Raw genomic sequence first — 72,089 nt, 5'->3', positions numbered from 1 at the left:
TAACGAATTTCAATATAAGTATAACGCTGTTATATGTGAGTATGTAGGTTATACAATTATGCAGTTAATTTTTTACACATATCAACCTGTTATGAGCTTTTTCTTGCAATAACTCTGTAAAAAAACTTAATGCTATGTAGGCAACGTGCTGAGAGCAACACTTTTTTTTATTTATTGGCACGGTATGCAAGTCCATAAGCCATGAGGAACTTAATAAAAAAAAGTATTCTTTATTTCCTTTTATGGTTTTTGAACCTAGAAATGAGGTTAACAGAACCTTATCAGTTGAATCTCGTGTTTGTGGAGGAATCAAGTGGAAAAAAGGGTCTATTTTCAATTATATGCTGTCCCCCTTCTTCATAGTATTATGGTTAGGTTAGGTCTGGATATTGATACTATATAATTTTTGACTACAATATCACCCGGTGACCCGTACGCTCGTTTGTCCTCCGATTCTATAAAAAAAAGTCTAATAGGGCCGAACCTCGGTTACAATCATTTAAGCCGATAGAAGAAAAAATAGTTACGGAAACTTTTAAGCTAAATTTAAATATTTTCACTCATTTAATAGCATAAGAAGTGCGTCCATCGCGTTACGGCTGGATAGACGCCCTTTTTTGGCGTTTAATTAAAATAATAAATGATAGAGTTCCGAGAATTGGAACTTTCGGAAATTTCCTTCCTTAGGATTCCTTTTTCAAATTTCTTTTCATTCCTTAAATATTAACAGTTCTAGATTTACTTACGAAAAACTAAATGCTATCAGTTTCATCCTTAATAATAGTAATTGGCAAATTTTATGTGTCAATACACAGGCACTTTAGAAACATTTTTTCTAGACATTAATCGCATGAATGTCGCTAAAATATTTAGGAACCTTATGAAGAATTAACTGACATGTTTTTCACCTTATTTACTAGCCAATAATATAAAAATACAGTTAAACACGCGTGTTAATTCATTTGTCTGGTTTCGGTGACATTCAAACTACTAGGGTTATATTTCACCGGTACACCACAGTGACGCAACCAGAAACGAAGAGAAATGTGGTAGGAGATACACAAGTAGGTGACGTTTCTACGTAACGCCAAGTGACCTCTCTACATAACGTAAGCCGTGCACAGACAATGGATCCAAGGCAATTCGAGCTGCTCTGCGTTGCACGTGGTCTAATGAGTTGATACTGGGGTGCCCCAGAACAGAGATGACAGCAATACTCTATATGTGTATATATCTGTGGTACTCCCTTTATGTATAGTTGGACCTGCGCTTTGTAGAGCGCTAGAATGTGGCCGGCTTGATGTATTACCGTGCTCTTTTTATGAAGCCCAGCTCCTTTGAAGCCAATTTGACTTTGCCTTCCAGATGACTGCAAAATTGGCAATCATTCGAGATCGAGAACCAGTATTCTGTTACTTTAGAATGTATGGTTGCAGAAAAGTTACACTAATTAAAGATTTACATATAAATTAAACTAATATATACTACTATTATATTCTCACGGATATAAAAAAAAATAATAATCCATATACTCCATACTTTGTTAATTTAATAGTTTGTGGTGTAATTTGCTGTTCAACCGGATAGATAAAAATATTAAAAATCTCATTTACCTAGTAGGTACATTATTATATGGATCGTCAAAGATTTCGCAACACTAGAGCCCAAAAATACCTTGTTTAATCGAATATTAGGATATATTTAAATTCAAATTTCAAATTCAAATATTTTGATTCACAATAGGATTCAAAATCACTTATTGAACGTCAAAAACTAGCACCCATTCAAAGTAGACTGCCTCAGACCTGAAATAAACGAGCGCAAGAAAAACAGCGAACTTTTTTTAAAATATGGATTACAATGTAATATCGTACAGTACAAATTTATAATTAAGGAGCCTGATGGTGTCCGCTCTATTCCCAGAGTATAGCTTGGGTTATACCTATTACTCCAATTCTTATAGAGATCTCAGATTTTTTTCTCAATAAAAAATAAAGTGCCAAAAGATATTTTCAATTATTTTAGCCGTTATTCTTGTAAATATACATGATTGTTTCACGATTGTCTGTGTATATTTATTCGAATGGGTGCGCTTCCGGCGTTCAAATAATTAAACTATATAAGCATTAAATACGAGGCGGCACTGAACATTTCGGGAATCAAGGAAGTGACACAACATTACTATTTAAAAATGTAGTTTTGTAGACGTCCACAGCTTCTTCAGGTGATAAAATCTCTGACCACGCAATTTATTCTTTATTTTAGGGAAAGTATAGAAATCATTAGGGCTTAGGTCGGAGCTGTACAGCGGATGGTCGACTAATTCTGTTTTATTGCGCTAAAAACGCTTTTGTGCTATGCGCGGCGTGAGAACTCGCATTGTCGTGATGAAGGATGAGGCGGCGGTTGCAGTTCTCTTTACGGAGTTCAGAAACGACCTGTGGCAAATAAATGCTAGCATACCATTCTGCATTAACCGTTATTTGTCCCTCAAGGGGAATAGTCGCAACATTAGATTTACATTAGCCGGTTTTGGAGACAAACGTGGCCACCATTTTTTTTTGCAACACTCAGTGAACGAACAATTTTCGATCACCCAAACTCGTGACTGGTTTTTTGTTTCGGGTTCGTACGCGTATATCCATGATTCGTCGATCCTGATACGATGTTGTATACAGCATTTGAGGATCCTGCGTGGAATCTTTCGAGAGTTCTGACGCACCAAGTAACGCGAGCCGCTTTTTGCTCTTCACAGAGCAAATGCAGTATCCATCGGGAAAACAACTTTTTTACACCTAATTGTTCATGCAAGATTATTTGTATTTGACTCATGCCAATGTCTAAAGTTGCCTGAATTTCGCGGTATGTCACATGTCGATCTTCCTCAATCAGCTTACGCACAGTATCAACGTTTTCTTTGGTGACTGCAGTTTTTGGACGACCTTGACGGGGATCATCTCTGAGCTTGACACGTCCACGCTGAAATTCAGCAAACCAACGATAAATTGTGGTTTTGGATGGGGCTTCATCACCAAATTCAGAAATCATCCGGTCAACACACTGTTTTTGTGTTAAACCACTTTGAAAGTCATAATAAATCATCGCTCTAGAATTTTCTCGAGTCAATTCCATTTTCTCAACGACTAAACAAGTTTGACAAGACCTTGTAACAAGACCGAGAATCTTTTTTTAAATAAATAAATGGTATTCGATTTTTAAAACCAAGTAGTTTTCAATTAAAAAATTTTTAATATGACAGGAACAGTGGAAATATTCCATTCCCTATACTTTTAGTGTAGCCTATGTATCTCCGAACTTTTCAAAACATCACTAGAAGCTTTATAACAATAAATAATATTTTAAAGCCGCTGATTATTAATTGTATTATATTCTATAATTTTTATTTTGGCGTCTATGGAAGTGGTTCTACAATTCAGCCAGTGTCTTTTTAAGTAGACCGCCAAACGTTGAGCTGGTTATTTGATCGGTGTTAACGAATCTACTAGTGTTCGGTAATGATCAGTGCCGAGATTGAACTCGAAATGATAAAACACAGATATAGTCTAGGAGGAATCGGTGCATGAGTACTGAAAACTATTTCACTTCAATTTTTTTTAAGCGATCCTCTTCAAATTGCCCTACTGATGATATAAATGCGTGCTGCCATGGTGCAACCCCATCCCAAATTTTTTAAACCGAAATTGTTTAACAATTACAAGGAATTGTTATTTTTTAATAGGATATTTTTATATATTCATTATTAAATACAAATAAAAAAGCCAACCTCCTTGGTTGTCATGCTATTGTTATCGGAATAAAAGATCGTTCCATTTTTAAATTACACGACAGATATAAATTTACTATGTAATTTATTTGGCTTCTAAACTACGATAAATATGGATTTTCATACAAGACTTGCCAGCCGGTGTTCGCATGTATTTAGCCAGTAATTTTTATTTATCCCGAAGAAGGTTGTCACAAACTCAAAAGCTGAAATTTCCAAATATGTTTGAGAATAATATTATTACTACACGGCCACATTATCTCTAGAATTCGCTGGAACGAAAATCCCCTTCCCGTTCCACTTTCACCCCCTCCCGTTCGTCCGGTTGCGTCAGTACGGTTTGCAGTTTCATTACCGTTAGGTATATGTCGTGATATTTTCATGTTATCACTGCTTTGTTTTTGAAGTTTTTATTGTTACGTTTTGACTTTTCCTGTTAATAATTCTGTAGTTTATGTTGTTCTCGGTCGGTATAATAGTTCTGTCAGAAAAATAAATACTCTTTGTACTTAACCTAGATGCTTTTACAATTATAATTATACCAGTGGGAGGCTCCTTTGCAAAAGATGCCGGCTAGATTACGGCGCCTATTTATGCCGTGAAGTAGTAATTAATGTATAAGCATTACTGTGTTTTGGTCCGAAGGGTGTCGCAGCTAGTGAAATTACTGGGCAAATGAGACTTGACATCTCATGTCTCAAGCTGACGAGCGCAGTTGTAGTGCCGCTCACAATTTATGGGTATTTCAAGAATACTGAGTGGCACTACATTGTAATGGGCAGGGCGTATAAATACCATCAGATGAACATCCTGCTCGTATCGACCCTTATTTTCATAAAAAAAAAAATGTTCAGCATCACAACACAACACCTTTACATCAATCAATAATACAGAAAAATTAAATGGTATTCTATTTATTGATAATATTAGGAAATTAGTTAGTGATGCTTGTTTTGCACACCGTAACAAAGCGACGATGTGACGTCATCGACGTTAGGTCCAGAGATAATCCAATGAAGTATGTATTATAGTCAACATTATAAATGTTACCAGAAATCCTGAATTTGGAGCTAAATAAACAGTAATATCGTGTTTGGGGCTGGAGGCGTGTACATTAGCCTTCTTTGTGCTGCCACCTGCCTTCTCCCACGGAGTGTGAGCATCATTTATTAATTTCGTGGGATAAATCATTTCAGCAGAAATAATAAAAATATAGCGTAAATTTCTGAGACATTACTTTAAAATTATTATCTCAGGCCTACCAGAAAATTGTTAAAAATTTAATGCAAAGTGATGCCAACTATTTAGAAAACCTTAAATTTCTGAAAGCTTACACGAACAGTTATTAAAAAAAAATTGGCAGTTGTAGAGACTGCCGATAGAAGTGAAAACTTAAAACTTTTAGTATTAAAATTTGGATTTTCATAATTTTTAAAACAATTCAATTATTCATTTAAATTTATTGTTAAAACTTATTTTCAATAATATATTATACAACCAAAAATACTATTTCAACAATGCACAATATACCTAGGTAACACTGTAAATGTTTAGAAAATGAAAAGCGGCTTAATGTAGAAAGTTGCCAATACTTTTAGTGTTTTTCGAAGTAATCTCCGTTCCTCTCTATACATCGTCACATTCGATAGAACCACTGAGAAAAGCAGTGGGCCCATTCTTCCTTATATGGCATTTTCAGGGCTCGTAAAGCGAATACCTTGAATTATATATTTTGTTCTTGGGAATAAATAAAAGCTGCAAGGCGCCAGGTCAGGACTGTATGGCGGATGACTTATTATCTCGACACCTGCCATAGCCAAATATTCAACAGTCCGTTTTGCGGAGTGCGCTGAAGCATTTTCGTGCTGAAGGAGGATCCTGCTTCGAGGCGCTGCTGTCGATTTTTTTCCAAGACAAAAGAATGAAGCAATCTTTTTTCCTTAACTTCTTCCTTTCTTTACCTTAGTTGGCCGATCCTCGAAATGATCCACTGAGCTGATTCTTTTGGTTTCGGGTTCATAGCAATATATCCAGCTTTCATCACCTGTGACGATGTCAAATACACCATCTGAGTCACCGCCGTTGAACTTATCTAACATTTGGCGACACCAGTCCATGCGAAGCTGTTTCTGGTCTTGTTAAAGCTCAATCTTTTCCGAATAGGCGGTAAATGTAAAAAGAAAAGAAAACTTGATATTCATAAGTGATCAACATGAATAAGGTGATATTAATTTAATGTATAAAAATAACAAAATGTTTAGTTTTATGTATCATGTTATTGTTATATTTTGTGGAAATCATTTGCTCACTCGCAATGTTGTACTTTCAAAGTTGAAAGTTAAATAAATATAATATAATTTATTCAGGTAGGTTCAGTAATGACTATTACAATGTGAAAGTTATAAATCAAATCAAAATCACCTCATTCATGTCATGGTAAGGAACCTGAGAGGTGCGGCTTCGAGTCCCGCATCGTCCATGAATTTTGGTACAAATTACATTTGTAAAACTAAATATTTTTGTCTGAATAAAATCTGTCGCGTGGTCACCCCAACCAACCCCAAAACGTTGCCATCATATTTCATAAGCCACTGAACATTTTTCTTAATCTATTGCGTGGGTGTGTTTGTGTTGGGATTGCTAATAGAAATTTTGTATAAAGTATCCCCTAACGGTAATAATAAAAGCTATGTATGTATCACTACATAGTATAAAACAAAGTCGCTTCCCGCTATCTGTCCGTATGTATGCATGTACGCAACGGAATTTGATGTTGATTTAAATAGATAAAGTGATTCAAGAGGAAAGTATATATGTATAATACATGCATAATTTAGTAGAGAAACACTGATAATTTTAGAGGTTTTTAATGTGATGTCGTAAATTAACACATTTTTTTTGCGCTTACATTGCAAACGCTGGCTGAAAGAATCCTATGAGATAAATCAAAGTAATGTACTACAGAATTGTACACCTTAAAAAAGTTCTACAAAAAAGTCAAAGATGGTGTATGTCTATTTCTTAGATAACCCACAATAAGCGTTTTTTATCCTTACCTTTTTACGAGAAATAGTGTCTTTTACGAAGCGATTTTAAGCAATACCTTTATTCAATTAAATATACTTGGCAATGAAAATGCCGATGCTTGTGCCAGGTCCGCTGCTCATACAGGCTCTCATGACCCTGAAAATGTTTGAGAGGTGGTCCAACATCTGGCAGATTTCCAAAACTTCTAAAGGCATCTTTTGTGGTGATATTCAACCCGTAATCCCTTTAAAACCGTGGTTCTCGCAATTTAGATTCCCCAATAAATCAATAATATCAGTTCATAATCAACAGTTTGCCGGTTACGCTTAAACAACTCTTGCTCTCCAGTATTCCGAGTCAAACTCAGAATTAGAGACCATTCTCTATGTGACTGTGGACTTGATGACGGAAATGTAGACCATTTCTTCCTTAACTGCCCTTTAATTAAGTCTTCCTTGTACAACTTTATACCTCCTGAAATCCCCCGCCCCGCTTCCATGAAATGCCTCCTCACCTTCATTTTCACTCCTTTTGTAAATATTTTATGTAAATATATTAAATAAAATAATATAAAATTATAACCGCGGACTAGTAAAAAAATTGAAGGACTCCGCGCCGTGATATCAGCAAGTGAAGCACCTTTATGCTAGTGTGTGTGCGGTTACGGGGTATACGGGCCAGTTACACAATTTTTTCTCCCTAGACAATCATATATCCACAAATACTTTTACATTATTGTTTTTACACTTTTTCACAACGCACAACGGCATTTTTAAAATATTTTATTGCGACGCAAACTAATCTGTTACAGACGATGGCAAATCGTAACGGGATCACTCCGAAATACCTATGTTATATTTATTTAATTATTAGATACTATTAAATTCTTACAGAACGTAATCTGATCGGGCAGCCAGTTAGAATATATATTGATCCCAAAAGTCTGAATCACCAGCAAGAAACTTGGGTGATGTGATACGACTCTACCACCATGTACCCAATAAGGGCATGAGGTGAAGCCGAGCGCCTCAATACATTCGATAAGGGTAACCGCATTGATACTCGAGTGATATATAGAGCATTTAATGCTGTAATTAATTTTACAATGTATGTTAATGATTTTTTTCAAAGTCAAAGTCAACTTTATTCAAATAGGCTTAAACTAAGCGCTTCTGCATAGTCACTGTAAATATTTCTTTTAAGTTACTGAATTTCCATATGTTCTTAAAAAGTTGAGCTCGTGAGAAGAACATATAAGAAACTCAACGGCCACTCTTTTCAATCAAATACAGTATTTTAAAATGGCTGTAATAATAAATACATAACAAATTAGTTTCTAAGGTGCTGCATCCAATATATGAGTCGTGTTTAAACAATATAAATTATTTTTGAAAAGTAATAAAGAATTAAATGAATGTCGTATATTAGATGCATCAACCTTTAGAGATTGAACTCATTGTTTGTGTAAGGATGCTTCGTGAACATGATGGTCGTGATTACTGTCACAATTAGTAATTGCATCCAACAAATACAATGATGCATTAACTATAACAGGTTGACCTGGCACCACAAGTAGCACCCGTTCACGATTTCCGAATTGATTAGCATATGTCTTACAAGTATTTGCCCAGTATTTGTTGTAGGTACATTCACATATAACGCGCTGTAATAATAGTAATATTGACACACTTCTTTACACAAATTATTTTGCCCCAAATTAAGCATATATAGCCTGTGTTATAGGTTACAAGACAACGATATATTTAATACAATATACTTACTTAAACATACATAAATACATATAAACATACATAAATACATTTAAACATCCATTACTCGGAAACAAACATCCATATTCATCATATAAATGCTTGCACCTACAGGGATTCGAACCCGGGACCTCTAGCTTAGTAGGTAGATAATTATTGAAGGATTGATTGGAAATAATTGAAGCTTTTGGATGGTTTTTTTATAGGCTGTCATATAGTTTATATACATACAAGTGCTGACACGACAAACGTTGTTTTTCCATATAAATTAAGTACCCCGCGCCCGCTCATTGTATGAATTATCTGTCATATTCAATGACGACCCCTATAGCCCGGTGGTTAGTGACCCTGCCTACTGAGCTAGAGGTCTCGAGTTCGAATCCCGGTAGGTGCAACATTTATATGATGAATATGAATGTTTGTTTCTGAGTCATGAATGTTTATAAGTATTTATGTATGTTTAAGTAACATTGTATTAAATATGTCGTTGTCTTGTACCCATATTACAGGCTAGTTTGGGGCAAGATAATTTGTGTAAGAGTGTGTCAATATTTATTTATTTAAATGTCTTGACTGAATTTTTTGAATTGAAAATATATAGGTAGGTATTTCTATGTCAATAAATATAAGTTCCGGATAAGTAATCACCGTATCTTAAGTATACTAAAACCTCCGAAAGACGCTGCATCTTATGGTATAAGTAGACTTCCGATCGGTTCAGTAGTTTTCACTGTATAACCGAATAAAAAAACAGCTCTCCATTTATTAGTATTGACTGTAACTTGAACTGGCAAGTAATAAAAAAAAATATTATATTACTTCCTGCTTTAAATTTAGAAATCCATTCATCTTCCAGTCCGCATATATTTTTATCAGAAATAAACAGTGTTTCGACCCCATTGCCAACTAAATATAAAAAGTAATTCCTTAATCATTAAAGAGAGTGCAAAAAAATAATGCTGGGAGAGTTTCTTGCGGCGCTTCTTCTCTCTCAGTATATTAGAAATTACATCAAAAAGAATTCTATAGGAATCAGTTGACAAAATAAATGCCTTTTATGCCTTTATATAATAGTAATTAGTATCCTACGCTGTTCACCAATTTTGTGAAAATTTAGAAGTTGAGTCCTCAATACACCGGAGACCGGATATTGCACTTAGCCCCGTCTGATATATAAATATTGATTTGCATACCTACGATAAACCAGTGGGAGGCTCCTTTGCACAGGAAGCCAGCTAGATGATAGGTACCACAACGGCACCTATTTCTGCCGTGAAGCAGTAATGTGTAAACATAACTGTGTTTCGGTCTGAAGGGCGCCGTAGCTAGTGAAATTAATGGGCAAATGAGACTTAACATCTTATGTCTCAAGGTGACGAGCGCCATTGTAGTGCCACTCAGAATTTTTGGGTTTTTCAAGAATCCTGAGCGACACTGCATTGTAATGGGTAGGGCGTATCAATTACCATCAGCTGAACGTCCTGCTCTTCCCGTCCCTTATTTTTTATAAAAAAAAAAAAAACAAAAAAAAAATATTTTAAATGAATAAGGTTGTCAAACCTTTTAAAAAAATTGCCGTAGCCAATGGTCAATAGAGCAGTGTCAAAATCTTCAATCTCCAAATAAAAAGCAAATTAATAAACACGTTAAGAATCTTTTCATTGAATATGGCTTAATTTGCGGCAAACCATAATTATCTAAATGTAAAGAGTTTTCTTGAGTTTTAATCCGCTACGATTTGTCTTTCACTAATTCGACACGTGTTCTTTACGTCTCACGAGGCATCTTCGGGATTTGTTGACTCACCGAATGCTGAAACGAGACTTAAGCATGCTATGAACTGTAAAGTAGATCCTGTAGATGAAGCCACAACCTGAGAGTTAGGTTTAAATAACTTTATTCTCATTAAGACCTATTTAAACGTTGCATAATTATTGAGTATATGCCTTTGAAGGCTCGCTTTAAAAGAAGTCAAGGTTTTGGCATTTTTTATATCTGCACGGACGAGTAAAAAAATAAGGACTCCGTGTCACCTTACATAACAGTGAGGCACCATAACAAGCCGGTAAACGTGTAAATACATAGCCCCACGCATACACTTTCACTAATACAAGCCGATCGGCCGCCATTATGAGATTTGCCATCGTCTGTGACAGATCAGTTTGCGTCGCAATAAAATATTTTAAGAATGCCGTTGTGCATTGTGAAAAAGTGTAAAAACAATAATATAAAAAAAAGTATTTGTGGATATATGATTATCTAAAGGAGAAAAAATTGTGTAACTGGGTATATACCCCGTAACCGCACACACACTAGCATAAAGGTGTTTCAATTGCTAATATCACGGTGCGGAGTCCTTCTTTTTTTACTAGTCCGTGAAGCAGGTTGTTATATATCTGAGAGTTGAATAAGATATACCAAAATTTATGAACCAAGCGTCACGAACGTCACTGAACCAAGTGTCAAACGGTTGGCTCAGTTGGTAAGAGCGCTCGGACTGAACCCGAGAGGTCGCGGGTTGAACTCCCGCATCGTTCATGATTTTGGTTACAAATTTAATTTGTGTAGGTACATTTTATCTATGAGCATCATCGAAACACATAAGAAATTAAAATATAGTTTGAAAATGAGAATGAGCTTTTATCATATTATATTCTTTTAAGTCAATTACATTCACGAATGCCGTACCATTTAACACCTTTTCGACAGAGATTAGCTAAATAAAAGTAATATAGGAAGAAACCTATTACCTTTCTTTTATATCAACTAATCCTAAATAACATTTTATAAATGTAATAATAAACTCAAGGAGCTTGGCGTCTAAACAAAGACTTAATAATACATATAAAATCTTTTTGATTAACTACCTACTCTTACAAAGAAAATGACCGTTTACAACCAAAGCGCGGGAAATCTGACATCTGTCAAACAATAGCGGCAATGACTGTCCGACTGGCAGCCCTTTCGCATGAATAATTTATTAGCTGTGGTATTAGTTAACTAGTTAATATATGGATTAAGTTATATGACGGATTTGAATAAGATTATTATAAACATGTGCTTATTATGCATTTCATGTAAGCAACACTTATTTTTATTTTAAACTAGCTGACCCGACAGACGTTGTTCTGTATATAATAATTAAAATAATGTTTTTATATGAATTTGTCAATAATATATCATAACATCAAAAATTACTTCGTAAAATATGCACCCTGCTGTCGTAATGAAATTATTTCAAAGCAGAACTGTCAAACCGTGCGTCAATAAATTATCTCATAGAAATTATGTATGGACACATCAAAGGAAAAACAAATTTGTTGTTTTTATTTAATTTAGCAGCATTTTCCTATTTTTTCACCTTTTAAACTTTCTCTGGACTTCCACAAATAATTCAAGACCTAAATTTGCCAAATCGGTCCAGTCGTTCTCGAGTTTTTAGCGAGGCTAACGAACAGCAATTCATTTTTATATATACAGATATCCTGTTATTAGAGTAATATGTATTATGTGCCGCTTTCAGGTATTTTTGTTGGATGGAGTTAAGAAGTAGAAGAGCTTTTAATTTAAACTAAGATGCCGCAGTCGCTCGACGTACCGCTTCGCTGAGGCGTATATTAGAGCGAAGCGAAGTATACTAATTCTGTGTACAAAAACTGATGTGTAAAGATCATGAACATTCGAAAATGATCAAAGTATAGCAGTGTTACGTTTAAAACTTATTGTGATTTGAGCGATCGGCTCAATTTTTAAATAAATATAAAATAGCGCGTGCTAATTTGCAATAATTTGTAAGTCATGTTTTTAATTATAATAATTGAATCAAGTCGATATTAAAAATTCTGTCTGAAAAATAACCTACAAAATTTCTAAGGCTTTCTATGAGGTTAAAATTTTTTTAAAATTGGTCCAGGAATGGCCGAGAAACAATTTAACACAGAAATCAATTGGAGTCATTCGGTGGGAGCTCCGCTTCGCTTCGCTAAATAATTGAAATTTTCAAACAAATTATCTTAGAATATTTATACATCTAGATAGACTATGACAGCTGTGAAAACATAAAAAAAAATTGAGTTTATAACCTCCTCAGGGTAACATCTATTTTAAAAATGCACGCACACTAACACAAAGTGTCATAGAAATCGCGGGTGTAAAACGTAGCTTGTCGCGCACACTAAAGTATTAAGTTTGGCCTGTTTTTATTGATTGTCTAACAGGAAGAGCTCTATCTAGACGTACAAATTATCATAGCAAATTATATATTATGGAAACAAATTTCTTATCAACTTCACGTCTTCGTATAAGACGACACAAAGTAGGTGTCAGTGCCAACGCTAGCGCGCGGCTGATAGTTTCCTTACAGGCTGCTACGAAATTATTCATACATTTACGGCCGTTCCCAATATACTATCTACAGATAGAGATAATTAAATTCCGTCTACTGTCATTAATTAGCTGTCCTAATATACCCGATACATCATTTTTATCGCCTTATATTGGGGCGCGTGAATTGCAATTTCCATGCAAACTTCTATCGATGGTAAGCTATACGTCCTCCCATTGACAGACAGCGTGCACGGATAAGGTGAGTTACCGTCGATAAGTTTATTGGGACAGAAAAGTCAACGATAGTTACGACTTTTATCTCAAGTAAGAGATAGACTGAATATTGTTCCCAATATTAAGAGAAGTTCAAGTTCCGTAAGAGCTTCAAATCTGTTGATTACCGAGCGATTTCAACGAATTTACTGCTTGCGAATTTTACGCGTGCGAAAATGTATCTATGTCTATTATTTTATGTGTAGAAAAAGAATGCTTATAGTTAGGATAATTTCAGTGAATGTGTTTGAAAGCTATCGAAACAAGCTATAAGGCCATGTATAAATTGTTCATATTGTGTTTTATATTATTTTACACACACGACACAAAGTTGAAGTAAACTATCACGTCGGCGGCTGATAAAGACTGAAGACCCCGCACTCTTTTTCCGCAAACTTTTGTATGTTAACATCCCATTCTCTTTGTTCTAATTTGTACAGAATTTAACGGACTTTAATTTTATTTAAGTTCAAAAGTAAAAAAGCAATTACTAATTACAAAATAAAGAGAGAAATCGAATGAGGTCGTGTGGATTTCGTCGTTGTTCCATATGGAACGGTTTTTTTTTAATGAAAATAAGGGACAAGACGGGCAGGATGTTGATGGTAATTGATACGCCTTGCCCATTACAATGCAGTGCCACTCAGGATTCTTGAAAAACCCCCAAAACTTCTGGATAGCACTACAACTGCGCTTGTAACCGTGAAACATAAGATGTTAAGTCACATTTGCCCAGTAATTTCACTAGCTACGGTGCCCTTCAGACCGAAACACAGTAATGCTTACACATTACGGCGTCACGGCAGATATAGGCGCCGTTGTGGTACCCATAATCTAGCCAGCATCCTGTGCAAAGGAGCCTCCCACTGGTGGTGTCATATAACGTTCCTCGAATTGATACATATGGAACTGTGGATCGCTTAAGGTCAAACGAAAGACCAGAAAAGAACCATAATCATACAAAAATAGAACAGTGAAATGAACTTTATGTCCATTGAAAAAATACATATAACTTGTAGTATATATACACACTAAGGAATTACCCCAAAATCAAAGTATCGCGTATTATAAATTGGTGTAACAGTTCCGTTGTAAATTTAATTAAGTGTAATACAGTTTGATATCAACCAGAACAGAGCTAAATGTTAGAGTACTAACCACTATCTAGGAATAAGTATTAGCTTATGGAAGTTGTTATAAATTATATAAATTGCAGTACGTTAGCCATGATTTCGTGAGTTACTAGGACCTTTTAACATTTAATGCTCGTTCGCGTAAAGTCGGCTCAATGACTAAGAGCCCTAGCAAAATTTACCAGAATAAAATATATTAATGGATCTGTTGCATATACTTGCTACAACTATTATGTACGCATCTTTATTTTGTTTTAAAAAAGCTATTTTTTTTATTATTTCAATTCAACAAATTAATACTTTAAATAATACATATGTGTTATATGTTAACAAATTTTGACAGATTAAAATTATTAAGACGAATAGATTTAGTTAAAAATAATTATGAAATAATAATGTTATGTTACAATAATATCATTCTATAATTTAGAAACCACAGTAAAGCGTGGTAAGTGTCTGACTATTTAGTAATTTATGGTCACCCTAATGCAAGAACAGCTTTATTTATTCATATCGTTTCGATGTCAGTCGTGGTTTGATTGTTAAATGCCGCGATATTTCCACAAAGTGCATCGATACATACATACATACTTCATGCCTTTGTAAGTACAGGGTGGACCAAAAGTCCGTTTACATTTGAATCGGTTGCCGCGTCTAGCAGCGGCGGCGGAGGGGGGTGGAAGGGTTACGCATTGCAAGAGCGACCAATGGGAATTTAGTACCATGGTGTCGTTTAGCGGTAGTCAACGTGCATTTTGTGTACGCGAGTACTATCGAAACAACGATTCTGCGACCTTAGCTCAACGAAAGTTTTGCAATCATTACAAGATACGACATAAAAATCAAGCTCCATCAGGTGTGTTAATTAAAAAATGAGTGCACAAGTTTGAGAAGACGGGTTCAACAATGGATTTACGTCGATCTGGCCGGCCTAGAACGTCGAGGGACCCCGAAAACGTGGAGCGAGTAAAATCGTCTGTTCGTGACCAACCTGGACTATCAACTCGAAAGCGGTCTGCTGTCCTTAACGTGCCAAGATAATGATGTATTAAACCGCATTCTCAAGAAAGATTTAAGTCTACATTCCTATAAAATCCAAATGGTGCAGGAATTAAGGCCTCAGGACCATGCCACTAGGTTGCAGTTTGCGAACGAAATGGTAGAGCGATTCACCAGTTTTACAAAAATTTTTTTTCGCAACAAGGCACACTTCCACCTAAATGGGCATGTTAATAGACAAAATTGTCGTTATTGGAGTGACACTATGTCATGGTGATCAAAAACCCCTGCATTCCAGCCAACCAACCCAGTAACTCTTGACGAATTAAAGGATCGTATTCGCACAGAAATCCAAAACAACAATCCTCAACAGAAACATGTAAAGCTGTCATCGAAAATTTCCGCTCTAGATTGCAGCAATGCCAGAATAATGAAGAATTGCATATGGATGATGTGATTTTTAAGAAATAAATTCTCCTTTTGTTTACTATCGAAAACAATAAACAGTTTTGATCTACTGTAATTAATTTTTTTTTAATCATCACTCCAATTATAAACGGACTTTTGGTGCACCCTGTAGTTTTTTTGCGTTTCATAGCACTACACCTAATTGTTTAAGATTAGATGATTGAATTGTTATGAATGTTAATGCGGGATTCATACCAGAACCAATTTTATTATATTATATAGTGTACAACAGTTTCGCACTGACACTACCCATGAAAAATTTTTTTTAACAATAAAACAACCGCCTTCAAAAACACTATTCCAAAACAATATATATAATGTGCCACTAACAAGTATAACAATAATTGCGTATTTTTATACAATCTAATTAATTAATATATACTATTATTTTCTATTTGTAGTTACGATTATTGTTATCTTTGAAGTATATGCTTTCCAATAAAAAAAGAATCATCGAAATAGGTTGGCGCGATATTGAGTTATTCGTAAATTTATCATCCACTTTGCTATACGTATGTATAGCAAAATTTAAGACTTTTATGGTATTCTTATGGATTCCACTGTCAGGTCTGGACCAAATTACAATGGGACCACTTGGGAAGCACCAGCTTTCGAATAAAAAAATAATTATTAAAATCGGTTCACCCAGTCGAATTGAGAACCTCCTCCTTTTCTGAAGTCGGTTAAAAAACAAACATAATTAATGGTTGTATTTTCGCATAAATTAAGTAGGTATTCCATTCCCTACTTAATTTTAATGCTATTGTTATTTTATGTAATGAATTTGAGGACAAACTAAGATAAGAGTCGTAATATGGTGCTGAGTGATAAATGCGAAGGTATATTATGAAGCGACGTCACGACGTAAATCCAAGGGATTAAGCCGTTTAAAAAGTACTAGCCGAACTGATTCGGATTCTCTGAGCTTTTTCTTCTACTTCTTCGTTATACTGTTAGCAGAGTGGTCGTGGTCATCACGAAGTGACATCTTTTGGGACAGATGTGATTCGCCCCACGAGCTTTCGCCACTTTTCATTGCTGGCTGACAGTCTGGTACACTCGTTCAATGGACCGCCCACAGCAGACTTAATTTGGTCGGTCCATCGCACCCATCCTTCATCGCCCTCTGCTTTGCCTGCACGACAAGGTGCTCAACGGACTCACTCACGCGCCGGGTGACGCGTCCAAAGAACTTAAGAATGAGACTCTGTACTATCACAGAAAGGCGTTGTTTTATGCGAAGTTCTTGGAGAATGGAGACGTTGGTTTCTCTGAGCTACGCGTGCTCATGGTTCGAGCTGATACTAGACCGGAGAGAGATAGAAAATGATAATCCCTTTCATTAGTTTTGACGTTTAATTATGAGGAATAAGGTAATATCTACTAACCATCGACTGATTTAATGTCTATAATAATCGGAGTCTTCTCTGCACAGGATGCCGTCTAGATTATGGGTATAAATCGTGTTTCGGTCTGAAGAGCGCAGTACCTACTAAAATTACTGGGCAAATGAGACTTAAGACCTCTTGACGTCTCAAGATGACGAGCGCAATTGTAGTTCCGCTCAGAATTTTTGGGTTTTACAAGAATTCTGATTGGCACTGGATTATAATGGCAATGGCGTATCAATTACCATCAGCTGAACCGTCTTGCTCGTCCCTTATTGTCACATAACAATGTAGGCATCGAACCTCCATATACGCTTCTTCTTTTGAGTAACTAAAAGGTTCTATGCTCTTATAAAAATGATTGTATATGATATAGGATGTGGGTTTGATGGTTGTTATGGCAGTGTTGAAGACCCCAGACTTAATTGGATTCTCTGGAGTCGCGGACCCTGTGTAGGTATTAATTGTGCTTGCATTATTAAAGGACATGGGCCTACTGTCAGCATATTAACTCACCCGCTGGAAATACGCCCGACTTCAATATTCAATCGCTAATTTTAAAATACCTATGCCCCGCAATATTCATTCCTCGCCAATGCAACAGTAGAATTCCTACATTAATACACTTTCATTCATAAGTTTTCCATAATTTTAGGAAATTATTGAGTTGTTTATTGTAAAATCATTATAATTTGTTTTCCAGTACATAGTTCGCCTATTTTGTTTGGTAACTAAAAATTATTGGTATAATTAAGAAGTAGGTACCTACCCAATACTTTTATTACGAACTTGGTATCAATATGAAAATATTGTTTTATCTACTTATTATACTTACTTATTTAGCAAGTCGTTTGTTAGGCGATATATATGCTTTCACAACATGAACCCAGATGTAACAAATTTTTTGCCCTGTGCTTCCCCGGGGCGTAAAAAGAATAGGGGAGTACCAGGCCAAAGGGTGTCGAAAGAGGCGTCTAAAGACTTTTTAGAAGTGGGAGAGTCACGTTGCCGTCTTGTAACGTCAGCGCAATCGGGCCAGACTTGTCCGTCGTCGTAATCTAACCCGGAGAATCAAGTTTGCGCGTTTACCACTAAAAAGAAACCATATGTCGTATCACCGCTCTTCGACAACACTTCCTTTAAAGCCTATCCTAGTAACGGAATACTGGGTCTCAAAATCTCGAGCGATTGCCAATTCCGTGATCATCTGGAGGGCAAAGCCAAATGGGCTTCGATGAAGCTTGGTGTCATAAATAGAGCACGGCAATACTTCAATCCGAGTCTAGCGCACTCCAGTTTCATCTCGATCCATTTGACCGCGTGCAACGCAGAGCAGCTGGGATTGTCGAGGACCCAGTGCTTTGTGAACGGCTGGATCACTTGGCATTTCATTACGTGTCTTCTACTACGGGGAGTGTTCCGAAGAGCTGTTTCACCTGATTCCTGCCGCCGAATTCCACCTTCGCACGACACGCCACTAATTAGAAACTTTTCCCTACCATCTGGATGTGTGGCGTTCTTCCGCAGTGCGGTTTTCAGGGGATTTTCATCCACGAACAAGCAAGCTGGGCAATAAGCTTCTCTGTGCTGTTACCAGGCCGATCCGACATGGGTGTGCGTGTTCTAAAAGGTCAGCGACGCTCCTGTGACTCCTCTGTTCTTGCATTAGATTCTGGGCGGCGGTGATCAGTTACCATCAAGTACCCGATCAGTTACCCATACGCTCATTAGTCCTCCTGTTCCATAAAAAAATATAAACAATAAACGAAGAGTTTTTGTTAGTTGTAATGTAGTAATATAAAACACTGTAGGTAAATATTTCCTCAAACGAGAGCAGTTACGATAATGTGTAGAATAGATTAATAAGTATAATCAGCTTGAGAGTGCTAAGTGCTCCAGTAATTGTACTGCACGAGGAGCACGCGCTGCTTAAGGGGGAGTCGCTTCATTTCTCTCAAGATTATCTCATTTATTTCCGTATGCATAAAAGTTTTTTAAAGCTGCGCCTGACGTGAAGATGATAATAAACATATTTATTCAAGATTATAGATTACATAATTTGATGTGGTAGTAACTAAAAAAAAAACTAATGTTATTACTTAAATTATAATCTTGATCCCATCCGGGTATATGCCTCCTCCATCTTCTTCCACAACTCTCTATTTTTTGCATTCTCCAGCCAGTTCTTACCTGCCACTGTAAGAAGGTCATCACTCCATCTCATTTTGGGTCTACCTCGCTATCTGTTACCTTAGGGACCGCGAGAAGATAACGCTATTTAATAATTTTACCATAATTTTCATACATGCCAAGTCTCAAAAGATTATGCTAACAAATTGAATAACACCATTGGGGTGACCTACAATAATATCTTAAGCCACCTGAGGTGGTGTTTTAGTGCCTCTGAAATGTACACCAACGCAATGATTGACACGTTAAAGGCAATACAGCACAAAATAATAGCGTCACATGTTAAAATTGAATCATTAGAAGTCTGGTGGATACACTGCTGCTGAGGAAGACGTTCCGACGATGGGAAGAAAATTCAACCTGAACAACGCTTACGCTGTTTCGTAAGAAGCATTTATTTTTATTTTTATTATCTTGACTTTATGTTACAATAAACTTGTATTATTATTTATTAATTATTATAAATAATATCAGCTCAAGTGCTTAGTAATTCATAATTCAATATTTTTATACTTTCAAATCACTGATCGTCAAAATCTACCTCTAACTCGAATAAAGATACTACAAGTATATCAGAGGGCTTCTTTTCTGCATCTATAAAATTGCATATCAATTAAATATATTTAAATTTGGGGATTATCGATCCTTTCTCGATGTGTATTTTAGAAAGTTGTTTTCCTATTCGTTTGCTAACTCTTTTAGTTTTTGTGAATGAGAATTATATATTTATAGTTAAAGTTGTTTGATATATTTATATTTGCTTGCTTATAAAATTCTCGCATAATACCTTTATTTATTTACAGTGTGAGTGGATTGATGCATATACTGTATTCAATAACTCTTGTCTTTACGTATTAATTTGCATTGAGTACCTATTTGACGTTTGGGTATTTAAGTTGCAACACTTTACATACAATATATTAAAATAATTTGTAAAACGATGAAGCTGTAAATGTTGATTTGCAAGAGTGGCAATGAGTTTTTTGCCAGTTCTTCTCCTTCAAGTTCAACCTTTACCGAAGTGGTGGTAGGGGGTAAAAAAAATTTGACATTCATGAGTGTCATTTCCTTAACCTAGATGAATAAAATGAAATTGAGGTTTGAATATAATAATAATATTGACACACTTTAACACAAATTATATTACAAAATTACATGTATGTTATATTTCTATTGTCACATACTAATACTAACACATTATGCACTCCAATGTAACACAAAAATTTAATTAAAATTTGATGGCGATTGCTCATAGTAGGGGTCTGCATTAATTAAGATAACCCTCTTAATAGATATTTTAACATAAAGCGTAACGTTATCATGTCATAATATTAGGAGTTATTATTATTTTAACTGTCGTTATTCAAATAATTTATTAAATGTAAATGTAAAATAAACTAAGCATACACAATATTGTAGGTAAGAGTAATTAAAGTGGTTATAAGAATTGAACAAAAACAAATCAAATTGATCACCTCATAATAAAACCCGTAATCACCACCGCTATTACACTATCAGAGTAACACAAACAAAATTCTAGGCTTCAAATTAAACTACAAAAAAAATATGATAATAAATTTAATTATCAATGTAGTGGCTTCGCCTTAAGCGCCGTTGGCATGTCGGACCACACACGTCGCATCAGAAATAGCTCTTCCGTTTTCATTATTTATACACTGTTTGTAATTAGTTTATTATTTCAATGTATTTATTTATACTAAGATTTATTCCAGGTTTTATCTGTTCACGGTATTTTATGATTTTAGATTTTGTTTCTGGTTATTATGTCCTAATACTGTTTAGTAAAATATTTTTTACAGTTACGTAACCAATGGTTATCCTTTTTCTAAGACTCTACTGTCCGTTTCGTTTCTTTGTCTGTCAGCGGGTCGTAGGTACTTATCTTATAAACGGGAGGCTGTTGAAATTTTGACACATTATGTATTAGTATTATAATATTCAAATAAACACCAAAATATCAAAGTGTAACTATTTTTTGTTCTATATTCATAAAATAATAACATTTACAATATAAATAAAAAGAAATTGTATGATGAAAGTACGATGCAATTGAGACCTCTTTCACAATATTTAACAAATGTTAAAAAATTATACTCATATCTCAACATTTTATTATCCTTTACCTATTCATAATAATAAAAATATAATGTGTAATAAGAGAACCCTGGTTAGGTGTGGGGTTAAAAACAGAGTTAAATTTGGCGCCTTAGACCATTCGGTCAAGCCGACTGGACATCAATATATATTGTTACTGAAATGCAATAGAACATTGAATAATAGGAATTATTGTTTCTTGCAACACGAGAGGAAAAATAACAATTTCGTACGCCCCACTCATGCTGTTAAATATTAATAAATCGAAAAACCGCCCACGACAATAACACCAGAATTGGTATTAGAATAACAATGAAAAAATAAAAAGCAACATGGCGGTGCTAACGAGCCGATGAGCTGTCACTCAGCGTTCCCGCCTAAATAGCTGTCAAATGTCAATCTTCACGCCAGCGCCATTGTGAGCCTGTTTAATTGTTTGTTTAGTTTTATTTAGTGTATTGAGTGGGCTTTGGGATTGTTTTAGTGACAGTTTAATTTGTTAACATATTGTGTGCGAGAGGTGTGAAGACGAATCCATATTATATATGAGAATGTTCTAGAACAAAGGCTAAACTTGTTTTGTCATATACTAATCTCCAAAGTCTCTAGCTACCACAGATAAATGATAAAAACATCAATTATACGCCTAGATAGATTGTGACAGCTGCGAAAACTTTATGATAAAAATTAGGTTGAATGTTAACCTCTATTTTGAGCAATGCACACACACTAACACAAAGTGACATACAAATCGCGAATATAAGACGTAGCTTATCTCGTGCTGCTACTAACGCGCACTGTTGGAATTCCTCAAATTCTTTTTATTTTAGAGATGAAAGTATAGTCTTGGTGTGTAGATTTTATCATTTATCTGTGGTAATAAGAGACTGTGCGAGCTTCCAAAATTTCTAGATAGAGTCTCTTGCTGCTATATGAAACCGATGAAAACAGGCCAGGCTTATTACTTTAGTGTGCGTGACAGCTACGTCTTACACTCGCGATTTATCAGTCACTTTTTCTTTAGTGTGCGTGCGTTGCTGAAAATTTAGGTTAACTGCTTACTTAGCTTAGTTCGCCGCTATTTTTTTCGAATTATCTAAGTATAAAGGTGAAAAGACTATTTCTTTTTATGTCTTTGACACTGTAGATATTTTCCAGTCTCACGGCAAATTTGAAGAAAATTAAACAGATAAAATTATATTAAGTGCAATAATTACTCGGAATCAATAAAAAACACCGAAGAATCGAAGATTTGATATTGTTTTTTTTTAAGTGAAAACTTTAACCGCGTTGTGCACTCTTTGGTAGGGGAATATCTTATGGGTTTGCGACACCGACATGCTAAAGACTGGCGCACGCGATGAATAAATAATTGAATATGATAAGTATATAGTTAGACATTTTTTGAATGGGGGAAATCTTGTGAGTTCGCGTCACCGAAATCCTTACAGCAGTATATCTGTAGCTATACAGCTGACGTATTGGGAAATATTAGTGCTGTGTATATCTTATAAGTGAAATTTAGTAGTCGTAGAGGCTCATTTTACTATGTAGTTTTACTTATACTATTCATTTGGTAAACTATTCTCGCATCGTCAATATATAAACTAATATCAGTGAAGGATGGTACCAATAGCCAACAATTACATAAGAAAATATCTACTTTATAATTTAATCCTTATTAAATATGACGGGTCGTCATATTTATACAATACAGCCGAATGGTTAGGGACCCTGACTATTAAGCTAGAGGTGCCGGGTTTGAATCCCGGTAGGTGCAATCATATATATGATGAATTTGGATGTTTGTTTCCGAGTCATGGATGTTTATATGTATTTATCTATGTTTAAGTAAGTATATTGTATCTAATAAATATATCGTTGTTTTGTAGGTACTCATAGTACCTACAGACTGTCCCTAGTTTGGGGCAACATAATTGGTGAAAAGAAAAAAGTGAATAATTAATAATATTTATTATTAATAATAGTATTATTATATATAGACACAAATGTAGACATAATAATAATATTATGTCTACATTTGTGTCTTTCTGAGTAATAAAATAAAATGTTATTTTTATAAATTATTTTTTTATTTTTTCTCCATGGTGCGTTAAGGTATTTTCTTTATTACAAACAAATTATGTTTAAAAAAAGCACATACGTATGTAGTCCTGACTGACTGAAAGACGAGATTCGCTCTTGTGATGTCCCTGGTGTTGGAACTGAGTGATCGTTTACCATCAAATGACCATTTGTCCTCCTCATGTTCCATATAATCTTTACCAACCTTTAATCCACAGTTTCATTCTATAGACCAGTGCTGAAGCCTTTGTAAATGATAAAAAGTGTAAAATTGTAATCCATATTTTTGCTGCTACGAAATAACGCGTATGAATTCTGTATGAAATGCCTTTTGATGGGCTAAAATTTTCCGAATATTTACCATTGCTATGTATATATTTTTTTACTCAAAGTGATATTTTGACGGGTGAATTTTCGATTAAAAATTCGTGAAAAAAATTGTATTTAGGATATAAATAGGCAACTTGTCACCAAATTCAGAATTTTTTTTTTTGTAAAAGATTAAATTAAAAAACCAAAGTTTAGTTTTTTTTAATTTTTACATAAATATTCACGTGAAAAAAGTGTGAAATCAAAAGTTGTAGATCTTCTTATAACCTAACCTAAACTTTGGCATTTAACTTTTTTCCATAGGCCTTGTAGTTTTGCCGGAAATCGAGATACATCGTTATTACCCTTAAACGACCTCCCCCCCCCCTTTCACTTCCCAACCTCAGATCGCCCGTAAAAATTAAATCTTAAAATTACTCCTTTAAAATTAAACCGATCCATTGCGGGTCTAATACACGGAATGTTGAGTAGCAGTGTATATGCTAAATACATCAAAAGATACTAATTATGAATCGTTCCTACCTTTAAAATTCACCATCTTGGTTTCTATTAGAGTTGCCGACTAGTTAGAATTTAACAAAGTTATTAGAAATATAGAAAATTTAATTTAATTAAGTCAACCACATAGCCCAAATGATTGCGAAACTGAAGTGGCAGTGGGCAGGGCACATAGTTCGACGGACAGATGGCCTTTGGGACAATAAATTCCTCGGATGGCGACCACGTACTGAAAGACGCAGTGTTGGTAGCCCCCAACAAGATGGCCGATGATCTGGTGAAGATCGCCGGAATACGTTGGATGAGAGCAGCGCAGGACCGATCGTCGTGGAGATCTTTGGGGGAGGCCTTTGTCCAGAAGTGGACGTCCTCCGTCTGATGATGAGGATGAATAGAAATTATATTCTTCCTTTTCGGCTTAAATAATACAAAAAAGTTTCAATACAATGACGACCCAAGTGGTTAGTGACCCTGTCTTCTAAACTAGAAGAACTAGAATACGGGAGTATTCGAATCTCGGTAGGTGCAAACATTCATTTTATGATGAATATGGATGTTTGTTTCCAAGTCATTGATGTTCATTTGTATTTATGTATGTTTAAATAAGTATATAATATTAAATATATATCGTTGTCTATAAAATCTGTATGAAAGTGTGTCTATATTATAATTGCTATACAAATGTGAGCTACCATCTTTTCACACAGGCGATCGAAGGCTTGTTGGCCAAGTTATCAAAATATCCCGAAACCAATGATCTAACTAATCAGCTAGTCAATACATCTCCAGTTTTTATTATATGAAATCACTTATTGAAAGACAAAAACTACCTTCTAACCATACGGAAATGAATGCCTGGGTAACTGTTGGAGAGCCAGTAAACAATAACACAGATTTAAAAAAAGAAACCAAAAAAGAAAAAAGAGAAAACATTGGTTTAGTTGCGGGTTGTGGAAGAGTTTCCGCACATATTTACGCATTGTTTCATGTTCGCTGTTCCTATTAGAACTAAATCACTACGTTCTCGCTGGGTGGTCTAGACTAGAGCTGCCAACCCTACTATCTTAATACCTATATATAATATTTATTTTGTGCGTCTGTTGTAATTAAACTACCTCCTAAACGGCTGGACCGACTTTGATGGTTGTTTTTTGTGTTCCAGCTAATTTGAGATTGGTGTGTGTCTTCAGGTGGATTCGAGAATGGTTAAGATTCACAATTGAACTACCTCCTAAACAGCTGGAACGATTGGGATGATTTTTTTGTGTGTTCCAGTGAATTTGAGATTGGTTTAGATTGTCAATTCCAACCATAAATACAATTCTCCTTCTCATGTGTATGTTAGTGAACTCCTCCTAACGGCTGGAACGATTTTTCAAATTTAAGACGTGTGTACAGGACAATATATATAGCAGGTGAAACTACTATATTACTGTATCTTCCACAAAAGCCATTATTGAAGAATTGGAGTTAAATATTTTCTATTTCTAAAAGGAATAACAGTGTCAATAATAGCAATGGTACCTACCTACTACTAGATCAGACAACACTTTATTTATTTATTTAGATAGTTACACCAACAACACAACATTATACCTACAATTAAAATTTTAGCAAGTACACAAGGTACAGTTGAAGAATGGCAACTATAAGTTCTTAATGTTGCAATTTCAAAAATATTTTAAAAATAATATCATTTCTTCTCTAAATTCCGGCAACATCCACCTATACAGAGATATTTTCTGTAATATAACAAATGGCGAGATGAGCGCAATAGAGCCAGTCTAAAACTAATTAAAGCTGTAGGTACTACATAATTGTATTTTCTAATTTAAATAGCAAAAAAGCTATGAGACTTTCTTTAAAAATAAAAAAATATTAGTAGAGGCTTAATGTAGCAAAAGAAATTTCTTGAAATAAAGTAGGTACCCGCCTATTTGAGAACCCCCTTTTTTTTGTGGATAACAATTTTTTTTTTTGGCCGCCAAAGAGTTGACTACCCTATCTATAAGTCATCTGTGATGCGATATGTTTTGTTTTTTAACCGACTTCCAGAAAGGTTCCAAAAATAACAAGAAATAGATTAATAAATTAGATTGTATAAAAATACGCAATTATTTTTATACTTTTTAGTGCACATTATATCTATTGTTTTGGAATAGTGTTTTTGAAGTCGGTTGTTTTTTTGGTAAAAATTTTTTTTGTACTACGTCACTTCTGATTCCTTCATATTTTTCTTTGGTAGATAAACATACCTCGACGTGGTAAGACATATCTACCTAATATCATGAAAAGGCTAATCGTTGGCAAATGAAACGCAATAAAACGTTTAAACACTAATTCGGAATTAATTTACTTTATTAAACCACTTAGAAATCACTTGAATAAACATAAACTTAATGACAAACGGACATTACGCAAGTAAGTAATAAGTTTAGGTACTAACAGACAGGTATCTCTACATTCTACACTAATAAAATAGTCTATGACATACCTATCTATTCGTATAAAAACTATTTAACATAGTTATTTGTTAATTAGAACTGCTGTATTTTAATTACTTGAGACAATCTAAATCCGCTATAAAAATAACATACGATACAACTTAATCAGAACTCACATCAAAGCAGTTTGTGAAAACTAATCTCATTCGATTTATCATTGCGAGCTGTCTATCAATATAATAATTCTGTCAAAGATTAATTGAAATTCAGTAGAGCACCCCATGTATTGATACATTATGAACTCGAAAGAGCCATGCTAATTTGCAATTGAATTACAACCAAACCCACTAAACAATCAAAATCAATTGTATACCCATCCTTATCAAATGCGTTCGGTTTACGGCTGGATAGAACGTGATAAAACACAACTGTGTGGTAACGAAAAATGTCGACGCCTCCAAAACTTGGGTGGGGAAAGGTGTTTGTTTGAGGGCGTGACTTGTTACGAACGATTGAGGTGCAGTCGCTCGCACGCCGTCGTCGCGAGTGCAGTTCATCGCCGCTGTCAATTTTGACGTCTCTGACAGCGGTTCGAATTTGGAATTTCAAGTTTCCGCCATACATTAAAGACTGTGCTGTGAAAAATGGCTTTTGAGGATAGATGTAGTCCAAATCAAGCGAACAGTCCTGGTCCGGTGACAGGTAGAGTTCCAGGACCGCACACAAATCAAGTCCAATTCAATTGTTCGTCGCAGTATACTTGTACTACAATCGACAGGTATGATAGGACAAACGTAGCCGTCAAAGTTCAACCAAACTCACCACCGCCGAGTCCTGAGCACAACCAAGAGTACTACTACCGCCCAGAAACCCCAGACGTCAAACCGATAATTCCAGAAAGATTCGACATTGACAAACGATACCAGCCAGCAACATCCGTTGCGTTTTCCATAAACAATATTCTACACCCAGAATTCGGTTTGAATGCAATTCGAAAAACGAATAAAATCGAAGGACCAAAATCCGTCGGTCCAAACCACAGTATTCTTTACAAGCCATATGAGTCAAAGAGTTTTTCGAAATACGAGTATGACTATCGGAAAAAAGATGATTTTAGTACATTGCCTCCGCTGGGTGGGCTTAGACAGACTGTTTCAAACATTGGCGAGCAGATTTACAAAGAGAAAGAAATACCAAAGATTGTAGAGCAAAAAAGACCTGACTCAGCAAGTTCTGTTGTTTCTTCAACATCCAGTGGGGCCTCTACGCACAGTACTGATACGAATAGTCAATCTTCTTCAGGGAATACAACATTATGGCCTGCTTGGGTTTACTGCACCAGATATAGCGACAGGCCCAGTTCTGGTAAGTTCTATTTTTGATATTCTTTCATAAATGGCTTAGTAATGTTCAATTCTTAGATCATTTATAAGTGTAGATAGACTGTGACAGCTATGAAAACGTGGAAAAAATTGAGGCTGACAGTAAACTATATTTTGAGCAAGACGTAGCTTATCACTCATACTAAACTAATAAACCTGGCTTGTTTTCATCTGTCTAGCAGCAAGATCTATCTGGACGTACTTATAAATGATCAAAGCAGAAATTTTACAAAAGTCACTCAAGATTAATATTAAGATTAAAGGTACTAAATAGTTAATACTTACTTTTAGGTCTTATGTTGAGATGACTAACTGTGATATTCAAACAAATATTTATGAACATTAACAACTTTTAATTAAAATTATAAACTCAAACGGAATTATTTCATTTAATTTGATCAGCAATGGAATAAATAATAACTGAAGTAGATAGGTTTCTTAATAACTTCCTAATTTGAAAGCCGCGACTACATTACAAATATCATTGTAGCTACAGATACCTATATTATAAAAGTTCATTATGAAGTTTTACTACTTTTTATTTTAATGCTCAATAAACCTATTCTTAACCTATTTTCAGATGAATAGTATTAAGTTTTTATATGTCGACAGGGCAAAATTTACCAGAGCAATTTCTTTATTAATAAAAAAAAAATATATAATATAACTTATACCTATTTCGTCATATTAAACTCATCTTAAAGCTTTCAAATCTGTCATGTGCTTCACACTAAGTTTTTGTAAAGCTCTTACTTCTCCATTCAATATATATATTTCTGTTTTGTGTTCTATTTAGAAGATTTATCTGCCCATAGAAGTGAAAATGTGTGTCTGAGTTGTATCTCCCTAGTTTACTCACTAGATCACATATTACTGGCGCAGTAATATATAATAATAAGTTATATTTTAATAACTAGGTACCAATACTAAGATGTTATGTCTGATGTAAGCGTGGACAACCCATCAAATATGGTCCCTTACCGGACCGCGTCCGATCCGACCAAATCCGACCATGCGTTTTATATCACAATAAGGGAAAAGACGAGCAGGACGTTCAGCTAAAGGGTAATTGATACGCCCTGCCAATGGGCAGAATGCTGTGCCGCTCAGGATTGATCCTTGAGACATAAGATGTTACGTCTCGTTTGCTCAGTAATTTCTCAAGCTACGGCGCCGTTCAGACCGAAACACGATAATGTTTACACATTACTGCTTCACTACAGAAATAGGCGCCGTTGTGGTTCCTAGTCTAATAATCTAGCCGGTATTCTGTGCAAAGAAGCCTCCCTGTTTAGGCTATTAATTAATAGTCGGCGATTTTTTTTAGACCTCGCCTCCAACATCTTATGTCTCAAACAGACGAGCGCAATTAAACACAGAATTTTGGGCTTTCCAGAATTGTTCTGCAATGTAGTGGACTGGACGTAGCACATTGTGGTATCATTAACCATCAGGTGCTTTATGTTAGTGTCGACACTTTTCATCGTAAAATAATACAACACTGTACTTTTTTTATGCATTTGTAAAAGAACCATATATTTTTATGTGCATGACGGCTTTTTTAGAAGTGGTTTTTATTTTTGGATGTAGCGGAAATATGCTCTGTTAATTTGAGTATTTTGTTACATCACTGCATATCCACGGTGAAACTTTATGGGTACTATACTTTGAACCAGACATTCTTTAGGTCATCACTTATGACTATGAGAAGACAGAAATGAATTTGCATTAATTTTAATACAATTTTTGAAATGCTATGTTTGTAATTATTTAAAAGAGTGGCAATAAGTTTCTTGACACTTCTTCTCATTAAAGCACAACCTTTTCCGAAGCTGTGTTATGTGGTATAACACTATAGACATTCATTACTGTCATTTCCTTGGCCTAAGTACATGAATTTTGAGTTATTCAAATGTTGTGATTTTTATTGAGTGTAAATTCCGTTAAGTTTTGTGTGTAGGCAATCAATTCGACACGTGTTTCGCCTGTACACGAGGCATCCTCAGGTGATGTTGACTCGCCAAATCTGACACGAGACTGAAAAAACTCAATTTGTCGCATTGATTACGGACAAAATTAAATTGTTTTTTGATTTTGATTTGATTGGTTTGATATAATATCTGCTGTAACTACTGTAGCTTATGAGATAACTAGGAGTCTTGCAATTAGGTTCCAGTTGTTTTGTCGCCCTTTCAATACGGATACCAAAATATACTAATTAAAAAAAACTTTCCAGTACGTCAAGGATAATGACGGATAATAATTTCATATATAATAATAGATAATACTTATCTTTGGTGTTTCCTAATAGCAGCGAAATAATAAATATTTCTGGTTCTTCACCTGTTTATAATATGATTAATTAGACCGTTGACAGAACATGCTTGCGCCACAAAACCGGATGAAAAAACTCTTGACAAATACTTTATGTCCACTTACAATGACCTCAAGCAACGCTATTGAATTTTATGTTCGGCACTTATAGAAAAAATTTTGAGGTACGATTTGAATTATACCGTATCTGCATTTTATGGGCTTTGATGAAGTTTCAGTCAAAGTGTCTACCGCCGTGTCGTCGGCCGTTCCCAATATTCAGTCTATCTCTTACTTGAGATAGAAATCGTAACTATCGTTGACTTTTCTGTCCCAATAAACATATCGACGGTAACTCACCTTATCCGTACACGCTGTCTGTCAATGGGACGCCGTATAGCTTACCAGCGATAGAAGTTTGTATCAGAATTGCAATTCACGCGTCCCAATATAAGGCGATAAGAATGATTTATCGGGTATATTGGGACAGCTTCAGATTATTGACAGCTAATTACTGATAGTAGAAGGTAGTAATTACCTGTATCTATAGATAGTATATTGGGAACGTCCGTTAGTCATTTGTTACAAATGCTGTAAGTAAATGCATTTTTACTGGAATCGAAGGTTAATAAAGTTAATTAAGTACTTTTAAATCGACTTCATTAAAGACGTAATAACTATTAATAATAAGTACCTATAGTATATATTAACTTAGATTAATAAAAAATAATTGAGTTGTATACGTGAGTTAATCTTTTGTAATTACATATATAATTGTAATTATAACTTGTATAAAGTTTAATTAAATATACATTTATTTGCGTTTTTGACATTTTTAGTTTATTGCGTGTTACATGTTGTTTGTCATCGGTTTACATTCTATCAGTAAGCTTTTTTTTATGACAAACTGGCGTACTATTAACTACCTATTACTAACCCGCCTCGCTTTGTTGAGTCAGTCCGTCTTGTTTCATTTGTTAGTCTATGTTATTGATTTATATTTTTGGAATATTTATATGTTATATATTTTAAATATAATTTGTTGGGAGAACAAAATATAGTCCATGGTCAATACTTACTGATAATTTAACTCTCCATAGGCGCATGGATTTATACTTGATAAGAGTTATGACAGCTGTTTGATACATTCTATTGTGAGATGTTAACTCAGTTAACGCACTTAAACCGAATGGTGAAATCGCTTCGTCTTTAATCGAGATTAGGACTAGCATTTTAACTAAGAAAAGCTGAGTTTTATTAAACTTAGCTTAATGCGTCATTGGTGGAATCGAGCCGGCTTAACCCGAATGAGTGCTAAAGAAGATTTCACTACAAAAATCAAATCATTTGTCTATATAATACGAGCTCAGACACAAAACAGCATTTTATACTATAGTTAAATAATAAATTATCCTTGCTAACCGTATTTATGCTACCATGCTATTTTCTGTTATAAAACAAATTGAACTAGAACTTTTACAAATGCAATAAAAGCAATTATTCCTGCCGTTATCGTAATGACTCTTGTAACTTATAAATTATTTTCATTTACAAAAAGACCGCGTAATTAAACGAAATAGATTGAAAGATAAGCGTTTAATGTATATTTATTGCAACAAGTTTATTGTGAAAAAAGATTCGCAAATGTTGGCAGTTTATGTTTGCTGGGCGCTCTGTTTTTTAATCTATGACAAATTTATCACATTATTATTGTTGAATTCATATTTTGAAATACGGATAGTGGGTTTACGATAGTTACGTAAGTAGGTACCTACAGTAGGTACGGCTTATGGGTACAGGTTTATGTTCCAGATTCTATTTATGTATTAATTATAGTTTACTAGCCGTCCCGACAGAATTTGTTCTGTACATTATCAATATGCGAAAACTTTTTAATGGTGTAAAATGTTCACACTATTGTATAGTAATTAAATTATCGTAACACTGTCAGTTTTCCAAATAAAAATAAAAAATTAATAAATTGCTGTTTTTTGTGAATTGTCAATAATATTTCATAACATCAATAATTATTTCGTAAAATATGCTCCCCGGTTGTTGTAATGAAATTGTTTCACAGCAGAACTGTCAAACCGTGCGTCAATAAATTCTCTCATAGAAAATATGTCCATACAAAACAAATATTGGAAATGAAATTCATTCATTCACGACTCGTGGTCACACCAGTGTGACTACGAGTAATTTTTATTCCTCGTGGTCACACCAAGGGTTTTACTACAGCCTGTTGGTAATTGATATAAGTGATGTGTCAATTTCAACTCTCATGATATCGACATTCTCGATAGTTTAGATAAGGAATGACTAAGAATGGAAATTGTTTTTTCTTTATCCCTCACAAGGGATATTATGTGGACTAAATTAATAATAAATAAGTTAATAAATTATTAACTGTCTTAAAAGAGGATATGAAAATTGTAATTGAAAAAACCCAAGAAAAAAGAGACAAATTGAGAAAGATAATTTGATCATTAATACCCAAACAAAACTTATTAATAATAATATTTCTTTAGGCCATTTTATGAAAATACTTCGTTAATTATATACCTATATACAAAAGTTATAGATCTTTGCCTATTTCGACATATGGTAGTGTAGTTAAACCTGCGGTGTGAAGACGAGGATAAAACAATTTCCATCCTTAGTCATTCCTTATCTAAACTATCGAGAATGTCGATATCATGAGAATTGAAATTGACACATCACTTATATCAATTACCAACAGGCTGTAGTAAAACCCTTGGTGTGACCACGGGGAATAAAAATTACTCGTAGTCACACTGGTGTGACAAACTGGTGTGACCACGAGTCGTGAATGAATTAATTATGGATCCCAAATCGAAATAAAAACTATCCTATCTCTCAAGTTGGACTAAACTGCACTCCATGAAGTACCTAATCCCCATTTAAATCCGTTCATTAGTTTAGGAGTCCAACGCGGACAAACAACGTGTCACGTAATTTATATATATTAAGATATATCCCCCTACCTTAGATTAAGGATTGGTCTCCATTCGATCGTCCCAACTATATACCGCAGGCGTATTCGCAAAGTGCGTTAACTAATACTAAGCCCAAGTGGGCGCACTTGAGCCAGGCTCGAACAATGTGTGACGTTGACGTGCCTGCCACATGTTTTGTTAAACTTTGTTAATGATTGAAACAAAATGCCGGGTTGCGTAGTAAAACTATGTTAAAATAATACTACAAAAAATAAGAAAGACACTGGGATCGCATACTATCAGGGGGTAAGTATTTTGTATTTTATTGATTTCAATGTAAAATAACACAAAGCGTATACATATAAGTTACAACAATTGAAAGATGCCATTGAGTGTCAAGATGCCACGCATACAAGCATCTTTACAAATAGCCAATACACAGTACAATATGAAGTTGACGTATAAAAAAGCTATTGTTAAGTAGTGCGGTATCTAGTTGGAGCGCAGCGGAGACCAATCCTTAAACTAAGATTACAAGCTTTTTTGTTTATTCTTTCAATATTCTTATAATAATTACAGTCTAATTAGACACTTATAAGAATTGAGGCATATAACTGGTGGTAAATTTTGACGTGCAATAAGTTTAAATCCTATTTTGAAAAAAATATTTGAATTTTGAATTTCAATAACAATAGTTGTGGTCAGCTTTAGTCAACTCACTTAGTCTATGCTAAGCGTTTGTAGCAATAACACGTATTTTAATGCTGGGTTATATATATATAATAGCTATTCCTTCTTGTGTATTAAAATACCTATAACTGGTTTAATAACCCTCAAAACATAAGTTAAAGTCTTCCACCGCTAATTTCAATATATCTATAATTTTTTAACCACGTTTTGTTTTTTTCTTGTATATAAACTATAGAAGTACAATAAACTAGCGTATAAACGAAACTATTGTTCCTGTAACCGAATTTGATTCTCAAGTCGTCAACAGTCAGCCACTTAATATTTTTAATATAGCGAACATTGGCAAATCCAAAATTGGCACGTTTTATCGGGCTGTCTGATCATCTATGCTCTAGTATATTCTAACTCTATGATCTGATGCCCGTGTCATCAAGTTGCGCTCTATAGTTTACTCGAAATACCTTCCCTAGTACGTAGTACATATTACCACAGTGCTTATAGGTTCAAATTTTATTAATACAGTCCACTTTGATCTTTATTGCTTCTATTAACATAAGTATTCAATTATATTTACCCTTGCAGTATTTGGAGCTAGAGATGTTTTATAAGACATTTCAAGCATTTTTTCTAAAGCGTTCTTTATGTTACACCATCTGCCTCATGTTAATTCCAATAGAATTATACTTTCAAATAGAATTATTCAAGTTAACATTTCACTGTTATTTCACTGAAGGTTCAAAAACAACAATAGTGGCAAGATAACTTTATAGCTTAGATCATTTATACGTCTGGAATGTTAGTGACAGCTGTGATTAAAAAATTGAGGTTGATAGTTAACCTCTATTTGAGATGAGCAATGCACGCACACTAACACTAATCGCGAGTGTAAGACGTAGGTTGTTACGCACACTAAAGTAATAAAACTGGTCTATTTTCAACGTCTGCCTAGCAGCAAGAGGATCCAAAAATTCTGAGTGGCACTACAATTGCGCTCGTCACCTAGAGACATGAGACGTTCAGTCTCATTTGCCCAGTAATTGGGCGCCATGCGCCCTTCAGACTGAAACACAATAATGCTTACACATTACTGCGAGCCGCTAGATTATGGGTGGTGGTAGATTATGGGTGGTACCCATAATCTGGCCGGCATCCTGTCCCAAAAGAGCATTCCACTGGTAAAACTGCTTATATTGTCTTTATACACAGCCCTTCCGCTATCAGACTGCTAATGATATGTCCTTATATGTATGTAGAACGTCATTGTTAAAGTTAAATATATAAATGGGTAAACACTTAAGTTTCACGGCAGATCGTTGCTCTATCAAAATATATTCGATATGAATTTACACCATCCATAGAATGATCAAAACAAATTCACCCAACAAACTTATAGGGCGTTGATAGCAAAGAACATAGAATTAACACACAATAACAAACAGTCAACATAGGGTGCATACATTTCAATAAATTCATATTTATAACGAAAGATAGTTAACGACAGAGCAATGGACGCACACCTTTATAAAACCCATATTAAGCTGCTTGGTCCGGGATCCAGTACGTACTCGCTTTGCATTGCGTATAGACGTCACTTCAGTTTGTATGTTCTACTGCATCTATGAGAGTTTTCCGTAAAGTATCCACAAGCTTCTTTGCACAGGATGCCGGCTAGATTATGGGTAGGTACCACAACGGCGCCTTTTTCTGCAGTGAAGCAGTTATGTGTGGGCATTATTGTGTTTTGGTCTGAAGGGCGCCGTATCTTGTGAATTTACTGAGTAAATGAGACAACATCCTATGTCTAAACGCAATTAAAGTGCTGCTCAGAATTCTTGGGCCCTGCACTGAAATGGGCAGGGCGTATCAATTACCATCAGCTAAATGTCGTGCCTGTCTCGTCCCTTGTTGTTATTAAAAAAATATATCAACTTTCGCCACAAACTAAGCTGATCGGCAACCGAAACCAGATTTGTTTTAATCTTTCAAAACCATATAAAAGGTTTTTAATGAAAGAACAACCTTAAACTTAATGGAATGACATTACCTTCCAGAAAGGCCGGTAGTGGTCCTCTCAATTCCTCTGTTGTTGCAGGACAATTTAGGTGGCGGTGATCATTTAACATTTGGTGAATCATACGCTCATATGTCCAATATTAAAAACAGTGAAATTGTAATTTAAATCTGACCTACCGATTACTAATTATGACAGTAATCACGACCATCGTGTTCACGAAGCATCTTTACAGAAACAATGATTTCAAGCTCTAAAGGTTGTTGCATACCGTATACGATAATTTATATTTACTTATACTGTTTATTATTTATTATATTTTATGAAATATTTCATATTATTAAAACACGATTCATGCATTGGATGCACTTTAAAATCTATATATTATATTACAGCCATTATAAAATACTCTATTTGATGGAAAAGAGTGGCCGTTGAGTTACTTGTATGTTCTTCTCACGAGCTCTACTTTTACCGAGCATATGGTAGATTCAGTAATTTAAAAGAAATATTTATAGTGACGATTAAAAAGTCCTTAGTTTAAATCTGATTAAATAAAATTTATTTCACATTGAATTTACTGGCAGATTGTCACAAAGATTAACGGCCGTTTTCAATAACCTGTCTATCCTTAGTTTAACTTACTAGAGGTAGACAAATCCATCTTTTTACACTTACTTACATTTCAATAACCTATTTACATAAAGCATTGGACCATAACTATATTGGACATATCTATGGATATATAAGATCTTGTCACTAAACATTATTCGCAATCTTAAAGTAAAATGCATAATAAAATGTGTCAAAAAAGCCACAACATTCGGCGAAACTCTTAAATTAATCACCGCGATAATATTACATCACCTTATCATTTCGCGACATGTACATCATAATTCAGATTCACAGATAACAAATAATTTGAACTGTGTAGCCGTGACGTGTTCCGTTACGCCTTTTCGCGCCATTTTATCTGTCCGCCATCTTTTTTATGTACGCATTAATTAATGTCAACAACTTAATTGTTTTTGCGTCTTACAACATAGTTTTTATATAAAATTAATTAATCTTTGTGTTTATGCGCTGTTCAAGCAACATTTGTGTTTATGAAATATAATTAATTTAGATGTGGGTGTTGTAAGTTGTAGAATGACCTTGTGCGCTCAGAATATAGAATAAACCACAAAACGTCAGCGTGTACAATAGTGAGACGGTGTAAACTACGCCGGAACGGCGTACGTGCTGTTTACCATGTTTGTAAAGATACTTGCCCGCCCGAAGGTGCCATAAGTCTGTTTGAATCCGTAAGTCTTATTTGTTGAAGACTGTATAACTAGCTTTTCTTTTTAATAACTTTTTTAGTTCTTTTTGTTTCTTAATTAAACCAAAGAATATGTAATAGTATAAATAATTAAGCTACTAGCAAACGCACACATTAACAAGTGGGAGGCTCCTTCACGTGCTCGTAGCTCGTGAAATAACGGGGTAAATAAGACTTAACATCTTATGTCTCAAAGTGACGAGCGCAATAATTGTAGTGCCGCTCAGAATCCTGAGCGGCACTTCATTGTGATAGGCAGGGCGTATCAATTACTATCAGCTTAAGTCCTGCTCGTCTCGTCCCTTATTTTTTATAAAAAAAAGTCAAACCAAAATTGGTCACAGGGTGTCGGGTCGTCTTTACGCAAGTATTTTATAATTTGTGAAGCTCAATCTTGCTTTTGATCACTTCACGACATCGTCCCCACTGTTAATACATAATAGCTACCTAACCTTTTATATTACAACGATTTATAAGTTCTTGTAAATGTTTGAGTTCATATGTTACAAGCAAAAAATCCGACACAATCACGCAAATTAATTCAATACCGACCGTTACAAAACAACGCGCGTAGAATTATAAATAAAATTACATTTATTAATGGCTCAATTATACTTTATCAAACAGGTTCTGCGAAAAATGGTCGTATGTTGCAACATTTAAGATATAAATTCACTTAACGTTGTCAAAACAGGTGTAATAACCCGATAAGCTGTCTAGTTTTTCGCGCGAACGCCATTTTGTGTGATGGCGCGCCCAGTTCGATTTATGGATAATTCAGTTTTGATCCTAGCGTACCATAGATACATTATAGCTATCTATGGTTATGAATGTTTATAAGACGTTTTAGATAGAAACTACTTTTGTATTGTACCTTTCGTTACTATTTAGAGGCCTTTGAATAGAATATAAATAAAACATTTTTAAAAGGATTAAAACGCGTGTAATTTATTATAACTGCATTTTTACATTAGTTTTTGCGTAAAAGCTGGCCTCATTACTATTATTAATTTATATTACCTGAACTTTTGTTTTATTTAGCCGAGTCTCCCTGAAAACATGCTCTGTAGGGTCACGAAACGTCGGAACCCTAAGAGAAATTAATGGTTACATATCACCGTTTTGAACCCACACAAAAGGTGCATTATTTAGTCTGTTTTTAAGACAGTAAGCGACAAGACGAGCAGAACGTTCAGCTCATGGTAATTGATACGCCCTGCCGATTACAATACAGTGCCGCTCACTACAATTACGCTCGTCACATTACTGCTTTACGGCAGAAAAAGACTCCGTTTTGGTACCCATAATCTAGCCGGCATCCTGTGTAAACGAGCCACCCATTGGTACATGCGTTTAGTCACCTCTAACGACACCCTGGGGCCAGAGACTTCCCTATTTTTATGCCCCGGGGAAGCACAGGGCTAAGTCCGGTCTAATCTGGTCTGGATGTTATATTTGAATATTTTTCATGAAAGAATAAAAATTCTGTAGGCGTGTTTAATTATACCAAAGTTTAGCTTTAACTATTGCAAATTCCAGACTTGCTCATAAAGTTGAAAATGATAAGTGATTTAAATAACTTGGATTTCTTTGGTTCGTGCATCTCCAATTGTCATATACTTCAAGTCACAGGCACATAATTTAAACTACAGTTTAGATATACATCCAAGCTTTGCCTCACAAAGTATGGCAATTACATCCGGTCATAACCGGACCTTAAGCCGTTTCGGATCTCTTTACCGCCATTTTTATTATTATATAATTAAGCAATTGCATTTTATACTTCTTAATTACTACTAATAATACTCAACTATTCGGTATAATCATAGATATATATCTGACTGGAATTTATAAAATTCCATTAAATGTTGTTTGCTTACAGACTAGGTTATCTCGCGGTGCCGTGTGCGAATCATTTGCTTAACTTAGTTATCATTATCAGGTTGTATAATAATCAAGGAACTATATTATATTTATTAATATTAGATTGACCTTTACATATGTATAAATCTATAAAGTAATTTAACTGAATCCTTCAACGAAAAATTTAAAATGCCAAAAGGACCAATGACCTTTTGACCTTAGATCTAACATTCCAACCACAATTAGTAGTATAATAATACTGAAATGAAAAAAAATATATTTATTCATTTAGGTACAATTTGTACGCTTTTGAATCTCAATTTTGTTGCCTTCGCGATTGGTTCAAAGGACTACCAGGGCTTGTTCTGAGAAGAAGTGGCAAGAAACTCAGCAAATCTTAGAAAGTATACGAAAAGACATTTGACTTTTGATACTACTAGTAGAAAATTAATAATAATTTAAAAGCAAAGCTAAACTAAACCGAAGAAAATTACTCATGCACCAAACATTTCGTCGAAGGCGACAGATGAACTTACATGCTTTTGGACTACAACCATAATTACTCTCCCATAGCCATAGTGGGGTAAAAATGGTCTACCATTAACTAAGGACGTATAATTAGTTAAGAGTCGATTTGTCCCGGGATGTCCAAGGTTCGAATCCAGTTGAGTGCGTTTGTTCCTTAACAGCCAGGTGTCATCGCGTAGAAATACTTTCATGAGCGTAATAAAGCAAATAGCAGATATACCATTTTTGGTCTGTCCGCATATAAAACTGTTGTACAGTCACGTACATAATATGTTAAGAAGATTATTGTATATTTTTGTATGAATAATTCTTTCGGTGAACTGAGCAGCCGTCAAGCTTGGTTATTTTTTTATTTATTTATTTATTTATTTATTTATTTTGTAAATATACACTATTCAAATTTAATTTGTACTAAAATTTTTATGGACGATGCGGGACTCAAACCCGCGCCTCTTAGCTTACCAACTTAGCCAACCGTCCAAATGATCTCTTACCAAAGTTCTTACCAATTTATCGTAAAGCTTGGTATGTCTTATCCAAGTCTCAGGTTCTGACTTCAACTGCAGGATATATTGGACAGTTGATAAGCTGCTCAATCCCAATAATTGAATTTTAGGAAATTGACTTGAGATGTCGCGCTTTCAAATCTGAACAGTTTGTACAAAAAAGTGAAACAAACAGCTGTGAAAATTAGACACGAATGTTAGACATATAAATTATTAGCATTGTAAAATAACGAAAATTAAATTTAAAACGAAAGTAATTAAACATTTACATAATTAGTTCTTGTAAATACTAAAATAAACTTTTACACTATTTAGCTATGTAACACTCGTTCGCGTAAATTCTTTCGAAAATATTTTTTTTTGCCATTACTATACAAACAGATATTCTACTTTTTTATTATTTCACTAATACAAATCGAATATAAACAAAAATGTTATAACAGATTATATATATATAAATATGTAATAACGCTTTTAAAAAAATTGCGGCTTAAAGACATTGCTACTTAGTTCAAATAGCTTTTCATCACAAGATAATATTATATGTAACCAAAATTTTGTTTACGACTGTACTCAGAGAGTTAAGTTTTTAATTAGCACTCCCTTCTCGCTACTGTGACAATTGGTTTTACACAGAAATCTAGTGATGTTCCCGTGCCATTCGCCTTAGTCGATATATCGATAAACTTAAATTGAGAAGGTATTATTTTGGCATTTTCAAATAAGAAGGATTTTATGAAGATTTTACATGTAGTATTAACGAACAATGTTAAATGTTGTTAAATACTTACCTTAAATGTATGCGTGCTCCTTTATTTTTAATGGTAGGTATTATTATCTTTAACCAATATCAGTTGATTTATGCGAACGCTGATATACAAGTTAGATCTTATCGTGGGTATCAGAGTTTCAATGCAACACTGTATTTTATTTATGATTAGTATATATTAAGACGTAGTACATACATATTACATATAAATATATTGTGGACATCTGTTTTAGTGAAATTAAATTAATAATTTTAAAAATAAAATTAATTTTAGTTTATTATGAGATGATTAAGTTTATGATAAGTTTATTATATAAATTATTATATGTAAAGTAGTCTAATAGTGACACATCAAATATTCATAAAAGTAACAAAGTATTTCGAAAAAAACTGTATGATCACACCAATCTCTATTACAAATCCACAATATTTTACAAAACATTTTTCCTCGACTAGAAAACCTCATATCCAAGCTAAAGCTGTTGAGGTAATCTTAGATAAAAATATAAGCATAATATTAAAGTAAAATCACACTCTTTTTAGAGTTTTCGTTCTTCGTGTATTGCACAATCAACGGATGTTTTGCCTTTTATGAAGCAATTAACATACGTTAAATGTGTTTAGCTTTATATACAACAATACAGAACTGAATACTTCTTTTTCCTAAACGGCTAAAGACTAATTTAATTTTTTCTGAAATATTTATTAGAAAATTACTCATGTGTGCTAAGAAAAACGTATATTAGTTAATTTAATCAATTATTCAAATGTATGATAATGCGTTTTTACATTGTTATTGGATTGTGAAATCATATAACGATATCATTATCATATTAAGCATTACAAAGTTGCTAAACTGTATACACTAACGATAAATAAAATACAATTGTTAATTACTGACTCATAAATTGTGCTTCTTAAGTGTTTCCTTTCAACATGCAATTCTAAACGGCTCATATTGATAACTTTTACGTCATATTGTGAAAGAAAATGGTTTATCGTTGTAGTAACCCTCCTTTTTTACTTTATTTGTAACTTTTCTGACTTGTCCTTGACTGGTCCTTGATTCAGTTGAATTACTTGGGAATATATGTGAATAAGTTAAGGTAATGAATTAACATTAATTATATTTTGTTACTTTATATAATTAATTTTTTGACTGACTATTATTCCATCTTAGTTACATAAAAAATATATTATAACTCATTTTTTAAACGCTACTCTGTAGCTGTTTCGATAAATTCAATGTTACTGAAGGGTCTATGATATAAAATCGATCAAATTCATCATATCATTAATTGGTATTCCAAGATGTACTAATTAAAGTTATGTGCACCATCGATTAGAAGTAAACTTGCAATACAAGGGAATTTATGTGACATGTTATATCCAAATATAATCATACGGTTGCTTTTTGCTACATACTGAACAAAAATCAAATTTAATTCACCTGGATTCTAATCGCCGTCTTATTAAAATAGAATTCGGTAAACGTACTCACGCCCATTAATTACCTTAAATGCAAAATGAATGCAGTAAATATTTGCTTAATTATAGAATATACACACAGTTGCTTAATTAGTTTCAAAGAACTTTAATCTTGACTTGAATTAAAACATAACATTCATTAAGCCTTATTAATTCACTTGGACAATCTTATAAATATTTTTATCGCTAGTTTTTAAAAGCCTTTGCTGTTCTTTAAGCAATGTGTATACGTTAATCAGTAATTTTATTTGCTCTTTCATTATTGTAGACCAAAGCTGACGTAAATGTTAATAAAATTGTGCTACAAATATGGAATTACTTCCTCTGATTGATTTAATATATATTTGTAGATTGCTTTAAAAAAATGTAGATCAAGTTAATATCAGATAACAGCTTACACATCAAATATCGATATAAAAAGTTAGTCAATACTCCTCCCTACTATGATTATCGACTATCGGTGTCCAGATCAGTTAAGCACTTATTATTGATTATTGGGAATCTTCCATGATTCATATATAAAACACATAATATAATACATTTTCAATTACTTAACTACGTCTTTTATATTATGTCCTTTAAAAAAACATTAACGTACATTTGTTAGAATACCAAAATTGCAGAACAATTAATAACTAAAAAATCTCTATTAAAACAAGTATAACAAAAATATTTTTGCCTATAAATTGATTAATTATAACGAAATAATCGACAAGGTATATCGATACTCGCACATCACTACAGTACGAAGAATCGGCCACCTCCATACATTGTTTTTACATCAATGGCATTTGATAATAACTTGATCTCCAGTGTTTCGGTGGTCAGTAGTTTTTGGGCATGTGGCATTACTTCAAAACGTGTAACAATTTATATTATACTTGTAATTGGACTGTTATTGGTGTGCCAACGGCGTTGGCGGGCTTTTTTTTTAATGGATCTACTTTTTATCGGCAGCCATCATCCGATAGTAATGGTGCTCAATTATTTTCAATATTAACAGATGCAGAAACGTAAAATAAACCGAAGGCATAATCCAATAAATTATTTAAGAATACTTAACCATATATAATATTAATAATTATCATAACGCATAATTGTTCCTTTTGATAAACATTAAAAACCTCCATTTGAATTGAATTATTGTACACTTATATCTATACTTGTATCTATACTTCGTTCCTTACTCATATCCAGTTGGTTATATACTCTTAGTACACGGGGAGTGAGGACTGAATAGTTTCGCCTTTATTCATTTTGTCAGTTGCACATTATTATCAATATATCACATTAACCAGTGTTATTGCAAAATAAATCGCCTTTTATAATGTCTTTAATATAAAATTGTAAATTTTTGTTTTAATTAATTTTAAAATTCTTTTAAATCGTATTTTTATATTGCCTGATACTTATTAATTTAATCCTGTTACATCAACTGTGGTATATAAATATGCTGACGGTACATACTCAATGAGCCGCCATTTCTAATTCCATTCTATATCCGTACGGACAGTACCTGTACAACTGCTCTATATTAGTATGGTGGGTACTCAGGAATCTATTAAACACTGTACTGTGTACACACTGGGTCGATAACAATCTGCGCGCGTGTGGTTCCGCCTTAACGTTTTGTTTCGCATTTTCTCAGCACCGATGTATAACAAGGTGGATGCGGCATTTTATTAACTCTTTTCTTTATTAGTGTTTTTTGAAAAAAATAGTAACGTTTTAATGATGGATTTGCATGATACAGCATCAGATTTATTTTTTGGTACTCCAGTGGTCCACTCCTACAAAACAGTCGTAGAAACATAATATTGTTTACAAAGTTATCATCCAGAAAGTTCTTTTTACACTCGTTTTTATAATAAGTATTCCACTTTTACATGTCAATTGACGTTTATACTACATTTTATATATATTAAATATCATATATATAAATATATGATATTTTATAACTACTGTCATAAGCTACTTTTATTATATTATTCAAACTTAATCATCCAAACATAACATAAATGCTATTTGTGTTTCATCATCAATAAACAGTGTTAATTTTTTTCTTCTGTCTACTTTTCAATCGTTTATTTCGTGTTCAGTTGCCAAACATAATACAATTTACTAAATCAATAGAACACCATATCCATTTATATAAATGCACGTCCCATTACGTATTCGACGCGTGACTCAAGGCAACAGTAAGATATTTTAAATTCTAATACAAATGGATAGAGTTCAGCTTCGCTAGAATGTTTAAGAATCAAATCGAGGTACGTGACTATGGTGTATTGATTTATGGAATAATGGTTCTTAAGACAATTGAAACAGAGACTTTTTATGCGATTGACTAAATTTATTATAAAGAAGTATCTACAAAGTTAATATTGTATTAGAAAATGTATTAGTTATTCAAAAGATTCGACTTGGTGATCTAAACAAGATCGTGAAGTAAAGAAAATTCACACAGTTACCCCAATGCCGAACTATCCATTTGCTATGAGCATAACAGGTTTCAAATTATACTTTTTCTTCTTCGTGTATTCGTGCGTGGTCATGCTTGTTTTAAAAGGCCTCCGCTGATTAATTTTATATATATACATATTTCAAATATTTGAAGTGAAAACTTCTTTAGAGGCGTTGGGTTCACGTCACCGATATGCTAATGACTGTCGCAAGCGATAAAAAAATTAATATAAATATATATATACTTAGACACTTTCTAGATGGATGAAATCTCGTGAGTTCGCGTCACCGAAATCCTTACAGCAGTATATCTGTAGCTATACAGCTGACGTATTGTGGAATATTTGTGCTTTGACAGTATAATATCTTTTAAGTGAAATTGAATGGATTTAGTGAAAAGTTAAATGTGTATATACCGTGCATCTAATGGTTGCCGTAATAAAAAAGCTATTGTTCTTGGGTAGTGCGGTAGGTATCTAGTTGGAGCGCATTGGAGACCAATCTAAGTACCGTGTATTATTTTTTATACAACAGTTGTAAACAACTCGCATGCTTTATTTATAATTTAATAAAAGGATTGTGTTGAGTTATGTAATAGGTACCTACTTCAAGCTAATTTCATTTTTTTTATATGAAAATAAGGGACCAGTTGAGCAGGACGTTCAGCTGATGGTAATTGATACGCCCTACCCATTACAATGCAGTGCCGCTCAGGATTATTGAAAAACCCAAAAATTCTGAGCGGCACTACAATTGCGCTCGTCACGTTGAGACATAAGATGTTTAGTCTCATTTGCCCAGTAATTTCACTAGCTACGGCGCTCTTCAGACCGAAACACAGTAACGTTTACACATTACGGCTTCACGGCAGCAAAAGGCGCCGTTGTAGTACCCATAATCTAGCCGGCTTCCTGTGCAAAGGAGACTCCCACTGGTAAGTATAAAACAACTTTATGATTATCTTTAATGAAATTAATTGGCCGATATCGTATAACTGTATGTGTTATTTTGACAACAGTTTCCATACTTTTATGTGTAAGTTACGCAAAATACTAATAGCCATGTTGCGTGCTATAACCGTTATAATTATGTATATTTTTAGTGTATTATGCATTACTTGGTGTTACTATGGATTGATTTTTAGGTGTGGTCTTAAAGAGAGTAAAGAGTTAATGAGTGCGGTAAAAAAGAAAACTTTTCGTTATTTGTGCGGATTATGGTTGATTTACTATATTGATGGACAATGTAATTTGATAACGATACAGTGACAATCAGTGACGTTTTATACATATTGAAATATTACATGCCACAGATTACATCATATTAAGCTTCGACAGCTATATCTATACATTGCCGCATTTTCTACAGTTGCATATATTATTCTTGGTGAATAAGTAGCAATGTAAAACATTTATTCGGTTCAGATTTGATTTACACAAGACTAAGGAGAAAAGTGTGCTTACATTGTGTTCAAGCACACTTTTTCCGTTCTGCTATCAGACTGCGAATGACCTTTTAGGTAAGTATATATATAGATAGATATATATATATAGAACGTCATTGTTGACAATTATCTATAGAGCTAATAAAACTCTACACTGTACAGATACAAGCCGTGGTTTAGATTATTAATTTTCCTATTGTTATAGGTTACAATATATAGGCAATGGTATGGATCTTACCATGAACTATTATGTTTGCAACCGACAAACGTAGGCCTCACTTGATGGCAGGTGATAACTAAATAATAAGCTCAACTTTAGGCGTAAAATAGGCACTAAAGGCACATATTTTCTCAAAATGATTCCTTTGGAATTATTTTTGATATCACTTCTAACATTACCACCGCTTCGGAAACAAATGGTGCTTTGAGAGAGAAGAAGCGGTGCAAGAAACTCTCCAAGTGCTTTTTTTTGCGCCCTTTTTAGTAAAATATATTATGTAAAATTTTATGCTGTCATTGTTATTGCTATAAAATAATTATAATCTAATCCCAACCTATCCAATCATTAGATATTGAGCTAAGGAGTAGTCGGATTTACGACACAGATATTTTTTATTCGATTTAAATATAAAGGTACACTAAATTATAACTTCATCCTCTGTTTATTTTATTTATCTTTTCGTCTTCATAGTGCAATTAAATACACATTTAAATTTATTTTAATGAACAGATAAATAACAATAATGAAGAAATTATGGTCAATGATTATTCAAACGTGACAGTTTTAATTGCTGGCAACACAACATTGTAATTGCAACGGGCTTAGCTAGTGTTGCCACTTACAGAGGTAATGAATTTGTACGGGACATATAAATTATTCTCTAATGACCATTAGGGGTGTTCTCCCTGTAAAAGTTTATTCATTAATCGCCTTTGACATGATTTCAGCCATTAACTTAGTTTTATTTATTTAGTGGGAAGCCCAAGTTGTATTGTATACAAGTGGTGCCATATGGTAAATTTACACATTAATATCTTATATTATCTAAAATCGTTTACCCTATTTACAGGTTAACTCGACATGCAATAAATTAATTTACAAGTACTTTGAATCAATCAATCAATCAATCAAATTGAATATTTAAAAAAAGACAATTTCCTTGTTAACTTACTCTATAAATTACTTTATATATATTTACATAAAGTATACAAAAAATATAAAAACTTAAGTTTATAGAAATTAAGAAAATAAAGAACTATTATTAGGAACAAAGACATTAATGTTATTATATAATTTTTTTTTTAATTAAGTGCCACAACATTGTAAAATGACCGTATACCAGCGTTGACCAATCCGTAATGTAAGACATAACTAGATTTTTAAAAGTTTTACAAATTATTCACCGTAAACAAACACATTGTTTGATATTCATTCAATTATCATAAATATGAAACTTCATAGAAATGAAGCTGTCGCACTTTTTCAATTGTAATTTTTTGGTCAAATTTTTATTTTATTTTATAATACAAACCTGCATAATATAAGTACATATTAAAACTTGACAGCTGTCAAATTATATTGAATGATCTTTGTACTATAATTAATGTATGTGCCTATTCTGATATTATTTGTGAGAACATCATATCATATAAAATAGATGGTCTTGAAATTTATACTCGAGAATAAACTTTGCTAGAAACAGTTAAATATACAACCGCTTTAGCTTTCTGAATGTTGGCAACTGTTCGTAAATTTTTCACTAAAACCCCAAACATTGCGCGTCGTTACATTTCCAACCGTTTGTTTAATTAAAAAACGTGGATAAAAAAATTACCAACCATTTTATCGGGTGATAAACTGCCCCCGCTCTACGGCTTGTGGTCAAACAATAATAAACTCTGTTCAAATGAGTTAGAATTGCTTTTATAAATGAAGGAAGTTCTCCCCATTTTCCAAGCCAAAAGATTTGTTTGCGCCATTTCCTGTTTTATTTCAAAGGCGATAAAATTTAGTTTTCATTAATGGTCGATCTATTTTATTCTTCAGCTTCAAACGAATCTGAGCTATTAAACTTGGAAATAAAATCTAAAATTGTTAGTAGGCTTTTAAATTACGATTAAAACACCATAACTCACATATAATGCACGATAACATACTCTTTGAAAGCGTAAATTTAAAGAATATCGTTTCGTCTTGTATGTATGTAAGTATTTAGATTAGTAACCTAAAGATGTTTCACAATAAAAAATATAATGCTATAGATAACATATTTTAGTAGATCTGTGGTTAGACTATACCAGTATATATTTTTATTCAATTTCAGTAACGCCAATTTATGCTCATGGAATAATTAAATCTATCCACGCTATATATAAATAAATCCACGAAAGAAAAACAAGAAAAATTTAACCATTACCGGCTAATATTTAAGCAAGCACAGAAAAAAACTACATGTTTTCATGCAGAAATCCTTTGGGTTGGCAAGCGATTAACACAATGGTTTTAAAAAAAGTTTAATATGTAATAAATGTGTTATTTGCCTGTACAAAAAAGCTACTGCCAGCTTACCATCTCTTAACTATTCTACGTAGCCCCAATTCGAAACTAGGAAATATAAATCAAATCTTTTAGCCTACTTGAATTTGATGTTTAATACTGTACATAGATAAGTAGGTAAAGGCTGTATTTACCTAAGCACAGAGTAGCTAATTCGATCGCTCGTTGACCCCTTGAGATATTAACATTGTTGTTCTTTGTGTTTTAAACTGTAAGAATATATACATTAAAAGATTTTACTTCCCAGTGGAAAGCTCCTTTGCACAGGATGCCGGCTAGATTATGGGTACCACAACGGCGCCTATTTCTGCCGTGAAGCAGTAATGTGTAAACATTACTGTGTTTCAGTGTGATGGGCGCCGTAGCTAGTGAAATTACTGGGCAAATGAGACTTAACATCTTATGTCTCAAGGTGACGAGCGCAATTGTAGTGCCGCTCATAATTTTCGGGTTTCCTGATAATGACAAGAATTCTAAGTGGCACTGCATTGTACTGGGAAAGGCGTATCAATTACCATCAGCTGAACGTCCTGCTCGTCTCGTCCCTTATTTAAAAAAAAAGTAAAAACTGAAGCCACCGTAGGATTATATACTCTATTTACTATAAGTAATATTATACAGGCTATAAGCGTAAATAAATTTTAATAAAAAATACCACATCCAAAATACACACAATCATGGTATTACGTAGAATTCGTCTTAAGCACACCATAGACGCTACAATTTTTAATACTTATTTATTTTAAATAGAAAATACTTTTGAAAACGGTTTTAATTGTAAACGTAGTGTAGGAAACTTTGACACACATAAAACTTGTAGATAACATTTCAACACTACACATCGCTCACGTGCTAACTGTTAACAATCTTGACTAAGCTAGCTTCCTAAACAGAATTAAATAGAATATTTACCCTTATATTTAAGTATCTAGTGATGGTAGTTACCCAATAGAACGATAATACAAAAATGCGAGAGTTAATTGTACAAAAGCACAGGTGTGAACATATTACATCGCATTAATCTTTTTGAGTAGAAAAACACCGAAATTTTGCTTATACAACGTATGTGTTTTATATTTATAGTACACGATAGTGACTTTCTTGCCACTTCTTCTAAAATAATCGTTCAACCTTTCCAAAGTGGAGGTAAATGTTGAGAATTTAATTCATAAGTTGACATTAAGGCACTCCCGTCAGATATTAGCTAGCATCTCTATTTTATCTGACCTAAATGAGAAAACTATTCTTATTTTGTGAAAAAATTGATAACCCTCACTTCTGGGATTAATTACACACATTAAATTTGTAAACGAAATTTATGAACGATGCGCGACTTGAACTCGCGCCCTCTCGCGTTCCGTGCTCTTCCACTGAGCCAACCGTTTGGGTGACGTATCGTCCTTAAATCTTGATATGTCTTGTTCAACTCTCAGGTTGCGGCCTGAATATACCAACACAGTAATTTGTACATTAATAACATATTTTACCAATTTACTAAGTGTTGAAATTACACCTGCTAACCTCTTCTTTTTCTTGTCAACAGGTCCAAGAAGTAGAAGAATGAAAAAGAAAGCCGATACAGAGGAGAAAAGACCTAGAACAGCATTTAGCTCCTCACAGCTTGCAAGATTAAAGGTATGCTAGAGATTAATGCTTATAAAGCCACAGATTACACTCGAGTTGAATACAAAGTTCTGGAATGCGATAGGGCTGTGACCTACTTATAATTGATGACGATAAACATGAGTGTGTCGATTAATTTAAACAATGCTTCCAGTTTATTTTATTTTTATTTTATTTTATTTTATTCACTAAGCAAACAGTACAACAGTGTATTAAACACTTAAAAAATAAAACTTAAAATATAAATCACTGACCAATAAAAGTTTCCACAATTAAATAGCACATAGACAAATGCGATTTGTAATGAAAATAATAAATATTAATTAATTTATTAATTAATTTACCATTTTACCTAATAATTAAATCTCAAATTTTTATTCTGCCCTTCTTCAACACACATGTCTAAAATATTTTTCGCCATTTCTCGTGCTTGGCACACAAGAAGTTATACTTCTTCGTCCTAACGAAGCAAAAATCATTAAAATGATTTATTCCTCGTGGTATTTTTTAAAAATCTTGCAATAATGGCTTTGACAATTAATTATTTAATAATGAATACGGCTGTATGGGCTTGAACCCTTTGCCTGTATGGACAAAGAAACCAAAAAAAAAAAAAATAACGAATGACGCAAACGTCAGAAATTTTTAGGAACCAACTTCGACCTGTTACTTTTTATGTCACAGTGATGCGCGCACATCTTGAAATTTCACCCTCATCATAATTTTTTCAAAACGCGCCTAAAAAAGTATAGCTTCAAAATCGTTTGGAACGGAACCTGTTGGACTCGGATCAGTCATTATTAAAATTCAAAAAATAACACGGAATCACAACTTTAGTATTAACGCGATAGCACGATAAGCGACGACACGGCACAGCCCTATACTGTAGGCGCGCGAGGCGTGCGGACAGCGGGGGAGATGCTCCCGCTCTTTACCCGAGGCCCCGGCTACATTCAACTCGCGCGATAACTGTAGTTAGTTTATTTCTGTTTCTGCCTCCAAACCTCTATAGGAGTCCGTCCATGATAACATCGTAGGTATTATATGCAATAAATACAACTAGTAGGTCACTTGTTTACTCCTTTTTTTACAACTAAACACGTTGTCTTGACGTCTAGTCACTAAAAATGAGCAAGGGCTGTCACGCAATATTGTGAGGATATGGCAAAACAAAAATGCAATTTCGTTTCACATAGAATATTAGCGCGTAGCACTGAGCAATCGATCACAATTATGATGAATTCAGTAGTTTTTGTTTGTTTAACAATTATTAACTTAGGAAATTAAATTCAACAATGATGTAAAGCACGATATAAAATATAAAAATAGAGGCACTTTTAGATTTTTTTTCACCATGAAATAATAATGTGAATTAAAATCCTGCTTCATCAAATCAGTAAGTAGAAAATCGTGTTGTGGCATGAAAACAGAAAAACACATGCAACTGATCTCGTGTACGTGACATGCCTAAATAAGAGTACCGGTTTGCAACATAGCGCATCGGTTTAATTCTGACTTTATATAACTTTTTCTATAAAAAATTTGAAAACAGGCCAGGTTTATTACTTTAGTGTATGTAACAAGCTACGTCTTACACCCGTGATTTATATGTCACTTTGTGTTAGTGTGCATGCATTTCTTATAATAGAGGTTAGTTTACATTTTTCGAAGTTTTCACAGCTGTCACAGTCTATCTAGATCTAAGTTTTTTTTGCAATATTAAAATGGCAGTAATTTCAATAAATTAACATGGAGTTTTGTTCGCAGCACGAGTTTGCCGAGAACCGCTACTTGACGGAGCGGCGTCGCCAAGCCCTGGCTGCAGAACTGGGCCTGGCTGAAGCACAGATCAAGATCTGGTTCCAAAACAAACGAGCGAAGATCAAGAAAGCCACAGGACAGAGGAATCCTCTCGCTATGCAGCTGATGGCACAGGGTCTTTACAACCACAGCACAGTCACCGAGAGTGATGATGATGAAGAGATTAGTGTTACGTGAAGTGTCTGACATGAGTGAAACGAACATCCTGATCATTTGGATGCACGGACTTCCTCCACAGCTTGATTTTCAAGGAACTTTGCTTTTTGTTGAGTGTTCGGAAGAGCTGTTTGACCAGGACCAGGGCAAAGTGCGCGAGGTCAAGTTTGTCTATCGATTTATAAATAAAAGTGTAAAATCTGCGAACGCACGCAATGTCATTGAAGACTAATGCCTGCCACCGAATTCCACCTCCGCTCGATGCACTATAAATTAGGATATCATCTCCACTATCTGGATGTGTGGCGTTCCTCCACAGTGCGGTTTTTAAGTAACTTTCTTCCACGTTCACAAGCTGTGGAATGTGCTTCCTTGTGCGGTGTTTCCAGGACGATATAAAATGGGTACTTTCACAGAAAGCGCGTACACTTTTCTAAAAGGCCGGCAACGCATGTGATTCCTCTGGTGTTACAAGAAATGTGGGCGGCGGTGATCACTTAACATCAGGTGACCCGTCCGCTCGTTTGTCTCTTCTAAAAAAAATTTTAAAAATATTTTAAATATGGAAAACGCCACAAATAACACAATTGTAAGCTTTGACTCTTAGATTAACGATTGGTCTCCGATGCCTACCTGATACCTGCTGATACTAGTATCAGCACATCGGAGACCAATCCTTAATCTAAGTGTAAAGCATTTCTTTTGTTCAGATTCGACTCGGACAGTGACAGTTGACACACGACTACGAAAATTGTGCTTACAGTGTCTTTAAGCACCCTTTTGCCGTTCCGCTATTCTGCTAGACTGCGAATGCTATGTCCTTATAATGTGTATAGAACTACATTGCGTGTACTTTACGTTACGTCATTAGTCCATGATTTTGAGGAAACTTATGACAATCCTATGTCATATTCACATGATTCACATTTTTTTTTAAATTCCGCATAAGCATTTTATTTTACAGAAGAAAGGACAAAACGCAATTATTATTGATATTCACAGATAAAATCTTACAATATTGCTTGTAATTAAATACAATTAAAATGTGTTATGTAGAGTGTAATAATAATCGCAATTCAATTGTAAATCTAGAGTACAAAAACCCACCATACTTAACATACAATAGTGATAATCATCACCATGTTAAATGTATCGTATAAAACAATGATACTGTCATTTGTACTTAAGTATTTTAAAAATAGCCGATTAAAATGTTACTCTCCTATGACGTGATATATGACAATCATAGATATATCAAGAAAAAAAAAACATAAAAATAAGTATCTATTAAGCCTCGATTACACCATTGAGGTAGGATGAACACTTCGAACTTAGCTTTCGTGTGTAAACGGGTTTGCAGATTCAATTCAGGTTTCACCAACACCAAGCGCAGTGATAGCCTAAACTCGTTTAAATGCTAACCGCCCAATTTTGGACGTTCAACATGTTATTTGATCGCGTTCAAGAGCTGTCAATGTCGTTACCGTAATAGAAACAATGAAAAATAGCAATTATGATTTTGTTCATCGATGACATTTTTGACAGGTATTTGATACATTATTTTCTTTATTACATGTAAACTCAGTTTACGTCAACAAGTTCAAAAGATATTGGTGTAATCGTTTTGTGTTTAATCGATATCAAGACAGGCATTTGAATTCGTTTACGTTAAACTGAGTTTTATTAAACTCAGTTTAAAGTGTCATTGGTGAAATCGGGGCTTAGTAATACATGTGTCACCCAGCGAAAGCTCGGTTTGGTCGCGAATCACGAGCTCAGAATTAGGAAGCGCGAAGAGATGCACAGACCTGTCGGAACTCGCACTTAACGTATCCACACTTCCTATATTGATATGGAATTTGAATTAAAAATATTATCAAATTATGTAAAGAGGATATTGTATAAGAATGAGACAAAAGTATACAGTGTTTATAGTGTAATAGTGTTTTTCACTGTCGAACATTGTGTAAACGAAGATGGCGTACTGTCAAAATGTGTCCCAATTAGGACACTTTCGAGTCACACAATGCGCGTTATAACAATCTATATATAACTATAAAAACATAATATCTGCTCTATTTCGATATACAATCATTGACTGTATATCGAAATAGAGCAGATCATTTTTGATTTTTCAAAAATGCTATTTTCTGTCATAAATAGATAATAAATAAATGACAATTGCTGAATTAAACTTAATTTTACCGATCGATTCGATCTCGAACTTTCTATACCATTTTAATTGAATGAACCGTTGAAACGTTTCAATCTGTTTCCAATGTACCCTCAACTTTGAATTCTGTAAACATGTAATATTTCTTCTTTATAGATATTTTATAAGCTTTAAACACAATACAAGTAACAGAACACTAGCGTACCTCAGCGATCTCAGAAAATTATAAATTAAAATACTCCGACAGTGACCAGTCTCAGCGGCGCATCGCGTGGCACTCAATACTTTTGTCATCCCAAGATTGCTTAGCGGCCGTATAAATCGTGTGTATGTGTGCGTGCGTCAATTCGGGGTTCTCTAGTATAAAGTTAAAGTACTGTTCTATTACTGTATTGTGCTTTAGACGAATGCTTATGTCTGTGACTTTGACTGCGTAAATTACCTGATTAGTAATAGTAGGCTTCATATTTTGAAAATATTTGAGTTGTATGTTTGGCAAGTAATAAATGAATACAAATAAAATTAGATGATGCAATGTAATATCCAATTATGTTAATTATTTAAATTGTATATATAAAGAGGCTTTTAGCTTAGTTGTAAATACTGTAATTTTAACGTGAATGTTATTACTATAAATATATTATGTTTTGTGAATATTTTTAGTGTAATGAATGTCATCTAAGCCATTGTAACTCTTCCAATTTTCGTTGTTTGTAAATAGATTTTATTTAATTCTAGACTGGTACGTAATGATTATAATAAATAATATAATGTGGTTTTAAGATCGCCTTTTCTTTCATTCCTTGTCGTCTGAAAATTCATGTTTTTATACCTGATTATGAAACAGATATATTATACATTTTGGATTAACTCCAGCTTAGTCAAAACAATGCTTGTATATATATAAATTAAAATTATCATTACGGGGAAGTTTACCAAGAATACAGGCAGCATTTCCGTGTTGGATAGCTTTTGTTAACTGAAATAGCTTAGATTTCCACTAGCCTTATTGAGGCGCGTAGATAGTAGTACTTTGCACATTCTCCGCGCCTCTGGGCCCACGGCCAAGTGTATCGATATCAAATGGCACAAAGATGTATCAAAGTTAGACTCACTGAGACCGACATAATATTTCTGACGTTTGCTGTCTTCGGCAGTGGACGCAGGAGCCCCAGCACCAACTGACGTAACTTTGACATGAGGAGGAGCCAAAGCTTCGACGTCATACACCAGTGCTCATCCCAAGCCATCAGTCTCATAATTTATAGGTACTCTAGCTTAGTATAATATACACCCAGTACTGGTCAGAGAAGAGGAGCAGTATAGAAGTTCAACGGTTACATCTTTAAAATGAAAAGCTACTTTAGGCACTTACTAATAAGATTCATTTTAACAAGTGAGACAGGCCTGGTACGACCAGGCCTGTCTCACTTGTCCCTGTCACTTGTCATCTCACTTGTCGCGCGTAGTTATCGAAATCGTAAGTACATGTGGCGGCCTCTACACAGTATGCCAGACATTAGGGACTCAGGAGCGAGCCCACTTTACCGCTCGGACTGATATTTTAAAAATGGAGAAACATAAATAAAACAAAGCATATAAAAGGTCATTGCGATCCAAATTTAAATTTATTAAGAGTCCTTAATTTAAACTGATTATTATTATAATGAAATTACCATTCATCTACCTATTTATTTCCTCTATACTAAGTAGGTTTGACAATGGTGTGATGTTCAAAATTACGATTACATTCCTATTTATTTAATCGAAAAAACTGAGCTATTTTTATAAGATGACCTTATACTAAGTAGGTATATAACACAACCCTAATGTCGTCAGAAGAGGTAAGAGTCACGAGATAGAAAGAGAGGCAACTTCTAGGTGAATAAAAACGTGGGTAGTAGCGTAATGTGCCCGAGTAGTACTTAAAAACACTGAACGAGCCTAAACAAGTTATTGCAATACATTACCACAAAATAAAATCCTCACGGCTATATCTGACGATATCAGGAGCCAGATATATAAACGATGGATATCTGTTCACATGGAGAATAACAAAAAATAAATTAGACTTGTAATTAATATTATGAATTTTTATATTTTGGACACCACACCCTTATACAGTGATGGTTTTCTAGTTTTTAAGTTTACTTTTAATTAGAATAAAGAATTAATGTTAACCATGGGACGTAATTGGTCTGAAATAAAAGAATTATTATTCTCTTTATTACAATTTCATATTATTTTCTACATTTATATATATAACATATGTATAAAAAACAATATTACAAATATAAATATAAAAAATAGAGTTCCGCCGGCGTTGGTTCACGACAATTCCGCCGGTGGTTAGGGCGACAGACTGAGGAACTTCCGCACGATGCGTGCCGTTCCCAAAACAGCTGCTTTCTGTAACTGACCCTTTATCCAGTTATTAAGTGAGAGCCTCTTCAGATGATGGTCGAGGCTATTTGCTATAAGACCGTTAACGGAAACGACTATTGGGACAATTATTGTTGAATCAACATCCCACATGTCAGTAACCTCGTGTGCTAAGTCTAGGTATTTCAACAATTTGTCTATTTCAGCTTTCACAAGGTTATCATCACACGGAACGCTGATATCAACAATAAATATATATCATTATTATCATTATTACGGCCTGTCAATACTCGCTAAATAAGCACAGAATCCTTTAACAGCTAACAATACTAAAAATGTAAACAGCGTCGCTAATCAGTTTCTGCATCATGACATCTCGGTACGTGATAAATCAAGTACAGCATCTGTCAAATAAATCAGCCTTTATAAGCGGCTGTAAATCATAAGTGATGAATATATACGAGGAATTGAAGACGAGCTAACTGGCTTCACTTATTTGTGTAGCTCGACAATTCGTAAGCTAATGTTTTGTTCAGTTCTTAACACGAAATATTTCTTATGATTTGTAAAACAATGAAATTGTAAATCTGGATTTAAAATAGTGGCAATGAGTTTCTTGCTACTTCTTCTCAAATTCAAATTCAAAAACACTTTATTCATGTAGGTCACAGAAATGACACTTATTAATGTCAAAAAAAAAATATAAAAATATTGTTTCTTATTGAATTTACCGCTACTTCGTAAAGGGTTGAGCTAATGGGAAGAAGTAGCAAGAAATTCATTGCCACTCTTTTAAGTCAAGATTAACATTTTAGTTGTTTTACAAATTAATTCAATTACAATATATGCAAAGTGACGCAACAAAAATACTCAAATGTCAAAAACTGAAAGGCTTACATGAGTGAGTCAAAAAAAGAAAAAAAAGTAAATCAATACTTATAAACACAAGAGTTATTGAGTATAGTAGATGCATCAATCCACACATACCGTAAATAAATAGAGGCATTATGTGAACATTTCATAAAATAAAATATATAATAACTTTAACTTTAAAGGAAATAATAATAATAAAAAAACACATCAAGCAGACCTCCCGGTAACAAGATCATCCAGCCCCCTCGAGTAGCACCCGTTCACGAACATGACGCATGGACCAGCCATCGCCTCCCTCGACCATATTTTAGGGAAGGGAACGACCCGCCCCACGTCGCCGCCACAATTCTCACTAGCTCAACCCTTTACAAAGTAGCGGTAGATTCGATAAGAAAAAATATTTTTTGGACATTCATAAGTGTCATTTCCTTGACCTACCCTACATAAAGTTATTTTGATTTGATTTGCCTTTTCAAGATTTAAGACATGTGTAGAAGAAATTGTCTTACGAAGACAGTTAGGGACATATTATTAAACGAACTATGCTTATATTTTAATCATTTAGGCCTTCATCTTCTCATAAAATTTTGTTCATTTAGGTCGAAAAAATGATACTTTTCAGTTCGTCAAAAATTATGACGTTTTAAAAATAATAATAAGGCGGGGTGGGATGACACAATTAGGCTAGGCAAAAGTCGCAAATATGTTGGTCTCAGTGAGTCATACATCTTTGTGCCGTTTGGTGTCGAGACACTTGGCCCGTGGGGCCCAGAGGCGCGGAGAATGTTCAAAATACTATCTTCGCGCCTCAATAAGGCTACTGGAAACCCAAGCGCTGGCAGCTATTTCGGTCAACGGATCAGCCTTGCTATCCAACGCGGTAATGCTGCCAGTATTCTTGGTACGCGTAATGATAGTTTTAATTTTATGTAGTCGTTGTATTGTAAATATAATTAAACATTATGTTGAATATTAAATATTAGGCCGAAAGCCGACCGTTCTTAATTTACTTCATTCTCTATAGTTATTAATCTTTACGGTCAACCGCATAACATTGAGTTCTTATGTGCGTATAAGAACTCATTATTACCAGGGGCGTAGGTACCGCCGTATCTGCTGTATCATTTATACGGGGCCCCTGGGCAACAAGGGCCCCCGACGTGCGTAAGAAAAAATTAATAAAAAAAATTATGGTTACCGAAAAAAAGGCAAGGAGAGTGGAGTTTAATTTGAAGTGTTTGTAACAATTTTGGAAAAAGTAACAGATAGCTAATTTTTTATATTTATATTTGTAATATTGTTTTTTATAAATATGTTATATATATAAATGTAGCTCTGGGCCCCACAGGCCAAGTGTCTCGACACCAAATGGCACAAAGATGTATGACTCACTGAGACCATCATAATATTGAATATTATTATAAATAAATCTTAATCTTAGTGTTACCAACCACATGCAAATATTACATACAAATAAATTTTAAATTTTGATTGAATTTGTGTAACGTAAGAAGTAAGAACTAATACTTAGAAATAGTATTTATTTGTTGGTACCTAAATAATAAAGAACAATGGAAAATAGATTCTCCTGGTGCTAACAGTAATTCTTCATATTAAGATTGTAAATTAAATGTAATGAAATGAAATGATTTATTTGTATGAACCGTGGTAACATAGTTGTTAACAATTGATAGGTGTATAGAACAATTCGTCAATACTTCGGCATACAAATATTTGATTGTCAATATTGGAGTTTTTATATTTATACGTCATTAATACACATTACATAGCTTTAATTCAATAATATAATATAAAATAAACATTAGTTTGTAGGTACCTCTCAAAAATTACATTCAAATAATATTATTTTTGGCTAAAGAATTCTTTTAAACTATAAAAGCATTTATCTATTAGCCGTAATTTTAATTTTTTATGCATTAATGTTTTAGGCATCTCTCTAATATTCTTTGGAAGGTGGTTAAAGACCCTAATACACATAACATTTGCGTTATTTTGATGAAGCGCTGTTCTACAGTATGGCATCAGAAGGCGAATTGGATCTCTTAATCCTAATATGGAATAGTCCTTTGCTGGTTTAAAAAGTTCACCATGTTTTTTAATGAACATACAAATTTCTAATATATATAGACCAGTAAGCGTTAACAGACGGTGCTTTTTGAATAATGGTCTACACGATTCTAGAGGACTGACATTGCATAAAGCTCTTATACATTTTTTTACATAATATAATCTTATGAATGTACCATGAATATAATATATTCTTTATTTTTATATAGAATCATGTGTGCTTGCTTCTATCTTTGCTTGCATCTAACACATGCCTTATTACTAAACATTTGTATGTACTACCAATTATAGGAGAACACATCATTCCATAAAAATAACAGTGACTTTAATTTGCATTTAAGATGACTAAAAACTACTTAAGTATCTTAAAAATAAGTTTTATAATAAGTATTAGTTGGAAGAATATGGTTTTCTGAACAATAACAAAAGTTGAATATAATAGAAAGATAAACACTTAATAAATATATATATATATATAAAAATCTCTTATCATAAAACAATATTTCAAAAATAATTTATTAGGATTCATTAGAGACAGAAAATTCAGAGAGGTCATTTCATCAAACACGCAGTGTCAGTAAGGGTGAAAAGAAAAAGAATTTAAATGAGCATCAATAAATCACACGGCTCATAAGACGTACAGACAAACAGATTCCCGGTGATTTATAGCAAACGTTAATTAGTGGCCAATTAGAACTGTCTGTCATGCTATTTTGCAAACTGAATATTTTTCTATTTTCGTACAGACGCTATCGTTGACTGAGAGCTTTTAAATAAAATTAATGAAATATTATTAAGAGAACTTTCTTTGTACCTAATGGATAAAGACAAAATTAAATGATATAAAACTAGAGATTAAAATAAAATACATTATCAGAGGGTTACCAAAGAGGATGTAAATACTACGTAATAAGAGGCTGCTTAAGTTTGGTTTGGTTTTGTACCCGGACTTTCTACTGAAACTGCCATTCTGAGTCTCAAGCACACTGTCCAATACTATACTGATAGGCGGACGCCTGTGTATGCCTGCTTCCTTGATTTATCAAAAGCATTTGATCTTGTTTCGTATGATCTTTTATGGAAAAAACTCGATAAGACTGGCGTGCATACACAGGTGCAGCGTCTCTTTCAGTACTGGTACGCTAACCAGACCAATAATGTAAGATGGGCTGGCAGCCTCTCGGATGCGTACAGGCTGGAGTGCGGGGTGAGGCAGGGGGGGTTGAGCTCACCCATGCTCTTCAATCTGTATGTCAACGAGCTCATAGTTGGGCTCAGCAGCGAGCGTGTCAGCTGCTCGGTTGATGGTGTTTATATAAACAACATTAGCTACGCGGATGACATAGTGCTGCTGGGTCCAAGTGTAGGCTCTATAAGAAGGCTGTTAGCTATCTGTGAAAGGTATGCGATGCAACATGGGCTCAAATATAATTGCCAAAAAAGCAACTATTTGGTCTTTAGAGTCCCTAGTAAGAATATATGTAATATTCCGCCAATGAAGCTGAATGGTGTTGAGCTTAAGAAAGTTTAACATTTTAAGTACCTTGGACACTACGTCACCGAAGACCTCGAAGACCAAATGGATATTGAGAGGGAACGCAGGGCACTGGCGGCGAGGAGTAATATGCTGGCTCGCAGGTTTGCTCGATCTAGCAGTGAGGTAAAGATAACGCTTTTCAAAGCATATTGTCAAACCTTCTATACGAGCAGCCTGTGGGTCAGATATACTCAAAGAACGCTTAGTGCCTTTCGCGTTCAGTACAACAATGGTTTCAGGTTGATGTTGGGGCTGCCCCGCTTTTGCAGTGCTTCGGCAATGTTCGCGGATGCGAGGGTGGACGGCTTCAATGCCATCCAACGCAAAAGAACCGCGTCATTGCTGAGGAGGTTGCGGGGTAGCCCTAACATCATTCTGCAAACCATTGCTAGTCATTATGATGCGCCAATTATAAAGGCATTTATGCGGCTTCATGTGCCTGTTTAGTTATAATTATACTAATATAATTTAGGACATTTTACTAACAATTATTATGGATATCTTTTTTTTTTTCCGAATTTAAATTAATAATATTATTAAGTATTTTCTTATTAATTGTGATTATGACATATGTTAAATTTTAAACTGTAATTTTATCTGTAATTTAATTAATATCAAATTAAACTCAACAGTATTATGTAATTTAATTTAAGTTAAGATTTTTTGTATATCTATGGGTAATGCCTGAAAATAAAATGATTTATTATTATTATTATTAAGTATAATTGAAATTTAGTTTATGAAACGTGCAGTGTGATTTGACATAAGTTTGAAACAGTTAATAGACGTCGCTTCATTGTGTGTTTATCTTACGGGGAGTTTTCCGAAGAGCTGTTTAACCTGGTTTCTGCCGCCAAATTCCACCTACGCACGATTCGCCACAAATTAGGATATCATCCCCACCATCTAGATGTGTGGCGGTCCTCCACAGTGCGGTTTTCAAGGAGCTTTCTTCCACGTACTACAAAGCTGTGGAATGAGCTTCCTTGTGCGGTGTTTCCTGCACGATATGACATACCGACGGCGGACGACAACGCTCCTGTTATTCCTCTGGTATTGCAAGAAAGTATGGGCGGCGGTGATCACTTAACACCAGGTGACCCGTACGCTCGTTTGTCCTCCTCTTCCATAAATAAAGAATGTTGGTTGTTAATGCATCTTTATTTGTGTGAATATTTTCATCTCCTTAATAAATTAATACAATTATGTAGAAAACTAGTGCTGAGAGGAAACGAGAATATCGGAATTTGTATTTTGAATTATTTTCAATAATCCTAATCCTTTTTTATGTATTAATAAATAAATACAGTTTACATGAAGCTACTGTTTATTTTTGCAATTCTTTGGAATGAGTATTTTTAATCATGAACTTTTCAGAAGTTTCACTTCTACCGTGTGTGACTTGCGCACACGCACGCATATTTTTTTAGATACATTTCAGAATGATATCAATCAATCAAACAAATTTCTACGAAAACTGCAATAAAAAAAAATTGCAGTTGTAGAGACTGCCGATAGAAGTGAAACCATAGAACTTTTAGTAATAAAATTTGTAATTTTATAATGTTTAAAAACAATAAAATGATTAATTTCGGTTTATTTTTAAAACTTATTTTCATAATAGTGTATATTAAATCAAACAAAAACACTATTTCAACAATGCACAGTACACATTGAACTTTTCACTATATCCATTCAATTTCACTTACCAGACGTCAGCTGCATAGCTACAGATATACTGCTATAAGCATTTCGGTGATGCGAACTCACGAGATTTCACCCATGCAAAGTGAAACCTCTAATTGGGTAAAAGTGAGACCATTTTCTACTGACAAATATAAGTTTAGTTTGTTACTTTAAATATATTTATTTATTCGAATGAGACATTGACCTACAGAGAGAAGTACGCGTTGAAGCTTGCCTTACTAAATAAAGGGATTTTGGCACAAATTGTGACCTATGTCTTAATACCTAGACAAATCACGTCGCATAAAAACAAAGATGTAATATGGATGATACAAATTACACCATAAAAAGCTACGATTGCTACATTGCCGCGTTTACTCCAGTTGCTTAAATTATTCTTGGTCAATAAGCAGCAATGTATAACATTTATTTAGTTCACGTTACATTATTGTCAAATTATGAACCCGTTTCAAACAGTTGACACAAAAATAAGGCGAAAAGTGTGGTTACATTGTCTTTAAACACAAGTCTTTTGCTGTTCCGCTATCAAACTGCGAATGATAATATGTCATTAAATGTGTATAGAATGTCATTAATTCTATACAATAATCGCAAGCGAAATCTGATGTTCGAGACCCAGAATCGCCACCATTCGAATTTCGAACGTGAACTAACATTTATGTCCCACAAACATGTAAAGCTATTTATAAATGTTTTAACTCAGCATTGACAGCTGCTGTCAGTGTCTAAATTTAAGTGTATTTGGAAAGACGTCATCACTATCTCTTTGGAAATTATTAAAGCATTAGTCATCTTAGTTTATATTCCTTATTGAGACTTGTGCGGTAAAAGAATAGGAGCTTTGAAAGTGGGACAATATCTAGTCCTCTGAAGACTAAACAAATTTTACTTATTCGTAATGGATACTCCAGACGTAGATTCTGTCGTGGGCAGCATCTTGAACGAATGCAGTTCGCTCGTACACTTGTTTTTTTATAGCTGCAGCCATCATCTGAGATTATGAGAAAATGGTATTGTTTTTAGGAACACACGGCAGTTGTAAATACTTAGTCAAAGCGAGGTTACTAACCAGTGGGAGGATCCTTTGCACAGTATGCCGGCTAGATCATGGATACCAAAACGGCGCTTTTTTCTGCCGTGAAGCAGTAATGTGTTAGCATTATTGTTTCCGTCTGAAGGGCGCCGTAGCTAGTAAAATTACTGGGCAAATGAGACTTAATATCTTATGTCTCAAGGTGCGAGCGCAACTGTAGTGCCGCTCAGAATTGTTGGGTTTGGGTTAAAAATCCTGAGCGGTACTGCATTGTAATGCTCAGGGCGTATCAATTACCATCAGCTGAACGTCCTGTTCGTCTCGTTACTTATTGTCACAAAAAAAATAGAATACGAAATACATCTATTTTTTTAGTAATTATATAATATTTCTTTAAATATTATTTTTAAATAATTGTATTTCCTATTATTAAGTTCACTTTTTGTCTTCACCAACTTTAATCAACATACAAGTATATAATTATTTATTAATTTATCCACTCTGAAAAATTTTGCTCTGACAACATAAATATTTTTGATAATTACAATAACGATTAATATAAATAACGCAATCTATTTTTCGCTTTTTAAAAAAAAAAAAACAATTATTTATTTATATTATTCTTCAAGAAATATTCTTACAAGTTTCAATTTTAAAATTATGTCAAACAAAAAATGGCTTTTTGTAAACTAAGATAAACTTATTAACGTTAAAATACCACGTAATGAATGATACCTTTGAAGAATTTCTTAATATTGGAACCATACCATAGCAACTCAAATATAGCCACACAGCTCTGCATGGTACGCAATCAAATATAAAAATTATGATTTTTTGAAAAGAAATAGAGTCATTTAGCTATGGAAATTATGCATTAGCTATGATTATCAGAGCCCATTACTTTACTTAACTAGTTTCACAAGTTCAGTAAGCACTTCGTAAATCTGTCAGCAATCTCCATAACTCAACTTAAGTGTTCTTAATATAGATATGAATATGTAAGCAGCGAATTCAAACTTCTCGTTATATGCTTTATTTAGCTGTTGTTTTGGGCAAACGAAAAATGTGATGATAGATGCTAAAATGTCATGAGATGATTGCGTAACTAAAGTAGCAGTGGACAGATCACATAGCTCGGTCAAAATGTCGTTGGGACAGTAAAGTCCTCGAATAGCGACCACCGTACCGGAACACGCAGTGTTGTTAGGCCCACAAGATGGACCGAAGATCTGGTTAAGATCGCTGGAATAGGCAGCGCAGGACCGATAGAGGCCTTTGAACAACACTGGACGTCTTCTTGCTGAAATAATGATGATGATTATGATACGTGGTCGTCATTTGAAGACTTTACTGCCCCACCGGCCATCTGTCTGCTGAGCTATGTCACTTGCCTTCTGCCACTTCATTTTCGCTATCATCTGATCTATGTCGGTGACTTTGGATCTCCTACAGATCTCCTCATTTCTGATTCGATCTCGCAGGGAAACTCCAAGCATAACCCTTTCCAATGCCCTCTGAGCGACCATGAGCTTTCTCATCAGGCCCATAGCTAGCGACCACGTCTGCGTTCCATAAGTCATTACTGGCAACACACAATGGTAGAAAACCTACGTCTTCAGACACTGCGGTAGGTGGGTTGAGAAGATTTGACGCATTACGCCTAGAGGAGAGAAAAATATTTTATTGACAGATTGGAAGGATTATCATTTGGATATCATTTTAAAAAGGACCCCACGCAATTTACAAAATAAACTACTTTTTTTTCTCATTTACACTAATATTAAATTAAATTGCCTTTAAAATGTATATTAATTCTAGTCTTTAAATAATGACATTTAAAAATAATAATTATAATTTAAATTGACCTAAGTGCTTAAAATATAAACTTTATTAATGTTAAATCATTAATAATAATAACTAGAATTTTGTAATGAAACGAAAAATTAATTAATAATAATTTTGCATGCCAGAAATGGCCGAAAACATTGATATATTAAAACAATTTACACCCATTGTTACATGTTCTAGCAAAATAAAGGATTAATTTATTTATTTATATTCATTAAAGTTTTTATCACTATTCTTAGTTTAAATTTATTTACTATTTTTTAGTTCAGTTTTCTATAAAAAACATGTTTTTTAGTTTTTTTTAACTATTATTTATTATCGATTCGCATACTGTAGGGAAAAACATATTTACATTATTTTCTTAATTTGGTTGTTATTTAAAGAAAAGTTGCATCAGGCCTGTGTACTTACCAATGTCCAGGATGAGAGTTTCTGGAAGCAAGCGGCTCCTTATTCGTCTTCCTGTATTTAAGTAAACATGCTCATAAGAAGTACTCACAAAGTATCAGTATTGCCATAAGTAATAAGGGCACATTGTTGGTCGATTATTACAATTATCACTGCAGACGTGGTAACACAGAATAATTACAACTACCCACATGTTACAGTAATGATTGACTTAGGGCGAGTAAGTTGATAATTAATGCTTCACGTATCTGTAGCAAACTTGCATTAGTAGTCGGCATTTTGACAATGTAGATAGGTAAGATAGTAATGGAACATTTTGATACAAGCATTGACGTACTATAAACAACTCACACCTATTAAAGGTCGTCAATAATGCTCGAGTGGAGTTGTGTATACACTATCCCCCTTATTCATAATAGTCGGCTAACTTAAAGCATTGCTAATTCTCAGTCTGTCTTCTTCTATTGACCTAAATCAGAATGAGAAAAAACACTCCTTAGCGGCTGTTTAAAGTTAGCGGACCATTATGAATAAGGGGGTATACGTATTAACTTTTTAAGCAACTGTTCGCTTTCAAATTCGGCTGTATTATACTTCGCCTTCAATCGCCATACTGTAATCACTACTATTTCAAACTTATGTCAAATCACATCAAATGTATTAAAATAGCATATTGTTATACAAGGGTGGAAAGTGGGCTATTAACAGCAAACGAGCTGTCATTAACAAGCCCCAACCGAAGGCGAGGGTTTTTAATGTCACGAGTTTGCAATCTACACAACCGTGTATCATATAGGAAAAGAAATCAAAGAATTAGATATGTTTTTCTTAACATACATACGTAATCAAATAACAAATAATCAATTTATCACACAAAAGTTGAAAGTTTACAGAAAATGGCGCGTTTATGCAACTGGACATTTTTTTACAACAAAACTAGGCAACTTTTTTAACAATTTTTAACAATTACTTTTTTTGACACTTAAAGTTGATATGATAATATTAAAATTAAAAGTGGTAATTAAATATAATTAACAATCAATAAAAAAAATGAGAACTCAATGCTCAGACGTACACCATTCATTCTTACACTCGTATAAAATCTATCCGATTTTATTCAATGTATGCACCTAAACTTTAATTGACTTATAAATTTTAAAACTAAACTGCTTATGTAATGATTGAGCATCTCAAAGACACGACCGCCTATATGAAAGAGGCTTATGCAAAAGATTTAATTTACGTTTACGAATCATAATTATAGCGTCTGACAGTACCTACGCCATGTTTAACAACTGTATTGAAAGTGTCATTTGTAACCGACTTTAGTTTATTTACTTTTAACTTTTAAAACTTTTCATATACTTACAAACTATTTTGTTATGTATATAACAGCCATTGTAAAATACTCAATTTGATTAATTAGAGTGACCGTTGAGTTACTTGTACGTTCTTCTTACGAGCTCTACTTGAACGTGATCTTGGCTAACTTGTGGTAAACCTTCCACAGAAGCCACAGTAGGAAGAATAGAATAGAATACAAGGCCAAGAATTTATTTGAATATCTATTCAGGCATTTGGGGCAATAATTTGAGCGTTTAACTACTTAAGAACGCAATATTTGAAGTCAAATTTTAGTTTTGTACATTATTGCAGTCTTGTACTAAAACTATTAAAGAAAATAATTTTTTATAAGTGATATAATATATCATCTCGAATTTAAAGGAGTACCACTTCGCTAATACACTCCTATACTGCTTCAATCTATTTACCCCCTTATTCATAATAGTCTGCTAACTTAAAGCATTGCTAATTCTCACTCTGTCTTCTTCTATTGACCTAATTCAGAATGAGAAAAAACACTCCTTAGCGGCTGTTTAAAGTTAGCGGACCATTTTGAATAAGGGGGTTAGAATTTACCTATGCCCTTAACCCTAGACTTCAAACAACTTCCTGGTCTTACCAGAGATCGAAGGTGCTCACTTGTCATAAGATTTTATGTAGGTTCGTTTGTCATTCTATTCTATAAAACTGCATAATTACTAATATACCTATTCCCTATCATATAGGTGATCACCTGTCAAGTGGTGCTCAGTTCCAACGATTGGAACACAGCCTCGTGCACGAGTTACGCCATATATTTGCGGCTGGCATGTTATATGTAAGCGCATCTTGGAGGACCTCACACGAAGTGATATCACAGTATAGATACGACTAACGAATTTTCCTCTAATTGTTTAAAAGTTTACCAACAAGAAATAGGATTTGAATTATTCTTTTTATTTTTATATATTATTTTCATATAACCTCAATTGCTCAATTAGCATAAATTATATTATTCTGATTTTCATCATTTACTCCACTCAGTTAGCTTTATGTCTTATGATTGTATAGGTGTTGTTCTGCGTCTCTACAAATTGTATTGCATTGCTTTCGCAGATTTTTAAATTAGTGCAATCTGTAATTGGAATAACTATTTATTTAATTTTGAAAACCAGCGCCTCATGAAAATATTATTTCAAGCAGCATAAGGTGAGCCTACTTCCCTTTGTCTTAATGTATAAGGTGATTCGTATATTTACATTTACTTCAAGGCATTTTTATTATTATTATTTTTTTGAAGGCTATCAGATATTCTGAGAGCCATGGTGTATGTAGGTGAACGTTTAATTTTAATGAGTCTAACAGGATTGTGCTTAATGTGTAACTTAATTATAATTGAATTGAATAACATTTATTTTTGATGAGCTGTTTTCGCCTCATAATATACAAGCAACCAGTCCAAATTGAGACCATCGTCATAGAGTTCATTAATTATGATACCACCAAAATTTCTTTAACATAACTGCGGTATTTAACCATAGTGTTAGAGAGGTAAATGCGATCATGAAGAGAAAACGTAAACGTAAACGAGTAAACTCAGTAAGGCTTTCTAGGTTAGAGACTTAACATCTTATGCGTCAAACTGTCGAGCGCAATTGCGATGCCGCTCAGAATGTATGTGTGTGTGTTCCTTGATCAGTACTAAATTGTGATGCCTTACTATCCTCGTCACTTTTTCTCAAAAAAAAACAGATTCGACAGGAAACTATTATTTTAATATTACTGCATTTATAAACTGAACTAAAACTTACATCTCAATATTTAAATAAACGTAAATACTTGAAGTCATATCCACACTAAGACCGGGTGCAATAAACTAAGAATATTAATAACGTTAATGGTCGCGGCGATATCGTGGGGAAATAAATGCTGAGCCATAAATGATGCAGTTCTTTTATGTGGTTCTATTTTATTTACATTGCAGTTGTATCAAAGGCGCGAAAATTGGACGCGTGCTGTTATGAAAAATGAAACCCTTGCGGTGTGGTTCGTAATAAAAAAAGGGTTAAGTGTTTAGTGTTTTGCTTGATAATTAACGTGACTGACAAATTTAAAAACAATACGTTTCATATGAGCAAGACAACAACAACAAACAATTCGTTAGCTTGGTTTTAGCATTTACCACCACTTCGGAAAAGTTAAGCTTTGATGAGAAGATAAGAAACTCCATTGCCACTAATTTTAAATGAATATTTAAGTAAAGCATTTCAAATCATATTTATAAAATACAAAGATTACACGTTCTTATGTATGTTTAAAAAATATAAGTAAATAAATCATAAAATATAAAACTCAAAACCTGAACTTCTTTCAGGAAGCATCACTCCTCTAACTGCCACAGCCTGTATCGGCATACTCGGCGTCGATATATCGAGTGACGTTCAGTTCTCTGGAAGTGAAGGAGGAGGCAAACTGGCCTCTAAAAAGCTGGTTGTACTCAGTAAGGCAACATAGTACTTCACTATAAGCCACCGCTTGCAACTATATAATGCGCAAAATCGGACTCACACGGAGTACTGTTCTCGTCTCTAAACGAGCGCTCCCCAGTACCAGCTTCTTCCATTTGACCGCAAACAACGAAGAGCGGCTCGAATCATCGACAATCAACTCATCTCTGATCGGCTTGATTCTTTCGTCTATGCATCATCTACCGCATTTATCAAGGGGAGTGCTCAGAGGAGTTGTTCGGGTTGATACCAGCGGCTGAATTCCACCACCGGATATTACGTCGAAATGCAAAATACCACCAGCACCACGTTGAAAGGAGGATGGCGAGAATGCATGTTTTTTGGGACCCACTGAAAGCAGTGGCGTACATCATGGAAACTTATTAAGAATTGTACAACGTAACAAAACTAAGACAAAAGCAAATCGTATGTATGTCTAAAAAAGCGGGAGAAAAAAGATATACCTAATAATAAAACATAACCTAAAATTATTAAACGATATCTATTGTTCAATCAATAATTTGTATCTTATGTCTATGCCTAATTGCTGTCTGCTAAAAGATAATATTATATTTATGTGGAAGGTTAGCCAGCAGCTAATAATTGAGGATTCACAATTCATTCTTTTTTCAAGAAGGTATCGAATCTTTTAAGATACATACCTACTGATTTTAGTATCAAAAATCGATAATAATCTTATTGAATCTTATTGTGAATTACAACTGAATTACTTGAGTAGGTATAGATACTTTGATGGTGTCAGAAAATCCATATAAAAAATGGCTGTCATGTCAAAAAAATGTAGATGTCAAAAATCAATTGAGCAAAACGTTTCGTTAGTGCAAGAAGACTTATTTTTAATAAATTATAATAATTTATTTCTTTTGACTCCCATATCTTAGCGCCTCAATAATTTTTGTATAAGCATCTTATAAACTTAAGTTTTATAATTAATATAAACTTGTACTTGTACGATGCTTCCTTAATTTTTAAACTATATTGTGGGTCCATTCTCGCCATCCTCCTTTCTTGCCTCGCACAACTACTTTGTATGTGGATTTTGTCAATTGCCGGCTGCTGTTTTCCCAAACGGACACAACTTAGAGATCTTCAAGAATAGAGCATTTTCTTGCGGATTGCGATTACTCATTTTGCGGATGTCTATGGTGGTTGCATCACCGCTCCTCGTCACGTGAGTCTCTTATCCACTTGCTCCCTCTTATATACAAAAAAATAGTATACAGAAAATTGAAATGGCGCTGGACAGGACATATGTTGAGAGAAAAGACAGAGAAATGGACCAAAATTATAACCGAATGGTACCCTAGAGAAAGCACACGAAGCAGAGGAAGACAGATAAAGAGATGGGAAGATGATTTTAAGAAAGCAACGGGCCCAGAATGGTTACGTATAGCAAAAGATAGAGACAAGTGGAAAGCCTTAGAGGAGGCCTTTGTTGAAAGACAAGCTGTTACAAGGAGAGAACTAC

At 34.1% G+C, this 72,089-nt stretch overlaps 1 protein-coding gene and 1 non-coding gene across 2 annotated transcripts; both read left to right on the top strand.

Moving 5' to 3' along the window:
* The first annotated feature begins 11,044 nt into the window (after window positions 1-11,044).
* Trnas-uga (transfer RNA serine (anticodon UGA)) lies at window positions 11,045-11,118 on the top strand. The gene has a single exon. It is a non-coding gene; the product is annotated as a tRNA-Ser (tRNA).
* Window positions 11,119-27,361: 16,243 nt separating this feature from the next.
* Window positions 27,362-55,676, top strand: LOC126971436 (segmentation polarity homeobox protein engrailed-like). The gene is made up of 3 exons (XM_050817755.1): window positions 27,362-28,194; window positions 50,665-50,756; window positions 52,512-55,676. The coding sequence occupies exons 1-3, from the start codon at window positions 27,474-27,476 to the stop codon at window positions 52,740-52,742; spliced, it is 1,044 nt and encodes a 347-aa protein (XP_050673712.1). The 5' UTR covers window positions 27,362-27,473; the 3' UTR covers window positions 52,743-55,676.
* Window positions 55,677-72,089: the final 16,413 nt, after the last annotated feature.

The sequence above is a fragment of the Leptidea sinapis genome, chromosome 23, assembly GCF_905404315.1.
Source record: "Leptidea sinapis chromosome 23, ilLepSina1.1, whole genome shotgun sequence".
Taxonomy (NCBI): domain Eukaryota; kingdom Metazoa; phylum Arthropoda; class Insecta; order Lepidoptera; family Pieridae; genus Leptidea; species Leptidea sinapis.
This window is presented reverse-complemented; position numbering and strand designations above follow the sequence as displayed.

Coding starts and splice junctions, on each gene's coding strand:
- LOC126971436 (XM_050817755.1), top strand. CDS start 27,474: ATGGCTTTTGAGGATAGATGTAGTCCAAATCAAGCGAACAGTCCTGGT. Junction 28,195..50,664: donor TAGCGACAGGCCCAGTTCTG/GTAAGTTCTATT, acceptor TCTTGTCAACAG/GTCCAAGAAGTAGAAGAATG. Junction 50,757..52,511: donor CACAGCTTGCAAGATTAAAG/GTATGCTAGAGA, acceptor TTTTGTTCGCAG/CACGAGTTTGCCGAGAACCG.